General features: G+C 36.4%; 1 long non-coding RNA gene and 1 pseudogene across 12 annotated transcripts; both read left to right on the top strand.

Moving 5' to 3' along the window:
- The first annotated feature begins 14,024 nt into the window (after positions 1-14,024).
- On the top strand, positions 14,025-21,061 carry LOC145126429 (protein FAR1-RELATED SEQUENCE 9-like; annotated as a pseudogene).
- Positions 21,062-23,938: 2,877 nt separating this feature from the next.
- On the top strand, positions 23,939-27,431 carry LOC145125055 (uncharacterized). Of its 12 annotated transcripts, none has more exons than XR_013715779.1 (7): positions 23,939-24,245; positions 24,407-24,642; positions 24,708-25,120; positions 25,220-25,298; positions 25,717-25,833; positions 26,227-26,740; positions 27,057-27,431. It is a non-coding gene; the product is annotated as an uncharacterized LOC145125055 (long non-coding RNA). The 12 variants fall into 12 exon arrangements; XR_013715775.1 differs by having other exon boundaries at positions 23,939-24,642; positions 24,708-24,794; positions 24,954-25,120; XR_013715772.1 differs by having other exon boundaries at positions 23,939-24,642; positions 26,227-26,374; positions 26,517-26,740.
- The last annotated feature ends 44,658 nt before the right edge of the window (positions 27,432-72,089 follow it).

The raw sequence follows: 72,089 nt of genomic DNA, 5'->3' as shown, positions 1-72,089 counted from the left end.
CCTCCTCCTCTCGAACAAGACTTCGAGAATTTCTTTTTCTTGCTGGACCCTGAAGGTCCATCGAACTTCCTCTTTTCACCACCCTCTGATCTCTCCAGACCTTTCTCCCTGATCTGAGTCTCAACATTCTTAGCAGCCCAGATGGCGGCTTTCAATGTGGTTGCTTGCTTAACCATTGGACCATAGTCCGCTGGTAGTCCGAGGGCAAACTTATTGACCTTTGAGAGTTCTGTTGGAACTAGGTATGGGATAAGCTTCATCTTTTCCGTGAAACTAGCAGCGTATTCAGTAACGCTCATTTTTCCCTTCTTCAAATTCTGAAACTCGTTATTGATTTCCATAAGGTCCTGCTCAGAGCAGTATTGCAGTTTCAGTTGTTCCACAAAGTCTTCCCAAGACATCTTGCTCGCTTCTCCCTTAGGCATAGAGTCAGCTAACAGCTTCCACCAACTCAGCATGCCAGATTTCAACAAAGGGATCGCAAGAGCGGTCTTCTGCCTGTTGCTGCATTCGCAACTTTCAAACATTGTCTCCATTTCGGAGATCCAGTCCATAACTTGCACCGACGTCGGGCTTCCGGATAGACACGGTGGCTTAGATGCCATAAAATCCTTGTATTTACATCCTCTTCCATCATTTGCTCCATCATAATTGTTTTTCTATCAATCGGTGGGTTGGCTTGACCAACAGTCCCACTGAAGTTACCTCCTTCCGACGACCCTCCATTCACTTCGGGCTCTTCAACTTGAATTGAAAGTTCCTCACGATTTTGTTGAAGCAGACGTCTAGTTTCTTCCATCTGACGATCCAACATCGTCTGAATCATCAATTGTACACCAGCCATTGTCACCGGCTCAGGTGCAGCAGCTACAACAGGTATTTGCTCGATTACAGGTGGTTGATTCCTGTTTTCGTTCGCGTTTCCAACTCCGCTTCTTGTTCTTGCCATTCTTGATCTATACACCGAATAAGGTGAATTTAGATCTTCAATCACGATAGAAAATCAAATCATCTTTATCACTCCGAAACGTTTACATGCTAGTTCTAATACCGTCGACGCACGCTTAGAATCCTAAACACATAAGGTTTCCAGATCCGGTCGGCAACAGAACATAGATCCGAACAAATAATATCATATATGGCAAACATATAACATTTAGCACGTAAAAGCATTTTAGGCAACTTTCCTAAAATAAACTAGTGCTCGTGTCTTAATTATAACAGACACTCCTCACAATCTTCACTTAGCATTCTAAGTTTAAGTCTAGAAATCCTACAAATTCCTAGTTCGCCTAAACTAATGCTCTGATACCAACTGTGACATCCCCAAAATCACGGCCAGAAAAGACCGATTTCATTTATGCTTTTAAATAAAATCAGAGTAATCCTTTGATTAAAAGAGTTGCGGAATTTGTTCCCAAAACAAAATATGATAAGAATTTATCAAAGCATTTCATTAAGAAATGTATTTTTCATTATATAACAAAACCTCGGGATGTCATGTTCCGATACAGACCAAAAGCATAAACAATACAAAATAGACCTTACAACAATTACATATAACAACAAGTTTGTAATCCAAAAATATCTTGACAATGTCATCCAACTTATGCCCTTGCGCCACTACCTGTAATACAAAGAAACTGAGTGGGTCAGGCTTGGGAGCCTGGTGAGCATATAGGGTTTTCAACCCACAATAAATAATTATATTTAATTTCACCAACCAACACTAACCCGATTACCCATTCCCGTTATCCTCACTTTATGTCCCTAAAACAACAACTATTACAAGGGACCTAATCTAGGATTTTCATTGGGACGAACATTACTGCAAAGGGGCTTCCTTAGCAATAGATGTCCTAAAGGCAACCATGAGGGGGATAGAGTACACCGGTGAACACATCGTTCACAACACCTACATGTTATGAGCCTGCTAGTGTTCCACCGGACTGTCTAGAAAGAGTCCGTGGTCGTCATCCATACTCCGCTAGATGACTAGATCAACAACAACATCGAGGCCTCTCATCATTTTATTTCATCACACACCAACTGTCTACCCATGTTCTACCCAACATATTAGTAGATAAAATATATACATTTATATACAACTTAAAACCTGTACCAAACATCCATTCAACAACTAGTTCAAATAAACAAATAATATATAAACACGTAGCTCGTATTTTATAAAGAATACTTCATATCTATGTGTTAGAAGAAAACGAATATACACTCACTTGATAAGACAATGATCGGATAGCACCTCGTCTCTTAAAATAAACTTTTCCGATAGAACCGGGATGTTTTTCTTGAAAACCGGGTCTCTCGCGGGCAGAGTTTCGGCTCGGAAACTTTACTTTTCGGGATCCTCGGGGCTTCGGGACTTGCTTTGGGTCTCAGGAATAATATCGGGGCTTCGGGGTATTTCTTGCACGCAAAACGAGGAAAATATAGGAGAGAAAGATAAGAAATGAGCAACAAATCCCGGAGACCATGCATTCTATTTATAGGGAGGGCTGACTCCTCGTACGCAGGGCGTACCTGCGAGGAACGCGGGGCGTTCCCTGCTCGTACGCAACGCGTTCAGCATCTTCGGACGTCAGCGCTTACCTCAGCCTCGGACGGTGCACCGGATGGGACTAGTGGGCGAGGTGGACTAATCTAGACCCATCATTTCCGAACGCGGGGCGTTCCCTCGGAACGCATGGCGTTCATTTCGGAACAATTCTCGAGATTCGAGCCCAAAACTTGTAAAATCTGTAACTTTCGCGTACGATCTCCGTTTTCGACGTTCTTTATATCCACGCGTAGGTGAGATCATGCTCTACAACTCTCGTTTAGACTCCATCGGCTAATTTTGACTTTATTTTTTTTATTATATTATTTTTAGTAGGCCGGGACAGGAAAACTTCGTTAGAAATTCATAACTTCTTCATCCGACGTCCGTTTTCGTCTGTCTTTTCACCGTTGGACTACTAACGACGAGATCTTCGATTCTCGTTTAGATTGTTTCGGCCAATTATCACTCGATCTCAATTTCGAGATTTCGGGCTGCATACTGCTAAGTCGAAACTTAGAAAAATCATAACTTCCTCATACGAAGTCAGATTTAGATGTTCTTTTTCTGCACGCTCTCGGTTTAATGTATTCTACAACTTTCGTTTAGATAACTAAGGCTAGATATCGCTCTATCTTAAATTCATATTTTAGGTCCTTCAGCGTCGTGCCGGTTCCGTCGCGAAACCTCGACAGGTCATAACTTCTTCGTTATAACTCGGATTTTGGCATTCTTTATATATTCAGAAACCTCGTCACGACTACTATGCCTTCATGATTAATATCGGGTTTATCTAACATTTCATTTTTACGCTTATTTTTATTCTTAATTCAATTAAGCCACACAATTAAGCATAAAACACATAATACTCAAATAATACCTTCTTATTATTTCAAAATGAGTTACAAAGGTTAACCTAGACTATTACAACAACATTAATGCCTAGCCCAGAAACACGGGCGTTACACCAATAAAGATGAAAACACATTGCAATGAATCATGGTGGCTACCATGATATCTACCCCCAACCAACTCCTTAGAAACCTTTTCGACTCTTCTTGGTCCCTGTACGGATCATATTCTTTCAGTAGTATAGGCACATACTACCTTCCAAACCTATCCATACGTATCCCAAGAATTGTCTCAAAGTTCCTAACTCGTTACACACATCCACTACTAACCGTAGATATTCGTGCTTCCACAAGTACACACTATTGCTCTCTCTATAGACTCTCCCTCTAGGATTTTTCTCACATGTATTCACGCACTAGAACACCTGAACACGTTTCTTAGGTCACTAGGAACTCCACCACTTCTAGGTGTACCAACACACCCATGTGCTTAGAAAATCCACCACAAACTTCCTAGATTCTCACCTTAGTTTTCCTCATACGTAAGTGCCCACACTATCACGTTCTAGCACTCTTCCTAGTTCACTAGGAATTCCTAACCCACCCTGTTATCAGCCGCAGAAGAAACTTATACCAATGTCAATTAACTATCTTATGAAAATAATTACATGCAACAACGATTAAACAATCCCTCAACTGAAATATCCTGCACTATAACGGTTGGACTCAAACAAGAGTTGTGAAATAGGGCCAAATCAAACATTCTAAAACTATTTAATTTTCATGGAATGCAACTTAATGTATTCACTTAATAGTTAACTAACATAAATATAGGTTTCTCATAGCATAAAGCAAGCAAAATTCGAGCAGAAAGCCAACATGAAATAAAGCATCATAAAGATCATGTAATCCTAACACGCAATTCCTGAAGATCCTTAGCCTACACACTATCAGGTATCTCTAACGGTTCACATATCACACACAAAAGGCATCTCTCCTAAGCAGACACTCTAGCATGCAACCCTGACCAGATCCTTTGGCTACTTCTAGCATGAAATTCATATTATAACATCAATATCACATCAAACATGTATGGATATTTTGGGAATCACTTACTCATGCTCCAGCTAACTGTACATATCACATCCTCCTTTTCTCCTTTCTAAATTTATTCTTTCCAAAAGGCTTGTGAAAAATCCTTAGATTCTAAGTTTGAGTTTGGAATCACACGAGTATTCATCCAAATCCCTCAAACCAAGGTTCTGATACCAATTTGTAACGTCCCAAATTCTAGAATATATTTTTCATTTTTGAAATAAAATAAACACCCATTTTTGTAAAGTAACAATTAATTCCAACCAATTGTTCATAAACTGTAATTCAGAATCATAATTATAAGAAAGACAGTGCGGAATCTCGAATCATAAAATCATTGATGTGTGTGTACATTCCCGCTTTCGCAATCGAATAAGTACCTGAAAAAACATTTAATCAACAACTATAAGCATAAAGCATAGCAAGTTCCCCAAAATATCACATACAACATAAATAAACAGTTATGGGTTATCAACAACCTTGGGGACTATCAGCAGTCCCAATGGGCTAACAGCACGCCTTATGGGCTAACAACACACCCTATGGGTTATCAACAACCCTGGGGACCATCAACAGTCCCAATGGGTTAACAACACGCCCTATGGGTTATCAGCAACCCTGTGGACTATCAATAATCCCAGTGGGCTAACAGCATGCTCCGTAATATACATAACAACAATAAGCAATTAAGACCCAGATGGTCAGCATGCACACACTGTGATATATATAATACAATGAGAAGACTCAACTAAACTAACTAGTAGAAGCTTAACAACAAATCTCAACAATCATAACAGCTAACACAAGCTACCCAGCGCCAAAGCAAGACTATATCTTAGCTAAACAGTCAATTCTACAAAGGTTTGACTAAAAGTCAAACTGGTCAAAAAAGTCAATGGTCAAAGTCAACCCTAGTCAACACGCACGTCATGGCCACCCATTAGTCACGTCGTGGCAAGTTCATGACACAACAGTCACAAGAATCTTATACGTCATGATGTTGTGAGCATATTGCCACATCGTGAGAGCTGATCCTGGACAACTTAATGGATTAAGCCCTTAATCCATTAAGCCACACACTCATCTCATCCAGAAGGCTTTGTTACAATCAATGAATCATAAAAATCGCTTCTTTATAGTCAATGCATGTCTTTCCCAAGCTAGGTCATAATTATGGTGGAAATAAGGTCAAAAATCCCATGCATGAGCCAAAAGCCAACCAAATCTCAGATCTGGAACACTAAACCTCAAAGGGACCTCAAAGGATCCATAAAGTTACCAACTTTATGAAATCTATCCACTCAACTTTATGAAATCTACCAACTTTTGGGTTGGGCTGCCTAACGGTCACCTCGTGGCAGTCTCCTTGTCGCCTCATGATGACTCATCACGTCGTGAGGATCTGCTCCTAACCTCGTGGCGACGAGTTTTCACCAAAATCCAGTACAACTTCAAACAGTTATAACTTCTTCGTTTCAACTCTGTTTTCGATGATCTTTATATGCACGAAAAAGTATTGACGAGGCCCACAACTCTATATAATTACTTTTTGCTTAATACATGTCAAACTAAAATCATAATCCATGCAAGAAGTCTGATATGTAACTTTTCTTATTTTACCCTTTTGCTTCGAAACACAATTCTAGGGCTTTAATTACTTAATCCAACATTATCAACATCTGATAGGGTCTAAAATTTATTCCCTTGAAGACCAATACCTTTACTCGATCCATTTATGGCCCGTTATCTCGATAATAGAAACATCCCAAAACTAGGTGTTACAACGGTACCAATTTTCGGGTATAGAACCAAAACTTATAAAAAATCAACCCAATAGCCAATGTTTAGGCTTGTGTAACTCAGTCAACTTTTAGCCAATTAAGGTGGTTACTGTGCCTAAAATATAGAGTAAATTACATGAATGGTCCCTATGGTTTAAGGTAATTTACACGTTTGGTCCCTAACTTATTTTTTGAACTCGAAAGGTCCCTACTGTTTGTTTTTGTTGTACACATGGTCCCTGTCTAACCTAAAAAGACTATTATACCCGTATTAATTATTTTCTTAATTAATTTTATTATTTATGTATTTCTTTTTTAATTTATTATTACAACTTTATGATTTATATATAAAATTACACACTTCCCCTTTATCCCTTCTACTCTTTCACCCATACTACTTTCTTGTCGGAGTAAAATGACACCAAAGTAATATGCCACCGGAGTAAACTACCACCATCTATGTTAATATCTCCTATACCACCAGAGCAAAGAACCACCACATCTTTGACACCGAAAAATAAAAACCACATAGAATCCATTCAAACCAAATATCAAATCTAAAACTAAAACCGAAAATCAAATCCCAAACAAAAATCAAATCTAATAAACCAAAACTAGAATCAATTCATTCAAACTAGACAGTCAATCCAATCAACCCAAAAATCAGACTAGAATAAAAAAAACACACATTTGGTTATTTGTTGAAAAACCCAGACAAAGAAATCTGGATTTGACAGTTTCATCACCGACGCCCGAGTAGTAGAGACAACTTCATTTTCGGTGAATAAAGATGCATAGGTTAGGAAGGTGTAGGAGGTCGATTCTGAAGAGCAAAACCAATATCCATGGTGGGGTTGCAATAGCCTGGTACATAGGTCAAGTCAATGAAGATGCCTTAATCGTCGGTTAGGGTAAAGGCGACGGTGTGTTGTTAGAGAAGGGAGAAGACATAAAGAGATTTGTCGGAGTCACCGACAATCGATGGAGATGACGATGATCTTGGCGAAACAAGAGGATTTCTCAAAGGAAAAAGCCTTAAACACCCATCATCATCATCTTCATATTAAAACCTAAAAACTCAGCTTCATATTGAGCCAATGTATTTGGAGAAAAAAGAGGATTTCTCAAAGGAAAAATCCCAATCTTAACATAAACTTCATTAGTGTTGGAATTCGTCACGAACTTAATGGTCGATGGTGCAGAAAAATTAATGGTGGTGAATTGTGCAGAAATCGCATGGTGGTTGATAAGAGGTGTGGGTCGGCGACGACGACAGTCCGGTTAGAGGGGGCGGTGGCGATCTTGTTACAGAGGGTCAGCGGCAGTCGTCCGGCAAAGAAGGTGGCGGCGGTCGCGCGACAAAGGAGGAGCTGACAATCGACTAGTAAAGTAGGGAGGCGACCTTAGTGTAGTAATTTAGGGTTTAATGTATTAAAGAAGATAGATATATGATATCTGATAGTTTAGGCCAGGTGGTGACGGATGGCGAGCCTTTTTTTCTTTTTTTCTTTTTTTTTAATTAAAAAATGATAAATAAATGAGAGAAAATTAAAAATAAATAAATTAATAAGAGCATAATAGTCTTTTTAGGTTAGACAGAGACCAAACGCGCAATAAAAAGAAACAGTAGAGACATTCCAAGTTAAAAAAATAAGTTAGAAATCAAACGTGCAAATTACTCTAAACCACGGGGACCATTCGTGTAATTTACTCTAAAATACAATAATACAAAGAACTAACTCCTAGAAAAAGAATCACCTTATTTATTTTGAACTCGTATGAAAAACTATGGTTAAAATTGATTAAAAGTCCTACACAACCTAAAATTGACCTAACAACCCTAATAACCCTTGTTTAGGGTTGTGTTAGTCGGTCATTTATTAATCACTTAAACTGGTTCTTGAGCCTAAAATATAGTTAAGACAAAGAACTGAGTGTTAAAAAAAATCAACTCATTCCAACCTTATGTGGAAAAATTATGTGGGTGGGGTAGTGGCCCTACAAACTCCGACTCTAAACCAAAAAAAAAAAAAAATCAAGGACCCAAAACCCAAAAAAAGTTAAATATCTTACATGAATATGAAAAATTGATAATCGAACCAATTTACATATCTGGTTCCTATACGGTTCGGATTTAGTTCAGTTTTACCGTTTATTTTGCTCATCGCTAGTTTAAGGGACAAAGAGAGAAGAAGAGTGTAAGATGATCAGAATGAATGACTTGATTCAGGAAGCAAACACATAAGAAATAGTGGAAATGAAGAGATGATTAGGAGGCGGGAACGACGCAAACACCATTCCGTCTGTGCAGTACCGAAGGAGGGAAGAGCTAATGACGGGAGTTTTTGGAACCATACCGCCCACCCTAAAAATTCTCATTTATCTATAGATTTGGTGGTAGTTATCATTTAAGGTGTAAGGGCAGGACATCCAGAGAATTTTTAACAAGTGTTCGTTGCAAATGAGAAAAATACTAACTTTATAGTATCCAAAATTTGAAATTTTCAGGTTGGATATGACGGTCATTTTGATAACTTTAAAATATATCAACTTAAAAGACTCAATAACGGTATTTTTTTGAATATCCTTTCTAATATTATTATTCTTAACAACCCAGTCAACTAATAATTTTTAATCAATATTTCATGTAACAATCACAAGTGATATAAATTATAATCGTAGAAGAACTTTTTAAATAAGCATCGTAGCCTACACAGGACATTTTTATATATGAGAAAATGTAGCTGTGTGTTTTTGTTGTATACATTTTTCTTTTGTATACATTGTATCTATTTTCTCTTTGCTATGGTCAACCTAGAGTTAGAGGGGGTTAAATAAAATAAATTGTTATTCTATTGCAATTTTTTAATACCTTATTCCTTAATCCAAGGTATTTTTCTTCAACTAATGATTGATGAATTTTAATAGGTTAATGTAATATTTTGAATATCTAATAAAATGATAACTTCACTTGTAAATTAGGGTCGTAATCAGATGTGTAATCAGGTTTTGACCACTTTTTAAGTCCATTAAGTGATGGAGCTATATAGGACAGAGTAACTTTCCAAAAGAAAATTTTTTTAATATAAAAATAAATTATTTGTAATCTATGTTATTTTACTTCTAACTAAAGAGATTATATCATGTTTTTAATGGTTGCTATAGGAGAACTACATACAATATATCTTTTTTAGTTGCTATAACAAATGTAAAGCAATAAGTTGTGGAATAACATAGATGATCAAGTTTTAAATTTTAGTCGCTTTTATTAAGAAGAATGTGTTTCTACAAGCTCTTTATGATATAATTGATCGATTCAAGACATTACGACTAGACGGATTCAATTGTAATTTTTACTTAAATTATATTTTTCTATTTACAATTTTAAATATTAAAAACTTTTTGCGTTTACTATTTTGAATCGTGACAATGTTTTTACCCACGTATTAAATTTTCTAGCCCCGCCAGTGGTCCAGTAGACCATTTGAAAAGTAAAACTATATTGAAGATTCAAAATGTCAATTGAAATTTTCAATATTTATAAGTTAAACGAGTCAAACCTTCTAATCTATTTAATTTAATAAACTAGAAAAGATTCTCCGGTGTTGCCGGGGTCGGAAGGTATTGCTTTGTAAAGTAAAGTAGCATGTTGGTTTTGTAAAGTAAAGTAGCATGTTGGTTGCTTTTTGTCCGTTAATGTGAGGGTAATTTGGTCTTTTCAGGTAGTAGGGACTGAATTTGTCACCATGGGTAAACCATATGGACCATTTATGTAATTTTTGGCGGTGGTGGTGGTGGTGGTGGTGATGGCATATGGTGGGTGGGTTTATGGTATTGGGTGGATATTTTCTAATAAATAAAACATTAATTTAAAACCAAAAAGAGAATGTTAAATCTGGTAAACCACAGGGACCAATCGTGTAATTTTGTCTAACAATAATAATAATAATGATGAGGGACCATTTCTGCCAAAAGACTAAATACTAATAAAATGTAATAAAAGGCGAGGGTTATGAAAAATTTAAACCAAAGTGAAATGGTTGTTTGTGAACAAAAGCATAAAGATGAAGGGTCAATGTTGTAAGTTGGAGGACCAAAATTGACAAAAAATGTGCCACTTTACTGTTAAAACTTTTCATAACTTTAATATATATATAATAATATGTTGAATTGAGAAATAAATATTAAAAATATCAACCCGATTTCAATCTATTTATTGAACATGTTGTGGTGACTTGGGAATTTTCAACCGTTAAACATGTTTTGTCGGATTGAGATTTTCAACTTGATTAGTCAAACAGATTAACCCGAAAATAACCCAACGTAAACCATTGCTATTTGTAAATTACGGCCAAATTACGCAATTAGTATTCAGGTTAAATAGATTAGTTTTGGGTTAAACCAAATAAGATATGGCAGGTTTGACCGTCTGGGTACTAGGTTACAACCCATGGGAACCACGGGTAAAAAAAATAAAATTTTACTATATTTTGTTATAATATCCTGTGTACTACATGGTTCTACAAATTAAAACGAAAATTAAATAAAAAACGAGTTACATAAAAATTTCTAATTTGATATTTTTGAATTCGATCTTATAGTAAATGAGTAAAAACAAAATGAATTCTATCAATGGAAAAGCCTATTTTCCTTCGATAAAACCAACGTTTACTTTCATAAAGATCCTTTGCACCTTTAGTGATTTGTGGTTAGTAACTTCCTTGTTAGGAAAAAGGTATATGAAACAAAAATATAATATTCATTGCATTTAGCCCGATTTTATTAGGATTAGATGCCAGAAATAGCAATGAACTCTCCACATGGAACCAAATTGTAGGTACCACAAAAACTTGAGATCAATGTAAACAAAACAAATGCCAAGTGGAGAAGTTGTTACCTTGATTTCAAAAGGTTTTATTGACAGTTGCTGCCTAATAAACCATCGGCGTCGTCGCTTCGTCCTCCGCCACTGTCGTCGCTTGCCCATCGACGTCGGTTCATTCATCCACCATCGTCACTATTCTTCCCATGAATGATTTGCGATTTTCGATTCTTTTTGTTACTGATTAGCATATGGTTGTTCACCCTGAGTCTCATTCTTGTCCTTTTTCTGCTATACATGAGTACTGAGTAGTATATGTTTTTCTGATGAATTTTAAAACCTAATTCAGTTTTCAGAATCAATTTTATGAATCGTCAATCATGATTTTGATTAATGTCAAACTCTTATGACCGATAATTCCTTTTAATTTTTTTAATCAATGGTGAACAAATCCATGTGCGTGAAACAAATACAAACATGGTGAAACAATTCATTTTAGATGATTGCCCTTTTTTATTAGAAAATTGGGTTTGTCTTTTGACCAAACTGAAGTCTTATGATTAATATTTAATACCCCAATATATTTGCTCCAAAGACTTGCATTATTTATGTAGAGTGGCATCATGTCTATACTACCCATGATGCATGTGATTGATTTAATAAATTGTGATTGATTTTTTAAATTATCTTTAATCAAAACCATTGTAAGCTACTGAGTTTCTGTGTGATTATCTAACAGATGAAATGAATATGTTTGTTTTTGTATTTTTTTTTTATGTTTATGCATGAGAAAAGAAATTGGGCATAAAAATATGTTATTTTAGCCGAAAGTGGTAAAATATAAAGTTTGGTAAAATAAAGGAAACAGTAGAATTAAAACTGTGCAAAAAAAATGTGACATATGGCAAGCTGAAATATATCTATTTAGTGGGAGGGGTAATGTGTAAAGTTTGAACTAATATTAGTTTCCAAAATTTAGGCGACATTACTGCACCGTGACTTTAAATTAAAAGAGGGGCATTTTTGGTATTTCAGTTTGTGTGAAAGGGGGTTGAGAAATTGACACGTAGGACATGAAGGTTTCGTTTATTAGATAGGAAGATATATATATATATATATATATATATATATATATATATATATATATAGAGAGAGAGAGAGAGAGAGTTAGGTTCATATGTGGGTGTGGATGTAGGGACCAATCAAATTTTAAGAAAAAAATAAATTATTAATAAACTAGATTATAACCCGTGGAAACCACGGTCGGTATATTTAAAATTTTTATATAGATAAAAAAATAATAAATGTAAAAAAAACCAAGATATTGTCGATTATAAGTAATTATGAATTGAATATTATGCAAAATAAACATAATAATCTTATTAGGATATGATTTTGTATTTTCAAAATTTGAATTACATTTGATTTGTTACCAAAAAAAAGAAATAATAAAAATCATAGAAAAATGCCACGTGTCAGAGAGAAATTCTAAAAAACTGACACGTGTCATTTTTAGGTTTCATTTATTAGAAGATGTAATGTAGATAACATAAGGGTATAATTGTAATCTTAGTTATAATATATATAGTAAAAACACTAAATCAATTAATATCCCTTAAATTAAGGATATCAGTTTTACCAGAGCCTCATCTCAATTTTAATAAATTTAAGTTTCCCAAATCGTACTCTCTATCCCCAAATTCTTTGAGTTTTGCTTCACTGCCTTCCCTGCGCTCTATCGTCCTCCATCTCGCGCCTTCGACTATTATATAGGAAGCAATTCCTAACATCAAACGCTCACCCATGCCTATCTCCTCCCGCCACCGTCGACCGACGGCCTCCATCACGACACCGATAAACAAATTGACGACCGGTGGACTCCATCCCCCCTCACGAGAAGGAGAGGTAAAAGCAAAAAAAGAATATTCTTGAGGAATTCTGGAAGGTCGGCCCTACATCACTCTTGTCTATTTCCTTTTATTAATTTGAAGATTATAACTTTTTTATTGGTTACTTATGAAATTTTAATTCTTGGGTATTGACAATTGTTTACTGGATCATAACAGAATTGTATTATAATTTAGTGCTTTGGTGTTGGAATTTCCAATGGTGATGGCATATGGTAGTCATGATATAGTTGGCTTGTTCTAGGGTTTATTACCACTTAACTCAGTTCAAAGATTCTACTTTGCTTCATGTTTTTCTTGATTCCACCATCTCGTACAGATCTTATCTGATGCAAGTATGTTATTTTCTTTCCCCTTTTTCTAGTTTAGTTAGTTAAGTTTCATTTGCATATGTGTTCAGTAGATCTATGTAGGTCTATGAGGATTTGTTGTTAGCGATTATTTTGAAGTTATTTCATATAGAAGCACACATAAATAAATTGTACTTGAAAGTTGTCATAAAGATTACATCTTTTGGATTAAAAGCTTTTATTAAGCCATGAAAACACAATACATATCAGTACATATAGCAACAAGAGAAATATAGTACATATCAACAATTGAAAAACAACATTTTACATATAATGTTCCTAGAATAGTACTTTGTAAATAGAGGACCATTATTGTTTTCACTTGTTTTCGTCTTACATGTAGTCTCCTAAATTACTAAAAAACAAAACTCATATAATTTTACATGTGTGTGTAGAATACTCATCAACCCATTCTATTAGAATATTTAACTGAATCGGTTAGAAAAAACATCATTCTGGTATAATGTACAACCATTCATTCTTTTAGAATCTTATAGCAATACAATGTGGTTTGCATTCTATTTTTGAAGACCGGGTTATATTTTGTAAATTTGGTTTTAATTTGTGAATTTCGTTTTAAGGATTGTCATAACGTTTGGGTTGTAATTTGAAATGATGTTGATGTTCTTCATATTCATTTGAAGGTATCATAAAACCAAAAATGATTAAAGAATCCAAGATTGATTCCAGAATACCAAATATTTCGACATTCAAGAAGCCAAGAATGATTCCATACATAGCAATATTTGAATACTCAAGAAGTCAAGAACAAATGCATTTTGCTGCTCTCAATGAACATGATGGATATGAAAAAGAAGATGATGTATTTTGTTAGTTTTATTACCTGCAACTTCATGAAAAATTCAGAGGAAGAAGCCCTATAATTCGATTTTATGGTTGACATTCTCAAAGAACGGTTTTTTGTATCTTATTCTTCAAGAATACAAAATAAAAAATTGTTATTGGGTTTTAGATTTTTCAGTTTTTTGATGTATACTACTTCATAGAATGTAATTATTTAATATGTTATTTTTTTAAGAAATGTTTTTGTGTATTACATTCTGCTAAGAATGGATATTTTATTAAAAAAAAGTTGACTTCATATTTATAAATATATTATGTTAGAATGCACACTATAATTACAAACATATTTTTTCAAAATTCCGAACTAAGAGAAATTATTCTCCAAAAACAAAAATTTTAAATTAAGAAAATCAAGCATCCTTAAAATCTGGAATTTTCCTTCTTTAAATCTTGCTAAATTGACTAAATTACCCTTTCAATGAAATTTGTGTTATTATATGATACATGATATTCCACTATAATAATAGAGACCTTCAAATCATAGTCAATCTTGATTTTCATCCATTGGTTCAGAATTGTCCTTACGACCACACAATAGATACCATCCATATTATAACCTAGCCCTATATATACATACATACATACATACACACACACACACACACACATATATATATATATATACACACACACACTAGATGTGTGCCCGCGCAAAGCGGCGATGATAAATAGTTTTTTGGCGAATAGTTTTTATGGGAAAATAATTATTAGATTTTATTATTAGTTATTATGTAATAAAAAATTACCACTTTTAAATATAATATTTATGTTTATGTTGTATGTTTATACTTTTGATGTAAAATAATTAATATTTGTATTTAGTTTAAGAAATATAAATTAATTTATATATATGAATTTAATATTTTAAAATTTTCATTTTGTTCAAAACTGAATTTCTTATATACTTTCCTTAATTCAAATCTTCAAACTTTTGACAAATATTAATGAATTATTTATGCATAATTGATTTGTACAAGAATCTTTGTAATTTATACATCTTAAAATTCAGGCATGACTAATATGTTTTATTATATAATATAAGATAGTATAAGATATATATATATATATATATATATATATATATATATATATATATATAGAAAAACATCATAAATGGTCCCTGTGGTATCCCAAAATCTGAAGTTTAGTCCTCGTGGTTTAAAAACGTTATAGATGGTCCCTGTGCTTTCAAAACTTTTGACGATTTGTCCTTATTGTTAACTCCGTTAAGTTCTGTCCGTTAACTAAAGGGCATTTTCGTCATTTCACTACCACAGGGACCATTTATGACGATTTCTCTTATTTAAAAAAATGAAATAATATATAATGGTCTCTCTCTTTCTCTCTCTCTCTCTCTCTCTCTCTCTCCCTGGAAGTCTTTCTCCTAACAGCTCATGATTTAAGGATTTTAACGATTGCTTGAAGAAATTTAAATGCCAAATTGATGGCTTAAACAGAAATTTGTGAATCCAAATTGCTGAAATCGATGAGCATAACTAAGAACTATAAGTTACAGCATGGAAAGCTCATTCAGACAAAAGATCAAACACTTGGTGGGCAATAAGTTTAAATTCTGAAATTTTTTCTATTCTTTAGATTGCCAAACCATATTACGATCAAACATGTTTCCCTTTGTTAATTCTAACATTCTACAACCATTTTCGTCACAAAGATGGAATTTTTTTTATCGAATCTGAGTTTTGGGTGCCTCTATTATCTAAAACGGAAAAAAGGATCGCTCGATAGTGTGGGATTACGTCTTTATTCCTCAAAGAGAGTGTGGTGATGGTGATGGAATCTGAGAATCCTTACAGGGGTTTTAAGAAATCGATGAAGGAGATGGTGGAGACTCATAATTTGAAAGATTAGGCTTGTTTGGAAAAGTTGTTGCGATGGCATTTGAGAATGAATGGGAAGAACAATCATCAGTTCATTGTTGGAGCTTTTGTTGATTTGCTAGTTGGAAATTCTTGGAATTTTGTTTCATGTTCTGATCATTCTATTGTTTCTTTCACTTCATCTTCTTCCACATTTTCTTCTCCCATCTCATCTGGGTCTTATGTGACCAGGGTTTATTTTGGATCCAGACGAAGCTGAGTTGTTCTACATGCCATTCTTTTCATCATTGATCTTGGTGGCGAACCCTAATTACGGTGTGACAGAGTTCAGTCAGAGATGTACAATGAAGAGGAGACACAACATAGTTTTATTGAATGGTTTGGACAGATAGTTGTATTGGAAGAGGAATACTGGGTGTGATCATGTATTTATCTATCAGATCCAAATGCATTGTACAAAGTTATTGATCAAAACGGAGAAGAAGGACATCAGATTTAGCTTTGTTCATATAGGTGAGGAAGAAGAAGAAGATGGGGGAATGGGTTTCTTTTTCCCATAAAGAGAGAGAGAGAGAGAGAGAGAGAGAGAGATTGGACCCCTTTGTATATTATTTCATTTTTTATAAAATAAGAGAAATCATCATAAATGGTCCCTGTGGTAGTGAAATGACGAAAATGTCCTTTAGTTAACGGACAGAACTTAACGGAGTTAGCAATAAGGACCAATCGTCAAAAGTTTTGAAAGCACATGGACCATCTATGACGTTTTTAAATCATGGGGACTAAACTTCAGATTTTGGGATACCACAGGGACCATTTATGATGTTTATATATATATATATATATATATATATATATATATATATATATAAGCATAAAGGTCTTAGGAATAATATATTTTCTATTATTCTAAATTTTGCCACAAAAGTTTTAACACTTTGCCACTTTTGGTCTCTCCTCAACTTTTTACCATATTAGTTTGTTGAGTTGACACTTTTCGTCTCACTACTTCCATATTTTCTATTGGTAGGCACAAAAGGTTCAAGAGTTCCCCACTTTTGGTCCCTTGTATTTACCAAATGTGACACTCAAGTTTTTGTGACATTAGTTTGTGGAGTTGCTGCTTTTGGTCCCTCCACCTTCAATATTTTACTATACAGTCTTATTTTTCTCAAATAACAACACATATATTTAATTACTAATGATAGAAATAGATATCAAATAAAGTATTTGTAGCACTATGTAGGAACGTTGCTACTATAGGTAAAAATAAAGCTTTTAAAGTACGATGCCCTAATTGATAAAAAAATTAAAATACGGACACGGGCATAGCCCAAATTTTTTTCACTAGTTAATCTAAATGTATATAAAATATAAATTTTATTATCATAAATATATGATGTTATTCGGATTTTAGGAGGCCCGGATTAAATCCCTCACACCATAATCGAATTTTTGACCCGAATATGAATATGATTTAACATGATAATGAATACTCAAAATTAGAATAGATTAGAGATATGAATTATGTGATCCCTACTCCCTAGTGTTAACTCCAACAGGCCAATTTTGATTAATCTTTTTATACATGTTAATATAAAACGTTTTTGTTTTTAGACTACACTTATCTTATAAGGTCGAAAGACAATCTTGTCCCCGAAGGCAAATTTCTAATGGGAAAACTTATATATATATATATATATATATATATATATATATATATATATATATATATATATATATATATATATATATATATATATATATGGGAAAAATGAATATACCTAACAACCCTATATAAGCTTATATACCTAAACCTTATACTGCGTCGTTTTACCCTGCTATCTAATGAAATCACGTCCAATTGATTTTCTACGAATCTAATTATTCTTAATTTTAATTAAGAAAACAACTTCCAAAATTATTTCACAAATACGTGCTTGTTACCGTCGACTGTTGCTGTTTTCTTAATCGACTAGTTCTATTTTCTTAATCTCTTAAACGATTGTTTGTCGTGATTATTAGCAATCGATTGGCTTCTATTGATCACGAATTTTACTTATCAAGTGATTGGTGTTGCTTGTGCGAAACTGGTAATTACGACATCAAACTTATAAATTCTTTATTTTTATTTTGTTTATCTTGAACGTAATATACCTTATTAGGGTTCAGGTATACATTAATGGTTGTTAATGGAATTCATGTTTGATCTTGTAACCGCTAGTTCCATTAATTTCATGTTTTTTATTTACTTCTCACGGGAGGAAGCATATATTGCAATAATGGCGTTAATCAATTGAGTATTTAATCAACGTGTATGCATTATTTTTACTAATATATTTCGATGGCATCTTATATACATTAATGGTGATAATGGAATTCACGATTCATCATCTTGTAACCATTAATTCCATTAATTTTTTGTTTTTACATGTACTCCTCACGTTAGGAAACATAGATTGCATTAATGATGTTAATCAGTTGATTTTTTAATCAATGCATTAGTTTTACCAATTTAATATATTTCCATTTTGCTCAGGTTAATTAGTCTTTATATATGATTCCTCTGCATATTTAACTTAATTATAGGTCATGATGGTTGAAATTGAAGAAGTTGATCAACCTACAAAAACACATGTTATTGATGATAATGAAGCAAATGGAATGGCGGTTGAAATTGAAGAAGTTGATCAACCTACAAAAACACATGTTATTGATGATAATGAAGCAAATGGAATGGCAGAATGTGATGAAGGTAAAGGTAATGATGAAAGTATAGTGGGAAAGGTTTTCGATACACCTGATGATGCATATACATTTTATAATGATTATGCGTTTTTACATGGATTTGGTATACGTATTGATACCACATTTAAACATAAGACGACAAAGGAGCCTTATCAGAAGATATATGTATGCGATAAAGAAGGTTTTAAACGGTTAAACGACAATGATTCAAGTGGAATCGAGAAAAAGCGTCGTAGAGATGTTAGAACCGGATGTAAAGCCGAACTTCGAATTTCAAAAATGAAGGATGGTAAATGGTTTGTAGACTCGTTTAAAGACACACACAATCATGATTTGAGCATGACACCAACGAAGGTGATGAAACATCGATCTCATGGCAAGTTCCATCGTACAATGGAATGTAAATCTCTTATAGTGCAACTAGGTCAAGCAGGATTGAGACCTTGTCATGTTAAAAAGGCTATTAATGGAATGAAAACCTCAACCGTGGCTGATGTTACTTCAAAGCAGTGTGCTGATGTCTTATCTGAGCAACGAAAACAATACAGAGGAAAGGAGTTCTATGGACTTATAAAACATTTCCAAGATAAAGCCTTATTGGATAATGACCAATACTTTTATGTGGATTTGTGTGATGATGGGTCTCCTAAAAATATATTTTGGGCTGATGGAAGATCAAGAGACGCCTATACTAAATTTAGCGATGTTGTTGTGTTTGATGTCACTTATATGACAAACAAATTCAAGATGCCTTTTGCTCCTTTTGTTGGTGTTAATCATCATGGGTAATCTATACTTTTTGGTGGAGCGTTGCTAGAAAACGAAAAAGAAGAAACTTTTGAATGGTTATTTGAGCATTTCCTCAAGTGTATGTTTGGCAGATATCCGAAGGCAATAATTACTGATCAAGACAAAGCTATGGGTAATGCAATAAAAAACGTGTTTCCAAACACTCGACATCGGTTTTGTGCATGGCATATTAAGAAGCATGAACAAGAACACATTAAACCGTATGTTTCCCGTTATAGTGATTTTAAGGAATCATATACAAAATGGGTAAATAGTGACACCATTGAAGAATTTGAAACCAGGTGGGAAGTTATACGTGATAATCATAAATTGGAAAACAATTGTTGGATAAGTGATATGTATAACCAACGAATACATTGGGCTAAAGCCTTCTTGAAGGATGTTTTCTTGGCTGGTATGACTATAAGTGGACGGAGTGAGAGTATTAATTCATTTTTTGATGGATTTGTTAACTCAAAGACTATGTTGAATGAATTTGTAGTGCAATATGAAAAAGCAGTTGAGTCTCGAAGGGCCACCGAAGAAGATGAAGACTTCAAGACTATGAACTCGAGACCGGTTCTTTCTTCTCTTCATCCAATCGAAGAAAAAGCAGGCGAGTGTTATACTAGAAAGATTTTTGATATGTTCAAGAAAGAATGGACAGAAGCTACTAGCAATTTAACTCACGAGACTATAAGCAAGAGTACTGAAGAAATCAAATATCGAGTGGGGCAACTAAAAATTGATAAAACATATTGGCGTTCTGTGACCTTTCGTTTTTCTAATGAAGTCAATGTCACATGTTCGTGTTCTAAGTATGAGACGGATGGGATTTTATGCAAGCATAGCCTATATGTGATGAAGAAGAGACATGTTGATACACTACCTAGTCGCTATATTTTACATCGGTGGACTCTTAATGCTAGGTATAAGGTGGGTAATGTTAGAATCGGTCTTGAAGAAATGAACAATGGAAATGACGTTAGTGCCTTAACATTATGGTGTGTCCGTTCAAATTTCACGAAACTAATTGAACAAGCAAGAGACTCCCCTTCGGAGATACAAAAAGTCAATAAGATATTGATAAGTCTTTTAGATGATCAAGAAAATCGGAAGAAATCTATTACAATTGAAAATACATCTCAAGTTTCTTGTGCGCGAATTTCACAGGTAGATATGATGCCTCAGTTATCTATCCGGGATCCTCTTGGTCCAACTAACACAAAAGGGCGTCCTAAAACTGCAAGTAGAATAAAGTCTTTTTTAGAAGCGCCAAAAAAACGAACATGCTCTTATTGTCAAGGATTGGGCCATTATGCTACTAGTTGTTCAAAAAGAAAGGTACTTATAATATTACATTAAATTTTTGAAAATTTTACAAGTATTATAAGTATATTAACAATTTATTAATTTTTTCATGTATCAGGCTGACGAATCAGTGCAAGAGAAACATTGATGAGATGCGATGCGTTGTTTCTGTGACAAATGGAAAATATAAATGCTTCATAATATTCTGTTTTGGTTACCTTTTTTTGTTTAGGACCCAAACAATGTTTGATGCTGTTTTGGAATGAAAATTTTGGATGGTTAATGGTCTATCTGTTCATAATCAAAGTAGTATGTTATTTTGTGTTTAAAATGTAAGTAGATAGCTATTATGTGTAAATAATGAAAGTGTGATTCAATTATGTGTTCAAAATGAAAGTAGTAAGTTATTATGGGTTAAAAGCATAAGTAGGATGCTATTATGGGTTAAAAACGTAAGTAGGATGCTATTATTGGTCAAAAACGAAAATAGATTGCTATGATGGGTTAAAAATGAAAATAGATTGCTATGATGGGTTAAAAACAAAAATAGATTGCTATGATGGGTTAAAAACGAAAGTAGATTGCTATTATGGGTTAAAAACGAAAGTAGGATGCTATTATGGGTTAAAAACGAAAGCAGGATGCTATATTGGGTTAAAACGAAAGTAGGATGTTATATTGGGTTAAAAACAAAAATAGGATGCTATTTTGGCTTTTTATGTTAAAAAAATATAAGCAAGTTGTTATTTTTGTCAAAAAATGTAAGTAGGTTGCTATTTTTGGTTAAAATAGTAGGACACTTAAGACTAAAGCTTGAGGGATTTGAACAACAAACCACATCATGTAAACACTAATAATGCAACAAGAAAATTTTCACCATTTCATTGAATATTTGTTACAAAAAGAGTTGTATGCTCTTTATACATGTATGTGCAATATCGATGAACATCATACAACATATTAACTTTTAGACAAGAGGTCATGGGCCCATCTGTTTCTTCTGCACACAGTAAGACCAACATGTATGGGTCTTAATCAATCATCACTCCACTTAATTCTCTATTTTGACCCCAACTAGCATTATATTCTTCATTCTTATTGTTAGGAAGTTGATTGTGGTGTCCTCTTCCGCTACCCACCTGAATGCATGCATGGACAAAAGAGTCATTTCACGTAGAGATTAGGTTAATAAATAATCATACAAAAAAATTTCCTCATAGTATGGACAAAATGCAGTCCCAGTTGTACATTGGTCAGAGGATAAGAAAAAGAAACAAACCAACAAGTAATTGGCAGTTATCAAATGTGAGAGAAGGGAAGCGATGAGCGAGGGTAAACTCTCGCTTCATATACCACTGAATATTATAAGAAATCGATTCATTAAAAAAAAACAAATGATGAGGGAATACTGGCTCATCATTTATTTCATTGATTTTGTTAAGGTTAATTAGTGTTGATATATGATTCCTCTGTTATTTAGTTTAATTATTCAGGGTATGATGGTTGATATTGAAATTATGCTTCTAGAAAAGGTACATGTGTGTTGCGTGCCACCAATTACTAAAAAATCCAGTATTTGGTCGTATGCAGGGTCTGAGGGCCTAAGTTATTGTTCATCCTGTTTATACAACACCACAATCTCACCACCAATTGACACAATTTCAACAGAATTCGCCAATTTCTGGTTAGAACTTAGGTATACAAATCCGAATTGTAAACTCACAATAGGAAATTAAATGTAGATGTAGATGCTAAGTGGTAAGTCAATATCCTTGCCTGTGTAGGGCTGTTGAGCAACCATTGGTCAAAAATAGCTATTAGGCATTCCATCAAACACCTAATAGGAAACCAACTTGAACTGAATAATTCTCATTAACACAATTTAGCCCAACTTTTGACGACCTAAATATGTTAGAAGAATAGCAGAGTACGAGGTGAAATACAGCTTCATGGCAGAAAACAGAAACAAGAATAATGCCAATTTGATAAGGAATTGAACCTCATACAAGTTGATTAAAAAATCAACTGATTAACATCATTAATGCAATCTATGTTTACTAACGTGAGGAGTACATGTAAAAACAAAAAATTAATGGAATTAATGGTTACAAAATGATGAATCGTGAATTCCATTATCACCATTAATGTATATAAGATGCCATCGAAATATATTAGTAAAAATAATGCATACACGTTGATTAAATACTCAATTGATTAACGCCATTATTGCAATATATGCTTCCTCCTGTGAGAAGTAAATAAAAAACATGAAATTAATGGAACTAGTGGTTACAAGATCAAACATGAATTCCATTAACAGCCATTAATGTATACCTGAACCCTAATAAGGTATATTACGTTCAAGATAAACAAAATAAAAATAAAGAATTTATAAGTTTGATGTCGTAATTACCAGTTTCGCACAAGCAACACCAATCACTTGATAAGTAAAATTCGTGATCAATAGAAGCCAATCGATTGCTAATAATCACGACAAACAATCGTTTAAGAGATTAAGAAAATAGAACTAGTCGATTAAGAAAACAACAACAGTCGACGGTAACAAACACGTATTTGTGAAATAATTTTGGAAGTTGTTTTCTTAATTAAAATTAAGAATAATTAGATTCGTAGAAAATCAATTGGACGTGATTTCATTAGATAGCAGGATAAAATGACGCAGTATAAGGTTTAGGTATATAAGCTTATATAGGGTTGTTAGGTATATTCACTTTTCCATATATATATATATATATATATATATATATATATATATATATATATATATATTACTATATTATTAAATATATTACCCATTTCTTGAAAATTAAGAGGTATACCCATTACATCATAACGCAGTATAAGGTTTAGGTATATAAGCTTATATAGGGTTGTTAGGTATATTCACTTTTTCATATATATATATATATATATATATATATATATATATATATATATATATATATATATATTTACTATATTATTAAATATATTACCCACAATCTTATCAAGCTTATCAAGCTTCCATTACATCATTACGCACAATCTTATCAAGCTTCCATTCTAACAGTATACCTCATTGTATCTTTACGCTGTCTTTAGATCTTGAAAACACTAAACCCTAACTTCCTCTAGTCGTCAAAACACACACCTCTTTTGTCCCACTCCTTGTTCTTTCAAGTTTCCGGCAGCCCTCCGGTGCCACCACCCTCCTCACGCTTCCGCTACAACCTGGAATAGGTCACCGACCATTCCTTCCTCCGTTAACCTTCTCTACCTCTGTTTCTCTTCACAAAACTACAACCGCACATGTGTCTTTGCTCAAGAAAAAGGTAACAAATATCCTACTTTTCAAACCCTAATCTAGCCACCGCCATCGCACCATTCATTAGTCACCAACTTCTTCTCTCTCTCAATCTCTCGATCTCTCTTCCTCAATTTCTTTAGTCTAAATCACCATCGCCACCTGACCAATAGAAAATACAATGTACAGATGTTACACTTGTGTCTCTGCTCAAGGAAATGGTAATGAAGATGTAACTTTTGAAGCCCTAATCTAGCCACCTACCATCGCACAAATCATCAGTTGACAGCATATTCTCTCTCTCTCTCTCTCTCTCTCTCTCTCTCTCTCAGACGAATGGACTCCGACGACCACCACTGTCATCTTCTGGTGCTTACATTTATCCCCATTAATGAGAAATGTAAATGAGGCTTAGCGTTCTCCAGGTTAATTATTCTCCTTTCTCTATCTACTCAAATTCGATGTAATTCACATTTCCCATCAATTTTAGGTTCATATTCAATCATATTGGTGGCTTTTTTTCCCACTGCTATATATTTCAAGGATACCAAAGCTTTCAATCCCGATAGGGATTTTGGTAAAATGCTTTCTTCTTTTCAAAATTGGGTTTTAATCAACAAGAATCGATCTAGAACTAAGATAATTGGTGTGCTTGTTTTTATTTAATACGGTTTTTTAGTACCACTTGCTCTAAATTTTTTCCTGTTGTTGTCAATTTTTGTTACTGCCTCCAAAGACAGGTCATTTCCACCAAGGGGAATGGTTTTAGTGCTTATATTTCTTCTTGATGCAGCATGTCCAACAAAACAAAGTGATCAAACAAGTCCTAATGAATGCCTAGCTGAGGCTTTAAGGCCAACTGTTCATTCTTTCTGCAAAGTCTTAACAACTTCAGACATATTGGTAGATTTTCTTATTCTTATGTTCTATAACCTCTAACCCTCTACCCCTTTCATTACTCTCTTTTTCATGCTCCAATTCGCCAAATTCTTATATTTTCAGGACATGACACAAAAAACTCCTACTCAGGGGTTAACAGGAAAAGATCTTCATGGAACTGAGTGGCAATTTAATATACAAGGTTCTTATACTTAACTTTGTTTCTTTATTTTGTTTTCTAATATTCTTTTACTCTTTTGTGAATATCAATACTGATGAATATAAGTTTGTCCAACTGGGTAGACCCTGTTGGATTGGACCTTAGGCATGGGGCAATACCATCTACTGAAACAATTGACAAAGGGACAATAAAAGCAATAACCGATCCCTCCCTCTCCCTTTATCTCCTAGAAAACCAAAAATATCAGCATAAAAAATATTTCATTTGGATTCTGTTTCACTTGCTCAATATGTGTTTATTTGTTTAAAGTCCTCAATTGTCCCAAAGTGAAGCTGTTTAACCTTATTATTTGGGTTCCAATCGAAAATGGAATTTTAGATTTTCTTTAGTTTTAAATTTGTGATTTGCCTTTTAATTTGGTCGTTGTGTCTTTTGGCAGGAGGGCCAATTCAGCAGACAGTAGCCAAACATAAGTATGCATCGAAAAACCCAGTCCTTCCATGATAAGAAGACGTAGTGACCATGTTGTAAAAGGATATTGAAAGCCTGTCTTAAGGTAATATGGTGATGATAGCAACAATTACTTGGTCTTAAAGTAACTCATGAGGTTGTAGGATTCCATTTTCATTTGGATGAGATGATTTTGACTTGCAAATGGACAAAACAATTTATGTTTCTCATCATTAAGCTCTAATGGAAGTGTACATTTAAGTTCTTTTTTTTGTCTTGTGAATTTTAAGGTCTGATGCTTGATGTTGATGTCAAAAAATGTATTATTTTTGGTGTAGCAAGTCAGGTCTGATGCAGTTTTAAAAAATGTTTTAGGGCTAATGTTTTTTTTTTTTTTTTTTTTTTTTTTTTTTTTGTTATTGTTTAATGACTCAGTTGAGGTCTGATGCTGTAGGTCTGATTTTTTTGTTGAAAAATGTCTGATGTGTGAAGCGATTAGTTGCAGAGCCTATGTATGCTTGGGATGGTGAAACACATCACAGTGTTGGAAGAACTATTGAGATAGAAAGTGATGGTCTCCTGATAATTGAAATTCCAAACCATGGCAAGCTGATCCTTTTGACATGGAAAAACTAGAGGACTTTAAGGTAAATCAACAAACACATCTTTCAAAGCTTTTTAAGGGAATTTTATGTTCATTAACAAATATGACTTATGAGCAAATTATCTGATATGGAATGGAAGGTTAGAGATTGGTTGAGAGTTAAGGCTTCTGTGTCCTCAATACAGGTGGGAGGACATAACCAGGAATAATATTAGGTTCATCCACAGTTTAGAGGAAGATGGTGACATGGGAATTGCCTTATGCTTAAGAAGGCTCTAATATTCTAACTTTTTTTTTGAGGATATTTCAGAAACTTATCAGCGATGAGGCTCTTTGGTGGAAATGCAAAAGTAAATTGCTATTTATTGAAGCCGTGAATCTATGAATTTGAGTATAGTAGGATGTTTTGGTAATTATAACATACTACTTTGAATATGTTAATATTAGTATATTCGATTGGTTTAATAATTCCTAAAATACTGAAGTAGGTTGTTATTGTTTAACCCTCAATACATTACTTTTTCTTGCATTTGACCTCATCGGAGAAATGAAAGTATTTTGATTTTATCTTGCACACACAAATCCTATGGTAGCCTTAGGCTATAAAGTAATAGAGTAGAAGCATCTACTAAAATTTACTAAATCATTTATAAAGAATTGGGTACATATGATTTATTAGTTTTTTTAATTTTATTTCATGGATTAATGTTTATTTCTCTTTTTAGGTATGTGTTGATCAGAATGATGTTGATCTTGACACTGAACCATGCTTATTGGTGAAAGATACAAGTTATACACGTTTGAAACATAGTTGGAAGCCTCTCCTAATTGGAGACCATATTTGGACGATTTTTGCTCCTAATGTTGTTTTGTCCCTGATGTTAAAGTTGGTTAATTTCATTCTTCTGTTGCTTTGCCTCACTCAATTGGAGATCATTTGGGACCTTTCTTCCGATGGGGTGGTTGCATGATAAATATATGTCCTTTTAAATGGTGTTGTGTTCCCTGTTCTAGAAAATCATAATTCTTAAATGTTTTTTTTAAATATTTCTGTACTTGGTCAATCCTCTTTCCTGTTAAAAAAAACTTATTTATGGTGAGGTTGTTGCCAATTTGCATAACCCCCACCCCACCCCCCCCCCCCCCCTTCTCTAAAAATTGTTTTATTAATGTTGTTTTGTGTATGTGGTCTTTTTAGTTCCTTATACTATCTTTTATGGTGATATGCTCCGGTTAGCTTTATATACACAAAAAATAACAATAAAAAAGAATTAGAGCGTTATATATTTTGTGGTGATATGCTCCAGTTAGTTATATGGTTTTAGTAGCGGTTGTAAGGATTGCTCATCCTGTTACCACTTCAACCATTTAATTTCACAAAGTGGTGTATAACATTAAAATGAACAAAAGAAAATGGAATTTACATGCATTTTGGTGAGCCGATTCTTCAATCACTAAAATAATTTTTTTTAACCTTTTAACTATTTAGGGTATAAAAGTTTACTTATAAAATAATGGAATAAATCTAAAACATTAATGGCAAAAAAATCGAGTACTTAATGGAATAACCTTAAAATGTCGTTGATTTAATTAAAAGATGATAGAATGTTTTCTAAATATTCATTGCACAATAGAAATAATTGACTCTTGAAACTATTCACTTAAACGAAAATTTTTACCATCTACAACCTGCATGCCGAAAGGAATCTAATTTCTAAAAGGAAACTATTCTCCTAGGCCACTTATATAACAAAGTATTCCTGTCAAAATGAAATAATTCGTCGAAAACAAGATTACTAACCCCCTCCTTCCTCCTTTATTCACACCCGTCGTTTAGCGCGGGTAAACGGCTAGTATATATATATATATATATATATATATATATATATATATATATATATATATATATATATATATATATATATATATATATATATAAAAGACAAAATCACAAAACCGCCTTACTATTCAGATGTATATTTAAGAAATGATCGATCTATTCATATAAAATGTTTAAATTCTTCGTAATAAGAACTTGATAAATAAAAACTTATAAACTTCGGTAGGCGTTGTTATTTCAAATATTGATTTGTAAAAAATATGCTTAAAGAATCTGACACCAAATATTAAAAAGATTTAGAACGAAAATTTAAAAAGGTTGTTTTAGTTTTGATCCAAAAGACCCGAAGTAAAGCATTAGGCCCAAAAACCACATTAGACCCAATCACCCAATAATATGATTAATAATTTTTTTTTATCAAGTTGTGTTATAATTGGTTGTTTTTTTTTTTATTTTTTTTATTTTTGGAGAAAATGAACTTCTATAATATCATCTTGGAAAGTAAGTGGAAAAAAATTGTTTGATAAATATGGTTATTTTTTAATATTATCTAATTTTAACTTGAAAGGGAAAAATATGAAGTCTTGATCTAACTTGGTATGATTAGTGCAAGTTTGAAGTCGAAAGTATTATTGAAACAGCGACTTGTTGAATACTGAGTGAAAGTTAGAGTATGGTGTTGCAAACTGGTGAACTTGTTGGACTAATTGAATGAGTCTAATAATAATAGGGGTTATATTGTAATATTGAGAGTTCAAATTAATGCGAACTTTCATTGTCTTTTTCAACATTGATTAGATCAATTTTGTTAGTAACTCTCTCGCCTTCTTCATCGAGTCTTAAGGTTCTTTAGGGTTAGTTTTTTTTGTAGTTCATTAACATTGATTTTGTGATATATTTCTTGTTTAATTTCTTCTTTAGCGTAGTTATATGAGTGAGAGAGATTGTGTAGTGAGTTTTGATTTGTAAGATTGATGAAAACCAATTGGATCTTAATATCAATAAAAGAGATTGTTGATGTTGGAATTGTGTGAGTTTTTCTACTTGGTATCAGAGCCATGGTTTCATAGCCCTGACTGCTCTTGGATTGTGTATTCTTCATTAGTTGGTTCCTTATCCCAAGAAACTTACTATGTTCATCATTTCAATCAACGACATAGGTTTGAACAGATGTTTGTTTACATTTTCTCATGTTTGAAAACATTTGTTCGACGCTTTTTGGGCTCTAGATCAAGAGTGTTCTTGAGTTTACAAATCATGTCTCATTATTATCTAGCAAATTAAGGTTTCTGGTTCTCATTCATAAAGGGAAGATTTAGTATTTTCTTGTCTCGCCAAAATTACCAAATTGTAGTTTGATTGTTCTTTTTTGTGGTTCTGATTGTTTGATTATATGGGTACATGGTGTTCTTTTGTTATAATCTTGGTGCATAGTTGGTTAATAGTTTGTATTACTTTTGTTTTAAAAATGAGTAATAATCTCTGGAACATGTGTAGTTATGGAACTAATTAGCAATCATCATGAATCCAATTTCGTCTATTCTTTTATTTCTGAGAAATTTGTTGGCAAATTCAATGGATATATATTTGATCTATCAACTAAGAGTAAAACCTTCACCGTTGTTCTAATTGCTCTCTTAGTGCATGTGGGTAATTTAGATTGGGTGTAAGATGGCTTGGTAAATCATTAATATGATATTGGATTGTACATTTATGAATGATGTGGAATCCTAGAAGTAATCGGGACCTATTTCGGTTAACTGTGTGGTAGCCGGCCTTGTGATTTATTCTTTTTAACTCTTACATTTTATATGACCAACAATTGTTTTTAAAAAAGTTTTTAGTTATACTTAAAGTCACTTTATAGTAAAAAATATAGACATTCTAATGTTGAATTAGTTCTTGTTTTATTTATTTTTTTATTTGTTATTTATTTATTTTTTGTTCAGGCAGTCAAGTTTTTTGTCATAAAAACATATAAAACTTGTAATATTTTGTATGCATGATCTGAATTTGAATTGCATAATTGTCACAAATTGATTTGGTTGATCTAATGTCTTTCTTATGTTTCAAATTAATTTGGAATTTCAATGCTTACTTTTGTAAGAATTTTATTTGAAAATAACTACTAAGTTTACATGAAAATATTGTTCAAGCACAATATTGAGGTGGGATAATTAGGTTATGATATATGTTTTATACTTAAACTTTTCAATCTTTGTGCTTGAAAAAATGGTGGTATTATTTATTGTTTTTTAAAGTGAATTGTGAATTGCCTTATTGGTTATAAGATTGTTGTGTGTTGTGCTAATTGAAGCTTAATGTGAACATGTATTAGATTAACTTCTGTTATTTATCTTTTATTAAGTGAAAATTAGTAGTGTGTTGGTATGTTCTCTCATTAACCTTTACTCACCTTGTAAAGAAGAAAAAACAAGAACACAAGACTTGTATTGCATAAACTCATAATTGTATTGAAGAAACTAACTCAAAACTTCAACACTCAATTGTGTGAATACATGAGCCTATCGGTTTTATACTAAACAAAATCATAATTTTATTGAAGAAACTAACTCAAAACTTCAACACTCAATTGTATGAATACATCAGCCTATTGGTTTTATACTAAACAGACTCATTAGTATTAAACTAGGCCTCCTAATAGAAAGACAACTATACTTTACAGACTTTCCTTATTAATCAAGGATCCTATAACAACTTGGACACCACACCAAGTTACTTGGACACAACTCCAATCCATTGAATTATGTACCAGATCATGCCTTCTATCCATTTCTGATCTCAAACAATTCGCAAACAATCACCCCCTGAATTTATGAGTCGAGGGTAATTCTTGCTCTCTAAGTAAAGATCTTATTTCTGCTAACCTTATCCGTGCTAAGGCCTTCGTTATTGGATTTGCTCGTTGCTTGTCTCTGGAAACATGTTTGACTATCACTTGTTCGTTTTCAACACACTCTCGAATAAAATGGAATGGAGTGTGGATGTGTTTGTTTCTTCCATGAAAGACAAAGTTATTTAACAGAGCAATTGTTATTTTATTATTTATATGAATCAACACCTTGTATTTCTTCATTCATGTCAGCTCATCCAATAACTCCCTTAACCAAACTGTATGACACGTAATTGTAATAGTTGCTGTGAACTCAGCTTACTGTATCTTGCTTTTGGGAGCACCAAGTGATAGGTAAGTCACCAAGGTAGAAAACATGTCATGTTGTACTTTTGACATCATCAACATCAACATTATGACTGATATCACTATAACTAAGCAAGCTCAAATCTTTACTTTGTTTGTATATTATCCCAAAGGATGTTGTCTCATGTAAGTAATGAAAATTTTGCTTAATGGTGTGTGCGTCAGATTCTGTTGAACTTTGCATATAATGGCTAACTACTCCAACCGAATATGCTAAATCTGGATGTGTGTGCAAGAGATATCATAACCAGCCCATTAGTTTCCAGTAATGGGTAGCTTCAACTTCAGTTTCATCCTCAGCTTTAGACAGTTTTAGTCCCGGCTCCATAGGACATTGAGTTGAATTACAGTCTTCCATGCATGATTCTTTTAGAATTTTCATGGCATAACTCTCTTGTTTTACCTTTACACAACCATTTTCTTGCAATACTTCAATACCTAAGTAGCAAGTTAGTTCACCAAGGTCTCACACTTCAATCTGTAATGCCATTAATTTCTTGAATTGGTTTATAAATTCTAGACTTGATCCCCTTACAAACAAATCATCTACATAAATCGTAACGATAAAATTTTTTCCATTTGCAACTATTCTATAGACTGCATTTTCTTGCAAGCACCGTGGAAAACCTATATTTTTCAAAGTGTTATTATATTTTAAATTACATGCTCTTGGAGATTGTCGAAGACCATATAATGATTTTACCGACTTATAGACTTTTCTTTCTTCGCCTTGTGTCACAACTAGCATTCTAGCTAGGAAAATTCTGTACTCTTGTAAACATTATCTACTGTAAACTCGTAAACTCTAATTCATGTTGTGCTTGAAATTCAACCCACTTTGATGAAACTTAACTTTTTGGGCCATAATGGGCCTAAAATGGATTGGTTTACCTTAATGGGCCTTGTTGGGCCATAACAAATTCAATAAGCCCTAATGGGCCGTAAAACTCATTCTTTTATGCAATTTGGGCCGTAAACTACCCAATGGGTCCAATGGGCCGAAAAACCATTAATTTGGGCTCCATATTATGGACTCTAGCACAAAAGGCCCAAGCCTTTCCTTCCCTTCTCTCTCTCTCGGCCCAAGTAGAAAACAAAAAAAAGGGAATTAAGGGGATTAAGGAGGGTTAGCCACCTCCTTATTACATGTTGGACTTCCATGCAAGTTCACATGTCTCCATGCAACCATCCTTTCATCTATCTCTCTCTTCTCCCTCTCTTCTCTCCTTGTTTCGGCCGAGAGCACCCAACACCCACACCAAATTCATTTTTCAAACACTCGCTATTCTCTCAAGAACACCTTTCATTCCTCCATCAAAAATTCGAGATCTAGGGCTTTTCAAGGAGGTTCTTCCATAAGAAATCATTATCTTTGGTAAGTCTTTACACATCCAAGCTTCATAACTTCACTCTCTTGTTAGATCATTCCTTTACATAAAGTTTTTGGTGTGTATACTCTTAGAAATCTTCTTGAGTTCGAGATCTACTTAAGGAAGTTGCTAGGACCAAACTCTTCCATTTTCTTTCTTCAAAACCGAAGCAACAAACCTAAGGTGATTTCATACCCCTCTATTTTCGGTTTTCATATGTTTTATGGGGGAGAATGCAAGTAAAATGTGAAGATCTATGTGTATTTGTATGATATGTGTGATTTCTTGTGTTTTTGTGATATATATGTACTAAAAATGAAAGATATTTCGAGATCTATAGTTCAAGAAGGAAAAATATGTGACCTAGTTCATATTTCACTTAACATGTCAAGATAAACTAATATACAAGCTTTAAAATAACACACTACAACATAAAACTCATTATTGGACTATTTTTGTCAAATAAACAAAAGTTTGGGAAAAAGTTGCCATTTACGGTTTTTACAAGGTTCAAAATGCCAAAACAGTTATAATGGAAATTTCTATGAACATTATGTTTTTCAAAGGACTAAAAATGAAATTTGTGGCTTATTGGGCTAAATTTTGGGCTTTTCGGCCCATAGGCCCAAAGTTGCGAAAAATATGGATTTAAGGGGCTGAAATGGTAAATTTCTCAAAACAGTGGGTAGAAAGGTAAATAAATCTATTTCTGGGGTTTAAAATGATCATATTTGTTAAAAAGGATTGAAAATGCAAAGATTTTGGATTTTGGGTAAAAAGTGTAAAAATTGCGAAAAAGGTGGACTAAAATGCAAATATTTTAACTAAAGGGTTGAAACTTTCTAAAATTTACTTCTGGGCTTAAAACATTATTTAAATAGGTGTTTGGGTCAAAGATGTCAAGAAAAATGGTTCAAGGACCTAAAATGTCATTTTTTTTATAAAAAGGGCAAAAATTGCCAACTTTACAAAATAAGGGGGCTGAATAGGTCAAACTAATGTTTTTGGTCAATTATGTTGATAATAATAATAATTGGGTCAAAATATACAAAACTTTATAACTTATGGGTTGTAAATAGAAAAATAACTATTTTATAAATCTATAAATCGTTATAAAACAAATTCGTGATTTATACGACACAATGATTAAACAACTCGTAACATTAATTCTATACAAAACAAGTAAACGTTCAAATGGTTGGGCTTGAGAGATTCTAATCATGCTTAATGGGCCTTCGTGACTCGTTAACATGGCTTTTGGGCCCAACATAAATAATACATGTTATTGGGCCTCCTGTGACCCAATTACATGCTTAAGGGACCCTCAATGGTTTTTAGATGCTATTGAGCCTCAGTGGCCCATTAGCATTACTAGTAAGGTCCAAATAAATCATATGCGAAATGGGCCAACGCGCTTTTCGTATACTCGACAGCCTTAAATAACATACGAAATTAGTAGGGCCTAGTAGTCCTCTTCTCCTCGTCTGTTAGGCTTACCTTCTCTTCAAGTAAAATAAAATTAGATCATTAATCAAGGTTAATCAAATTCATGTGGATTGATTGAGTAATAACGGGTGACACCAATAAGTGTCGGTCGTAGTCTGTAGTTGTAATCAAAGTCTCCTGGAGGGAGAGTGAGAGTTTGTGTATAGATCTATACGGGGGTGAATCCCCCACACCTAAGCTGTTCGCTACAGTTAGACTCGGCCAGTCTAGGGTGACAAAGTCTTAAGATCAAATTTCGGTGTTCATTAGAATACCAAGACAGACGAACTAGTCATTATCATGCATGGTTATAACGACTCACGTAGAAATCCGACATCATTAATCAAGGGAAATCATATTCATTCGATGTAACGATTCAATAAAGCAAAAACAATCATAACTTTTTATCGGAAGACATCGGGTTTTTCGGGGAAACCAATCTTACTCATTTGTACTTTCAAAAACTATAATGCAAGACTTCTCATTTATTCACGCTTTGAAATCATTCACGCATATACTTACAGGATCATCACCACATTTTCAAGAAAAGTTTTAATACAGAAAATATCGGATTTTCTGGGTTTTACAAATGACATAAACTGCTTTACATCAAACACACTTATGAACTCACCAACATTATATATGTTGACCGTTTTCAAAATAACTTGTATTCTCAGGTAATCGTTAGACAAGGAAGCATCCGGTGTGTTGAAAGTTCTTTCGTAATTGCTAATCACCAAACTCTTTATATTTTGGAATTATGTAATGTAAACCTTGTACTTGATGTAAACAATGCCAGTTGTACTATGTAATGGTTGGTGATGCATGTGTTATGTTTCATATATATTCATTGTGATGATATTTCAATTTAAGTCACGCGAGCCCTCGGACGTTTCCGCCGTCTGGTTCGGGGGTGTGACACCTTGCTTCACGAAACATGTTGGTTGGCTAAAGTACACTTCCTCCTTCAATTCACCATACAAGATTTTCGTTTTTACATCCAAGTGATGAATATTCCATCCATTTACGGCTGCAAGAGAAATCAACAGTCTTATTGTCTCGAGATGAGCCACTGGCACAAATACTTCATCAAAATCAATACCTTGCTCTTGTATACAGCCTTTAGCAACTAGACGCGCTTTTTAACTTATAACTGATCCATAAATATTTCTTTTGATTTTGTATAACCATCTTAATCCGATATGTTTGACATCTTTATAAGGGAGGATGAGTTTCCAAGTGTTGTTCTTCTCAATGGAGTCAATTTCGGCCTTTATAGCTTCGAACCAATTCTTGTTCACTTTAGCTTCATTAAAATTCTTTGGTTCCTCGTCGAATGTTAACATTAAATGATCTGGATGTAACTCGTAATCATTCAATCTTCTTGGTAACATAGTGGTTCAAGTTGAGCAACGAAGCGGAATATCACCTTGATCGTCGTTGGGTTCAGATGGGTCGCTGTTATCATGTACTGGATTTTCGCCTTGGATAAATTGGTCCTGAACAGTGGGTTGTTCAGCTTCGGTTATAGCTAGTCTTGGGCCACCAACATTAAATTGGGTTGTTTCGAGTGTTCGAGCGTCACTCCACAAGACCATGAAAGTGTCAGGTCCATTTCCAGCTTGATTTTCAGGTACATTACTGATTGAGGTTAGTGCCCACAGCCATAACAAAGCCCGATAATATTATTAAAAATAACAATGTCCTTTTGGGTTGTACGCAAGAACAAAAAGAAGCAAATCTATAAAGATATTTATTTGAGGGACTTGTTTTGTTAATTAATTAGTAGTTTAATTAATTAATAGTAAATAAATGGTATATGGAATATTCCATAATGATTTGAATACCTTAGATAATTACAATTATATTTTGTGTTTATCTTTAGTGTTTCAAATCACCTCCATATAAATATAGGGCTCTAATTCCAGTTTTGACAAATGAGATTTACACCACTAAGCTACAAAAGTTCAGAATACTCAAACCCAAAATAAATCCCGAATCGTCGTCTTCACGACGTGACCATCTGATTGTCACGTCGTGACTAGGACTGTAAATGAACCGAACGAACACGAACGAGGGCTTGTTCATGTTCGTTCGTTTAAGTTAGTCGAACAAATAAACGAACACGAATGGATAAACGAACGAGTGTTCTTGTTCATGTTCATTCGTTTAATAAATTACATTGTTCATGTTCGTTCGTTTATGTTCGTGAACATGCTAAACGAACATAAACAAACGAAGATAAACAAACCTAATTAAACCTATATGAACAAAAAATAACATATAATATAGTAATGTAATCAAACACAGTTAAGCATATATGAACATAAAAGGAACTTATATAAACGAACTTAAACGAACATAAACGAACGTAAACGAACAACATAAACCAACGTTCACGAACATAATCGAACGAACGAGACCATTGTTCATGTTCGTTTGTTTAACTAAACGAACATGAATTTTTGTTCATGTTCGTTCCTTTATTAAATTAACGAACTTCCCGCCGAACGGTTCACGAACAGTTCGCTAAACGTTCAGTTCGTTTACAGCCCTATTCGTGACTGAAGAACAGAATCAAGTTTTCGATTCTATTTGAGCTCGAAGTTCAAGGATTGCTTGGATCTGGTTCTTGTTTGAGTCTTGGGTGCGATCACAGAAGAGGAACTCTCATTTGGGCTCTCTAGTTCAATCCATTGGCTCGAAAAAAGAAAAAACCAATTAAGAAACCAAAGGTATGTTTTCTTTAGAGTTCTACTAAGTTACATAGACTAGAGAATTTAGATTCTTCAGATTTCGAGTTTAGATCAGAATTGTTAATCGTTTCTGATGCTTTATATTTGATCTAATGAGGCTCAAACTTCATCAATGGTATCAGAGCCTGGTTAACTCAAGTATAGAGCACTTAGACTTTTTCTTTTTTGAGTGTGTTAGGGTTTGTATGTGTAGGGTTTCTGTAACATCCCAATTTTCAAGGCCAAAAATTTCATTATTAATTAAGTAGCTCATAAAATAGTTACCAAAAACATCACCAACGTCGAATCAATTTATAAAACTGTAACAACGTGTCTCAAAACCATATCATCCATAGTAATAAAAATCAGAGTACAATCCCAAGAAATCTCATAGTGCGGAAATCATGCGTGTGTGTGTGTGATGTGCCGCTACCGCGCCGGCTCCTTCCCCTTCGCTGAAGAGGTACCTGAAACCAAAATTGTAAATCGTAAGCGCAAAGCTTAGTGAGTTCCCCCATCATACCACATATCATACAAACATATAACATACATACTGCCAAGCATATCTGGGTGCCCGACCTACCCCTTCGGTCCTCTCGACCGATGATCTTGCCTAGTATATCTGGGTGCTGGCCTACCCCTTCGGTCCTCTCGACCGGTGACCTTGCCTAGCTTATCTAGGTGCTGGCCTACCCCTTCGGTCCTCTCGACTGGTAACTGGGGACTATTTCATCCCTACTACCACCACATAATATCTTATCACCTATATCATAATCTGTCTAGCATAGATGGGTACTAATCTACCCATTCGGTCCTATTGACCGGTAACCGGGGACTACTTCACCCCCTTCTACTATCACTATCACATAACATCATATCATGCTGGCACATAAACGTAACATGTAGCAACAAATCTAGACGAATATCACAAAGACAATCATCTAACATACAACTCCTACTAGTGGGCCGACATTGTGGTCGTAGACCCACTTCTACTGGAAGGTAACTCACCTCGATGTCGTGTTGTGTCGGAATTGTCCTCTGCGTGAAGGTCGGCTCTCCTCGACTCCTCAATCCCTACACGACAACCCTCAAGTCATCAAAAAGAACATACAACCCTAACCAGGGTCAACTCAAGTCCAGTTAAAGTCAATATTGGACAAAGTCAACACTCAGTTAACTTGACTCGCCGAGTTGGTCTACCAACTCGTCGAGTCCATACTTTACTAACCCGATCCAACCCCGACTCTACTTGTCGAGTCTAGCAAGAACTCGACGGTTTCTCCTTCATTCAAACCATCAAGACCATCTTCATCTGACTCGCCGAGTTCATCTTTGAACTCGTCGAGTTCATCTCCCTCATAAGAATGTGTCCAGTCTATGACTTGCCGAGTTGTATGGATTTAAGGGGCTGAAATGGTAAATTTCTCAAAACAGTGGGTAGAAAGGTAAATAAATCTATTTTTGGGGTTTAAAATGATCATATTTGTTAAAAAGGATTGAAAATGCAAAGATTTTGGATTTTGGGTAAAAAGTGTAAAAATTGCGAAAAAGGTGGACTAAAATGCAAATATTTTAACTAAAGGGTTGAAACTTTCTAAAATTTACTTCTGGGCTTAAAACATTATTTAAATAGGTGTTTGGGTCAAAGATGTCAAGAAAAATGGTTCAAGGACCTAAAATGTCATTTTTTTATAAAAAGGGCAAAAATTGCCAACTTTACAAAATAAGGGGGCTGAATAGGTCAAACTAATGTTTTTGGTCAATTATGTTGATAATAATAATAATTGGGTCAAAATATACAAAACTTTATAACTTATGGGTTGTAAATAGAAAAATAACTATTTTATAAATCTATAAATCGTTATAAAACAAATTCGTGATTTATACGACACAATGATTAAACAACTCGTAACATTAATTCTATACAAAACAAGTAAACGTTCAAATGGTTGGGCTTGAGAGATTCTAATCATGCTTAATGGGCCTTCGTGACTCGTTAACATGGCTTTTGGGCCCAACATAAATAATACATGTTATTGGGCCTCCTGTGACCCAATTACATGCTTAAGGGACCCTCAATGGTTTTTAGATGCTATTGAGCCTCAGTGGCCCATTAGCATTACTAGTAAGGTCCAAATAAATCATATGCGAAATGGGCCAACGCGCTTTTCGTATACTCGACAGCCTTAAATAACATACGAAATTAGTAGGGCCTAGTAGTCCTCTTCTCCTCGTCTGTTAGGCTTACCTTCTCTTCAAGTAAAATAAAATTAGATCATTAATCAAGGTTAATCAAATTCATGTGGATTGATTGAGTAATAACGGGTGACACCAATAAGTGTCGGTCGTAGTCTGTAGTTGTAATCAAAGTCTCCTGGAGGGAGAGTGAGAGTTTGTGTATAGATCTATACGGGGGTGACTCCCCCACACCTAAGCTGTTCGCTACAGTTAGACTCGGCCAGTCTAGGGTGACAAAGTCTTAAGATCAAATTTCGGTGTTCATTAGAATACCAAGACAGACGAACTAGTCATTATCATGCATGGTTATAACGACTCACGTAGAAATCCGACATCATTAATCAAGGGAAATCATATTCATTCGATGTAACGATTCAATAAAGCAAAAACAATCATAACTTTTTATCGGAAGACATCGGGTTTTCCGGGGAAACCAATCTTACTCATTTGTACTTTCAAAAACTATAATGCAAGACTTCTCATTTATTCACGCTTTGAAATCATTCACGCATATACTTACAGGATCATCACCACATTTTCAAGAAAAGTTTTAATACAGAAAATATCGGATTTTCTGGGTTTTACAAATGACATAAACTGCTTTACATCAAACACACTTATGAACTCACCAACATTATATATGTTAACCGTTTTCAAAATAACTTGTATTCTCAGGTAATCATTAGACAAGGAAGCATCCGGTGTGTTGAAAGTTCTTTCGTAATTGCTAATCGCCAAACTCTTTATATTTTGGAATTATGTAATGTAAACCTTGTACTTGATGTAAACAATGCCAGTTGTACTATGTAATGGTTGGTGATGAATGTGTTATGTTTCATATATATTCATTGTGATGATATTTGAATTTAAGTCACGCGTTCCCTCGGACGTTTCCGCCGTCTGGTTCGGGGGTGTGACAGGTTGGTATCAGAGTTCTGTTTATAGTGAACTAGCATATCTAACCACACATTGATATGCAACTATAAACCCATAGAGGGACTAAATAACTCTGAACAAAACAAATAAAATATAAACACTCTTATTTGTGCGACTTAGAAAAGTGAACACAATAACAAATCGAATAAAACGATTGGGAGAACCTGACATCCCGGTTAAGTCAGGACTGTTCACAGTTGTATTAGGGATGAATGTAGCCTGATCAACTACATTTCTTCGTAATACAACTATCACATGCCCTGGAACGATCGCGATGGTCAGTAAACCCAGGGACCCTATTGTTAATCAAGAAGAATGCATTAACCCAATTTTATAACAACTAAGAATATTTTAGGATTAATAATAGTTTATTGATATACCCCCCCCCCTTGCAGACAGTATGGTTGGGTTCCATCTCCCTGGAGATTCGTATTTCCCCAATCAGGGAAATAACGGATGGCTGGAAGAGGAACCTGAAGAAGACCCCGAAGAGGAGTCTGAAGAGGAACCTGAAGCAGAAGTCGAGGGCGGACCTGCTGAGCCAGTGGTAGGTTTGGAAGAAGAAGAAGCCGAAGAAGGCCCCGAAGGGGAGCCCGAGGAAGAACCCGGTGATGACGGCGATGGTGATTCGGATGCAGAGTCCGAAGTCATCAACCCACCTTACCCGATTAGGGTGCCCGCTCATCCGATGGGCCCGAATGGCCCCACGCCTCCATGGGGCGGGGATATTTAGAGATGGAGCAGGCAGCAGGGGCAGCGACCCCCATATGGGATGGCCAGGGAATTTTATGATCTGAGAGACGGAGGGCCAGCCGACCGGGCACTCCCTGTCATGGTGAGGCGGTTACGGAACACTGGCGACCTAGCCCAGGACACGGCCGAGCAACTGAATCAGATGTGAGCCGCAGTGGCCAGAGTGGAAGGAGAAACTCAAGAAGTAATCCATAACTTTCATGTACGTCAAGCGATTTGGGAAGATCGACTACGAGCCACAGAACGACAGGTGGCGCGTCTTCAGGGCGCATCCACATCATCAGCCCCACCACCCGACGCATCTCAGAGCACTTCGGACCAGTAGACTTCCCTACTAGTGCTATGTTCTCTATGTTCGCTATATTATGTACTACCGACTCCATGTTTAAGTGATTACACTACTCATAGAGTCGTTATGCTGTCGAACTTTGTACCTCTATGTATGCTCTTTCGAGCAAATTTTCATGTACCAAAGTACGGATATTATTAGTGAAAAATATTATGTGTTTTATGGTGATGTTGTGACCTGCTATGTGTTTTATACTATTATTGTTTGGTGTGAATTTATGGGAACAATTAGATACAAAAATCGATTCACGAAATTCTCAACTTAGAAACAATACATACTCAACATCTTTCTGTTCCGTAACAGCAAGATGCCTCAGAGACCAAACCGCGGAAATAACCAACCACCGACACCACCGGAAGTCAACTCAACCGCATTTCAAGCCGTTGTATCTGCTGCGGTCACAGCAGCCATGGCGCAAATCCACCAGGGGAACAATGGCGGAGGAAACGGGCAGGGAGCTGGAAGTTCAAACAACGGAATAAATCAAGGACCTACCAAAACATGCTCTTACAAAGACTTCACCAACGCCAAGCCACGAACCTTTAATGGAACAGGAGGCGTCATAACCCTAAAGAGGTGGATTGAGAGAATCGAATCCGTCTTTGAAATTTGCGGATGTCCAGATGGTTGCAAGGTCAAGTTCGCAGCATGTACCTTTGTGGATCAAGCTCTTTCATGGTGGAATGGTCACACTGAAGCCATGACCCTTCCAGTGGCAAACGCGATGCCCTGGGAAGAACTGAAGGAAATGATGTTGGCAGAGTACTGCCCTAGAGGCGAGATACAAAAGATGGAACAAGAATTGTGGAACTTGACAGTTCAGAACTCCAACATCGAAGCATACATATCCAGGTTTAGCAAGCTATCCCTTCTGTGTCCGGGTATGATCACCTTAGAAGGGAAAAAGATTGAGAGGTTCATCTGGGGATTGACTGCACCTATCCAAGGGAATGTCATTACGGCAAACCCTGAGACGTTTGATAGCGCCAAAAGATTGGCCAAGAAACTGTATGATCATGGCAACAAGAAGAGTGTTAAGATCGTGGAAGCGGATGTTAAGAAGGAAGAAGAGAATAAGAAAGGAAAGAGTAACAAGAGAAGAGGTAAACAGAACTCAGAATCATCTAAGAAGCAACAGACAGTGACTGTCCATGCAGTAACCCAAGCTACCCCAGCACCACATGCTCCAGCCTCACCCACGCCGAATACTCCGAAGCAGTACACATGGAATCTTCCCAAGTGTAACAAATGTAACTACCATCACCTCGGGGAATGCAGAGAGATGATGTGAACAAGATGCAACCGGAAGGGCCATACAACAAAATATTGTAGGACCCAGTTTCCACAAAATCAGATGCACAACAACAACAACAACAACAATAACAACACCAAGGACGGAGCCAGTTATACCTGTTATGGGTGCGGGAAAACTAGACATTTCAGACGAAATTGTCCCAATGCGAACACCCAGGCGACAGGAGCAGCATGAAGAGTGCTGACTATGGGACAAGGAGAAGCGGTCCAGGATCCTGCTGTCGTCACCGGTACGTTTCTCCTTAACCACTCATATGCATGCATCATGTTTGATACCGGAGCAGAGCGAAGCTTTGTGAGTAACAAATTCAAACACTTGCTAAAACAACAACTCCAAAAGCTTAATGAAACCTTTACGGTGGAAATGGCTAATGGGAAAACAGAATCAGCCGGGGAAATCTATGTAGGATGTACCCTAACTTTAAATTAGAATACCTTTCAAATAAACTTGATGCCTGTAACTATTAGGAGTTTTGATGTGATTATCGGCATGGACTGGTTGAGCCCCCATCATGCTGAAATTTTGTGTCGCGAGAAGGCCGTTCGCCTTCATCTCCCTAATCACGAAACCCTAATTATATACGGAGACAAACCTAGTACGAACCTTCGTCTTCTCTCCTGCATTAAGGCACAAAAGTGTCTACAAAAGAAGGACTTGGCGTTTCTGGCACACATAGTGGATAAGTCCAAGGAAGAGGTCAATATTCGAGACATCCCAGTGGCTTGCAACTTCCCGGACGTCTTTCCCGAAGATCTTCCGGGGATACCCCCAGAAAGACAAGTCGAGTTCCGAATTGACCTGGTACCGCGAGCTACGCCAATGGCCAAATCACCCTATAGGTTGGCTCCTGCGGAGATGCAAGAACCGTCAAGCCAACTCAACGAGCTCTTGAGTAAAGGATTCATCCGACCTAGCTTCTCACCCTGGGGAGCTCCGGTCCTTTTTTTTAAGAAGAAGGACGGATCCTTTAGGATGTGTATCGATTATAGAGAGTTGAATAATCTCACTATCAAGAATCGCTACCCACTTCCACGAATCAACGACCTGTTCGACCAGCTCCAGGGAGCAAATTACTTCTCTAAGATAGATCTACGGTCCGGCTACCACCAACTCAAGGTCCGGGAAGAGGATATTCCCAAAACCGCTTTCCGAACCCGCTATGGACATTATGAATTCGTTGTAATGCCCTTCGGTCTAACGAATGCCCCTGCCGCATTCATGGACCTGATGAATCGAGTCTGCCGACCATTCCTCGACAACTTTGTCATCGTTTTCATCGACGATATTCTAGTCTATTCTCGAAGCGAAGAGGAGCATGGCCGACATCTCCGGCAAATCTTGGAAACCCTACCAACTGAAAAGTTATACGCAAAACTCTCAAAATGCGAGTTTTGGCTCCGTAGCGTAAACTTTTTAGGTCATGTTGTCAGCCAAGAAGGGATACATGTGGACCCTTCTAAGATCAAAGCCATTGAAGGATGGGCAGTCCCAGCGACACCCACAGAAATTCGTCAATTTTTAGGTCTCGCAGGCTATTACAGAAGATTCATTCAGAACTTCTCCAAAACAGCCAAGCCACTTACCATGCTTACACAGAAGGGTGTACCATTTAAATGGACAGAAAAGCAGGAGGTTGCCTTCCGAACTCTGAAGCGAGCTCTCTGTAGTGCACCAGTATTATCACTACCAGAGGGAACAGAGGACTTCGTAGTTTATTGTGATGCTTCGAATCAGGGTTTAGGCTGTGTACTCATCCAGCGTGGTAAGGTGATAGCTTATGCATCCCGAAAACTAAAAACACATGAGGTGAATTATACCACCCATGATATCGAATTGGGAGCTGTGGTCTTCGCCTTGAAAATTTGGAGGCACTACCTTTATGGTACCAAGTGCACCATTTTCACCGACCACAAGAGTCTCCAGCACATTTTAAATCAAAAGGAGTTAAACATGAGGCATCGAAGATGGGTTGAGCTGCTAAACGATTATGAGTGCGAAATCAAGTACCACCCAGGCAAGGCTAATGTGGTAGCTGATGCCTTGAGTCGGAAAGAATACTCCAATCGTCGTGTGAAGACTCTTTCAATAACCATCCAATCCCATCTGTCCTCACAAATCAAAGCAGCCCAATTCGATGCCATAAAGGCAGAAAACAGAACGAGCGAAGCGTTACGTGGAATGGAAAAGAACTTCGAAGTCAAGGAGGATGGAACATATTATTTCATGAACCGAATTTGGGTCCCTAAACTTGGAGGATTCAGAGAAGTAGTCATGAATTAAGCTCATAAGACACGATACTCCATCCATCCAGGGTCAGATAAAATGTACCTGGATGTCAAGCAATGTTATTGGTGGCCTAACATGAAGGCAGAGATTGCCACTTACGATAGCAAATGCCTCACTTGTGCTAAAGTGAAGGTAGAGTATCAAAAGCCCTCGGGACTATTACAACAGCCGGTAATACCCGAGTGGAAATGGGAAAGGATTACTATGGACTTTGTGACCAAATTACCCAAGACAACAGATGGATTGGATACCATATGGGTGATAGTCGACAGGTTGACAAAATCCGCTCATTTCCTGCCAATAAAGGAGACATACAAGATGGAGCGACTAACAAGAATCTACATCAAGGAAATTGTGAGACTCCATGGAGTACCAATATCTATCATCTCAGATCGAGATAGTAGGTTCACTTCACGCTTTTGGCAATCGCTACAGAAGGCTATGGGACACAACTCGACATGAGCACTGCTTACCACCCACAGACGGATGGTCAAAGTGAGTGAACCATTCAAAGGCTTGAGGATATGCTTCGAGCATGTGTGATAGACTTTGGAAGGTCGTGGGATACCCACTTACCTTTAATTGAGATTTCATACAACAACAATTATCACACAAGCATAAAAGTTGCTCCTTTCGAAGCATTATATGGTCGTAAATGTAGATCACTGTTGTGTTGGACAGAGGTAGGCGACACTCAGCTGGCAAGAGGGCAGACACCAAGCAATGCATTAACAGGACCATAAATCATACGCGAAACGACAGAGAAAATAGTTCAAATCAAAGCTCGACTTCAAGCATCACGCGACCGACAGAAGAGCTACGCCGATAAGCGGCGAAAGCCCTTGGAATTTCAAGTCGGGGATCGAGTGTTGTTAAAGGTCTCCCCATGGAAAGGGGTGATCCGTTTTGGGAAACAGGGAAAACTAAACCCACGGTACATTGGACCCTTCGAGATTCTTGCCCGAATCGGTCCGGTGGCTTATAGACTGCAACTACCTGCCGAACTCAGCAGTGTACACCCCGTGTTTCATGTTTCCAATTTGAAGAAGTGCTTATCCGACGAAACTCTCGTCATTCCTCTAGAAGAAATCGAAATCAACGAGAATCTCCTGTTCATCGAGGAACCCGTCGAGATCATGGACAGGGAGGTGAAGCATACTAAGCAAAGTCGCATTCCAATAGTGAAGGTTCGGTGGAACGCAAAGCGTGGACCGGAATTCACTTGGGAACGCGAAGACCAGATGAAGCAAAAGTACCCTCACTTATTCTCGCATTCTCAAATCTAGCTTCAAAAAGAATTTCGGGACGAAATTCCCTCTAACGGGGGGATGATGTCACAACTAGCATTCTAGCTAGGAAAATTTTGTACTCTTGTAAACATTATCTACTGTAAACTCGTAAACTCTAATTCATGTTGTGCTTGAAATTCAACCCACTTTGATGAAACTTAACTTTTTGGGCCATAATGGGCCTAAAATGGATTGGTTTACCTTAATGGGCCTTGTTGGGCCATAACAAATTCAATAAGCCCTAATGGGCCGTAAAACTCATTCTTTTATGCAATTTGGGCCGTAAACTACCCAATGGGTCTAATGGGCCGAAAAACCATTAATTTGGGCTCCATATTATGGACTCTAGCACAAAAGGCCCAAGCCTTTCCTTCCCTTCTCTCTCTCGGCCCAAGTAGAAAACAAAAAAAAAGGGAATTAAGGAGATTAAGGAGGGTTATCCACCTCCTTATTACATGTTGGACTTCCATGCAAGTTCACATGTCTCCATGCAACCATCCTTTCATCTATCTCTCTCTTCTCCCTCTCTTCTCTCCTTGTTTCGGCCGAGAGCACCCAACACCCACACCAAATTCATTTTTCAAACACTCACTATTCTCTCAAGAACACCTTTCATTCCTCCATCAAAAATTCGAGATCTAGGGCTTTTCAAGGAGGTTCTTCCATAAGAAATCATTATCTTTGGTAAGTCTTTACACATCCAAGCTTCATAACTTCACTCTCTTGTTAGATCATTCCTTTACATAAAGTTTTTGGTGTGTATACTCTTAGAAATCTTCTTGAGTTCGAGATCTACTCAAGGAAGTTGCTAGGACCAAACTCTTCCATTTTCTTTCTTCAAAACCGAAGCAACAAACCTAAGGTGATTTCATACCCCTCTATTTTCGGTTTTCATATGTTTTATGGGGGAGAATGCAAGTAAAATGTGAAGATCTATGTGTATTTGTATGATATGTGTGATTTCTTGTGTTTTTGTGATATATATGTACTAAAAATGAAAGATATTTCGAGATCTATAGTTCAAGAAGGAAAAATATGTGACCTAGTTCATATTTTCACTTAACATGTCAAGATAAACTAATATACAAGCTTTAAAATAACACACTACAACATAAAACTCATTATTGGACTATTTTTGTCAAATAAACAAAAGTTTGGGAAAAAGTTGCCATTTACGGTTTTTACAAGGTTCAAAATGCCAAAACAGTTAAAATGGAAATTTCTATGAACATTATGTTTTTCAAAGGACTAAAAATGAAATTTGTGGCTTATTGGGCTAAATTTTGGGCTTTTCGGCCCATAGGCCCAAAAGTCTTAAGTAAAATAAAATTAGATCATTAATCAAGGTTAATCAAATTCATGTGGATTGATTGAGTAATAACGGGTGACACCAATAAGTGTCGGTCGTAGTCTGTAGTTGTAATCAAAGTCTCCTGGAGGGAGAGTGAGAGTTTGTGTATAGATCTATACGGGGGTGAATCCCCCACACCTAAGCTGTTCGCTACAGTTAGACTCGGCCAGTCTAGGGTGACAAAGTCTTAAGATCAAATTTCGGTGTTCATTAGAATACCAAGACAGACGAACTAGTCATTATCATGCATGGTTATAACGACTCACGTAAAAATCCGACATCATTAATCAAGGGAAATCATATTCATTCGATGTAACGATTCAATAAAGCAAAAACAATCATAACTTTTTATCGGAAGACATCGGGTTTTCCGGGGAAACCAATCTTACTCATTTGTACTTTCAAAAACTATAATGCAAGACTTCTCATTTATTCACGCTTTGAAATCATTCACGCATATACTTACAGGATCATCACCACATTTTCAAGAAAAGTTTTAATACAGAAAATATCGGATTTTCTGGGTTTTACAAATGACATAAACTGCTTTACATCAAACACACTTATGAACTCACCAACATTATATATGTTGACCGTTTTCAAAATAACTTGTATTCTCAGGTAATCGTTAGACAAGGAAGCATCCGGTGTGTTGAAAGTTCTTTCGTAATTGCTAATCACCAAACTCTTTATATTTTGGAATTATGTAATGTAAACCTTGTACTTGATGTAAACAATGCCAGTTGTACTATGTAATGGTTGGTGATGCATGTGTTATGTTTCATATATATTCATTGTGATGATATTTCAATTTAAGTCACGCGAGCCCTCGGACGTTTCCGCCGTCTGGTTCGGGGGTGTGACACCTTGCTTCACGAAACATGTTGGTTGGCTAAAGTACACTTCCTCCTTCAATTCACCATACAAGATTTTCGTTTTTACATCCAAGTGATGAATATTCCATCCATTTACGGCTGCAAGAGAAATCAACAGTCTTATTGTCTCGAGATGAGCCACTGGCACAAATACTTCATCAAAATCAATACCTTGCTCTTGTATACAGCCTTTAGCAACTAGACGCACTTTTTAACTTATAACTGATCCATAAATATTTCTTTTGATTTTGTATAACCATCTTAATCCGATATGTTTGACATCTTTATAAGGGAGGATGAGTTTCCAAGTGTTGTTCTTCTCAATGGAGTCAATTTCGGCCTTTATAGCTTCGAACCAATTCTTGTTCACTTTAGCTTCATTAAAATTCTTTGGTTCCTCGTCGAATGTTAACATTAAATGATCTGGATGTAACTCGTAATCATTCAATCTTCTTGGTAACATAGTGGTTCAAGTTGAGCAACGAAGCGGAATATCACCTTGATCGTCGTTGGGTTCAGATGGGTCGCTGTTATCATGTACTGGATTTTCGCCTTGGATAAATTGGTCCTGAACAGTGGGTTGTTCAGCTTCGGTTATAGCTAGTCTTGGGCCACCAACATTAAATTGGGTTGTTTCGAGTGTTCGAGCGTCACTCCACAAGACCATGAAAGTGTCAGGTCCATTTCCAGCTTGATTTTCAGGTACATTACTGATTGAGGTTAGTGCCCACAGCCATAACAAAGCCCGATAATATTATTAAAAATAACAATGTCCTTTTGGGTTGTACGCAAGAACAAAAAGAAGCAAATCTATAAAGATATTTATTTGAGGGACTTGTTTTGTTAATTAATTAGTAGTTTAATTAATTAATAGTAAATAAATGGTATATGGAATATTCCATAATGATTTGAATACCTTAGATAATTACAATTATATTTTGTGTTTATCTTTAGTGTTTCAAATCACCTCCATATAAATATAGGGCTCTAATTCCAGTTTTGACAAATGAGATTTACACCACTAAGCTACAAAAGTTCAGAATACTCAAACCCAAAATAAATCCCGAATCGTCGTCTTCACGACGTGACCATCTGATTGTCACGTCGTGACTAGGACTGTAAATGAACCGAACGAACACGAACGAGGGCTTGTTCATGTTCGTTCGTTTAAGTTAGTCGAACAAATAAACGAACATGAATGGATAAACGAACGAGTGTTCTTGTTCATGTTCATTCGTTTAATAAATTACATTGTTCATGTTCGTTCGTTTATGTTCGTGAACATGCTAAACGAACATAAACAAACGAAGATAAACAAACCTAATTAAACCTATATGAACAAAAAATAACATATAATATAGTAATGTAATCAAACACAGTTAAGCATATATGAACATAAAAGGAACTTATATAAACGAACTTAAACGAACATAAACGAACGTAAACGAACAACATAAACCAACGTTCACGAACATAATCGAACGAACGAGACCATTGTTCATGTTCGTTTGTTTAACTAAACGAACATGAATTTTTGTTCATGTTCGTTCCTTTATTAAATTAACGAACTTCCCGCCGAACGGTTCACGAACAGTTCGCTAAACGTTCAGTTCGTTTACAGCCCTATTCGTGACTGAAGAACAGAATCAAGTTTTCGATTCTATTTGAGCTCGAAGTTCAAGGATTGCTTGGATCTGGTTCTTGTTTGAGTCTTGGGTGCGATCACAGAAGAGGAACTCTCATTTGGGCTCTCTAGTTCAATCCATTGGCTCGAAAAAAGAAAAAACCAATTAAGAAACCAAAGGTATGTTTTCTTTAGAGTTCTACTAAGTTACATAGACTAGAGAATTTAGATTCTTCAGATTTCGAGTTTAGATCAGAATTGTTAATCGTTTCTGATGCTTTATATTTGATCTAATGAGGCTCAAACTTCATCAATGGTATCAGAGCCTGGTTAACTCAAGTATAGAGCACTTAGACTTTTTCTTTTTTGAGTGTGTTAGGGTTTGTATGTGTAGGGTTTCTGTAACATCCCAATTTTCAAGGCCAAAAATTTCATTATTAATTAAGTAGCTCATAAAATAGTTACCAAAAACATCACCAACGTCGAATCAATTTATAAAACTGTAACAACGTGTCTCAAAACCATATCATCCATAGTAATAAAAATCAGAGTACAATCCCAAGAAATCTCATAGTGCGGAAATCATGCGTGTGTGTGTGTGTGATGTGCCGCTACCGCGCCGGCTCCTTCCCCTTCGCTGAAGAGGTACCTGAAACCAAAACTGTAAATCGTAAGCGCAAAGCTTAGTGAGTTCCCCCATCATACCACATACCATACAAACACATAACATACCTACTGCCAAGCATATCTGGGTGCCCGACCTACCCCTTCGGTCCTCTCGACCGATGATCTTGCCTAGTATATCTGGGTGCTGGCCTACCCCTTCGGTCCTCTCGACCGGTGACCTTGCCTAGCTTATCTAGGTGCTGGCCTACCCCTTCGGTCCTCTCGACTGGTAACTGGGGACTATTTCATCCCTACTACCACCACATAATATCTTATCACCTATATCATAATCTGTCTAGCATAGATGGGTACTAATCTACCCATTCGGTCCTATTGACCGGTAACCGGGGACTACTTCACCCCCTTCTACTACCATTATCACATAACATCATATCATGATGGCACATAAACGTAACATGTAGCAACAAATCTAGATGAATATCACAAAGACAATCATCTAACATACAACTCCTACTAGTGGGCCGACATTGTGGTCGTAGACCTACTTCTACTGGAAGGTAACTCACCTCGATGTCGTGTTGTGTCGGAATTGTCCTCTGCGTGAAGGTCGGCTCTCCTCGACTCCTCAATCCCTACACGACAACCCTCAAGTCATCAAAAAGAACATACAACCCTAACCAGGGTCAACTCAAGTCCAGTTAAAGTCAATATTGGACAAAGTCAACACTCAGTTAACTTGACTCGCCGAGTTGGTCTACCAACTCGTCGAGTCCATACTTTACTAACCCGATCCAACCCCGACTCTACTCGTCGAGTCTAGCAAGAACTCGACGGGTTCTCCTTCATTCAAACCATCGAGACCATCTTCATCTGACTCGCCGAGTTCATCCTTGAACTCGTCGAGTTCATCTCCCTCATAAGAATGTGTCCAGTCTATGACTCGCCGAGTTGTATGAACAACTCGTCGAGTCCATCTTCAAAGATTGGGAGATTGCCTTGGACTCGCCGAGTCTGTTCATCCACTCGTCGAGTCCCATGATTCCCAGGTCCCTTTTTGTGACTAAACATCTACGGGACTTTTTCTTCCTAACAACTGTTCCATCCGCAGAAAGGATTTGGTGGTCATTACACCGCGGCTCGCCGAGTCCCAAGAGCGACTCGTCGAACCCATCCATGACCATAACTATACAGTCGATTTAAATGGGTCTTAACTCATCAAAACCATAGATCTGGTCCCCTAATGTCCATTTTACACGTAAAGTTTCCAACTTGGTGCACATGCAAGGGGTCTTTGGCCCAAAAGGCCATAAAAGGTGTTCTACAAAATGCATGGGGCTCTCATGGCCTTAAAGTTGGCACCTTTATGCCATGAGACCCCTCCAATGACTCAGATCTGAAGTCAAGATTCCATGTACACCTCACAAATCCGAAAATGGCTTGGAAAGCCCTAAAGGTACCCAAAGTCCAAGCTTCTAAAGATGAAAAAAAACATGGAAGACCAAAACAGGGGCATTTTACCTTGATTGAGCTGGATATGGTCCAAAACCTCTGGATCTCCAAGCCTCAATTCGAACTCTTAAGCTTCTTTCTTCTTCTCAAGCTTCACCAACCACCAAATGCACCAAAATGGCCTTAGAACATACAAAAACGGCTAGGGTTTCGATATACAGCTCTCTGGGAGTGATAGGGACGATGGAGGCTAAGATAAAGTGTTTAAATAGGGTGCAAACCCTAAATATTAGGGTTTTGTCCAGACAACTCCTACTCGTCGAGCCGGTCTTCCGACTCGTCGAGTAGGTCACTTAAACCCCCGTTTCCAACAGTCGAGTCTACTCGACGAGTTGGGCCTCCAACTCGCCGAGTCCCAGAGTAAATTGTAACATTTTCATGGAATTAAATACGTACTAAGAATCGGGTGCTATAGTTTCTGTTTTAAATTGTTTAAATGTCGAGAAATTTGCCTCGATTGAAACTGAATTTGGTATTGTATTAAAACTCGACGTTTTAGTCGTTCTGCCTCTTCACAACGACGTGGCTGGTCCTCCACCATGTCGTGGTATCTACCCGAATCGTGACTGACTTCTTCGTCACGGCATGATCATCTCATGTTCACGTCGTGGCCTGCAGCCAAGAACCTAAATAATAATTTATTTAAATTGTTTATTTTCTGGGTGTCATGACGTGGCAGCTCTTTCCTCACGTCGCGCAACCTTAAGTTCCAGATTTCTCTAAATTCGTTTTTATTTTCAGGTTGCTCAAATTTTCAATTTTAATCACATACAAACTAGCGCTTACACTAAAAGATAAAGTTGCATTTGATTTAAACTGTAAGATTAATTAAAAGACAAAACATTAGAACCTTATAATTTAACTGTTGACTTCGTGTCAAATGAATTAAAAAGACACATAAACCTTAGTTGTGCTATATATATATATATATATATTGTAAAATAGTATTTATATGTATGACACTAAAATAAACATTGCGTTTCATCCTAATGTGCATTGTTAGTCTTACCATGAATAGGCTCGTCTACTTTATTGCTATGAGGGAGGTTAAAATCGAAGCCTGTTTCATCCTAATGTGCATTGTTTGGGGTCGTTTCAACAATTCAGACGTTAAACTCGAAGCACACACATAAGCTTGGGGTGTGCCTTGGAGAATCTCATTGGTGGTTCTAATTCCGTTTCCACAATCCGTCCCGGTTATATTAAATTGTGTCATGTGTTTGATTTAGTGTTTTGATCAATAAGTAAAACTTATTTCGACATCTGGACCAACCCCTATGTATAATTCATTATTTGTATTTTAATTCATAACATTTTAATGAAATATAGATAATCTAAATGTTACCAATGTTTAGATTTTTAACTATGGTTCCATGGTTATATTTCATAGATATCTTAATATAAATTCAATAATTACTAGTGACATGAGCATTTGGAGGATTCTCATAGGGCATTTGGGTTCATTTTGAGCACTTAAAACTGAATGGAACACTTAGAGGTCAATGGAGCATGTGAAAAAGGAATGGATCATCTAGGAAGGGAATGATTCATATTACAAAGAAACAGATCATGTGACAAAGGAAACGAATCATGTGAAAAAGGAACGAATCATCTTAAAGAGTTTATGGAGCATATAGGAAAATAATGGAGCATCTTAGAGCATGGATGCCCCACCCATGATGAAGATGCACACTTTAGGTGCTGATAGGCCACTTAGAATGTTGGATGTACCATTTGGGAAAAGGATGTGCCACTTTTCATTCAAGATGTGCCATCTAGAAAGAGGACGTGCCGTTGTGATGGAGGATGTGCCATCTTGAAGGAGGAAGTGTCATCTTGAAGGAGGATGTGTCATATTGAAGGTTGGTGTGCCATCCTATGTTTGAGAACTCATAATAAAGAATACTTTCCTCTTTCCCGTGGACGTAGCTGTTGGGTTATGTGTCTAAGCCCATAACTATAATTGGTGTGTACATGACCCGATACATCATGGTCCATTTGGGTTGTAACGCTCTGGAACAATTTAATAGGGTGAATATTTGAGAAAGAGGTTAATGTGCTTTATTAATATATTATAAGTATAATATATTAATAAGAGAAATCATATTAATTAATTAGTATTAATCAAGAATTAATTTGGTATTAATTTAGTGATCAAAAGAGACTAATTAAATTAACGGGGACTGATTATGTAAATCAGTGATATATATTGTTTGGGCTATTGATCCAGGATGGGCTAAGTTTATATAAGTATCCATAAGAGTTAGCCCATATGAGATATATATCATAACCCAAGTGTATGGATTAGGGTTTACCCATGACTCTTGGAACCCTACAATATATATATATATATATATATATATATATATATATATATATATATATATATATATAGTTACCCCTTATCCAAAATCGTGAGCCCTAAGAGTTCTAGGAAGAGATAAATCGATTTTGGAGTGTCTAAACCTCTCTCTCAAAGTACTCCTTTGTTCATGGTGTTTGTGAACCATTTGAGGCATCACACTTGAGGTGCTAAGCTCTTGAAAGGCCAAAACTACAAGCTACAATAAAGAGGTATTATTCTAATTTGATTTTATGATTAATGTACCAAAATTGTATGCTAGTTGTAGGCTTCATGCTTTGGAAATTTTATTGCATGTATAATTAGAGAAAACATAGATTCAAAGCATTTAGGGTTGCATGTGGACCATAGGAGTGTTATAGTGCTTAAAACCCAACAGTAGCTCACCTTGACCGAACCACGTAAATATTGTGTCTTTGTGTGATTTTGGTTTCGTGTGTTATCCTCATTACTTGATAACAAGGGTCATCAGATCTTGGAAAGTGGCATCAGATTTGTTCTGATTTTTGACAAGTTTCGTTTGGTTTCCCTAACAAGTGGTATTAGAGATGTGGTTGGTGTTTTGTTTATTGAAGATGGCATCTCACAAATTTAATTTGGAGAATTTCAATGGTTCAAATGATTTCACTTTGTGGAAGGTGAAGATGAAAGCTCTTCTATTTAAAAAAGGATGTGCAACGGCACTAGAAAGAGAAGCGAAATTGCCAAAGAACAAGACGGCTGAAAGGAAGTCAGATATTCTGGCAAGAGCGAATAACACAATTCTATTGAGTTTATCAGATGAAGTACTGAGAGAGGTCATGGATCAAACGAGTGCATTTGGGCTTTGGGAGAAATTATGTATCAAGTACCAGAACAACTCGTTAATGAACAGGCTCTACCAAAACATATTATAGATGCTTGCTTCAAAACGTTTGGTTGTGGCTCTGCCACCGCATCTTCTTCTGTTGATTATCTTTCTTTTCCAAAACCCTAGCCATGTTTATTAATAATATGATTTCTATGTCGATTCTTGATGCTATAACAAGCCCTAAGATTATATTGTTTTGATGTTCACAATATTAGAATTCATACCTTGATTTAGAATACCCGTTTTAGTCAAATATGGAAATGGCTTTCTAGAATATGGGAGAAGTCATGTATGAAGTATGATCAATTTGGCTGAATTCGCGCAATCCCTCAGCAATCGGATGCGATGAACTCAAGGATGCCTCTCGTAATCTTGGATGCGATGAACTCGCGCAATTCGTCATCAATCGGCTCGGAACTTGTACCCGAACCAGACCCAAATCCTGAGCCTCCTGCTCCATGACGTGTTACCACCATTCTGAAACAAACCATATAATTGTCAGGATTATACATAATCATTGAAGGATCTCACACTCTGCCACTCCTGGTTCCCCGCAGCTCTCCAAGAGTTGAGTACGGATCCTCTGCTTTCAGTAGTACGGGCTCATACTACCTCCCACATCTATCCATACTTTCCCCTTGGTTTGCATTGGGTCACCAAAGTCGATCCCTATCCACACATACAACTCACAATCAGATCACTCATGTTACTAATCTCATCCTAGGATTACCCTAGGGTAATCTCCGACCCACTCTCTGCCATCAGCTGCGTAAGATGCCCCTGCTACCTCTCGTTAACTAGCTCGCGAATACGATTACATATTACTGAGACCATATAATTCTTCGAATGAGAGGTCTCTCCCTACAACGGTTTGTCACACCCCAAAACCGGAATGGCGGAAACGTTATGGGGCGGAGGACGTCATGTGTAGTATCACAACAATTGTATCATAGCAATCATAGCAAACACAACCAAACATTGAATACATATATGAAAAAGGTTTACATTGACTTAATACATAGTTTTGTTTATATCAAAAGTAAAATAGAAAGACGTGACTCTAACACTCCGGCTTCTCCAAACTCCTGGAAGTACCTGTCTACTAATTCCTTGAGAATACAAGCAGTTTTGAAAGAGTATCAGCATAAAGCTGGTGAGTTCATAAGCATTTAGTTTTGGAGAAAAATGTTCTTTGCTTCTTTTGAAAAGTGTTCCTCAAGAAAATCCCATATTTTCTTATGAAAAGCATAGTTGAGACCCATTCCTTCCATGACTTCCCGATTCATACTAGATACGTACAATCCCAGGAGTCATGGAATGAACATGAATATCCGTTAGTGATTAATAAACCATCAGTTTATAAAATACCGTGTTATCCTGGGAAAATCCTATATTTTCCCTAAAAGTAGGTTGTTGGTTATCCGTTCTAAACTGAAGAGTTCGAGTATCCACCGTACATATATCGTTAAAGCATAATTTATTTTGGAAACCCTGATTACTATCGGTATATATATGAAAGCAGTTTTATTACTTAAAATAAAACCAATGAAGAATGAGATCCTGTAAACAAAGATTAGTTTATACTTATTGGTGAGTCGTATAACCATACTTGATATGACCTAGAGACCTTTTCAACGTTCTTCAGGCGTTAGTTAATGACATTTGTCACCCCAGGCATGACTGCCTAACTGTAGCTAGCAGTTCAGGTGTGGGATTGTTAGTCCCGAATAGATCTATTCATAAATCTCACGCTCTCCCTCCAGGAGACTCTGGTTATACTAAGATAGGATTTAGCCCTGTGCACCTAAGGGTACAGTTTCGAAGTAGAGCCTCACAATTCTGTATAATCTAGTTTACATGTTAAAAACAGCATAAAGTAATAATTATCCTTAAATAACTATATATTATACCCCTGAGAAAATATATACCATAAACTAAATATACCATAATTTACATATATTCACTCATGCATGAAATCTGAATTGGTATTAGCAGTATATCCAGGAAAAACGCTTTTTGTTATTAACATGAACCCTTATAAAATAATATCTTCCTTATTTATGATTCATAAGTTCATTTCCTTAGTTTTGAAAGCAGCTTTTGCAAGTTGGTTTCTTAACCCATTTGGTAAAACTGATTTCCATATTCGAAGTATATTTAAAATATATTTATCTTAGACAAAATAATATATTTTGAGCACAAGATTGCTTGTGCTTTTGCTTGTATTCCCCCCCCCCCCCTAAAAACATGAAAAACTCGGAAAAGCGTAGGGGTATGAACTCACCTCGAGTGGATGGTTTGAATGAAAGGTCGGTATGAGATGTTGAGTATCTAATGAAACCTCAAACACAACTAGATCCTATTCAACATGTAATAACACATATAGGAGTCAAATGAAGGTATTTCACTACTAGATATGATACGAAACCACTCTAGGGACTTGGAACCACTTGCACTAAGTGTTGGAACCTTATGGTATGGAGTGAGGGGGTGTATGGCCACCTTATAGGTGTGTGCGGCCATGGGTGTGCGGCCCATGAGGTGTGCGGTCGTACACTCATGATGCAAGGTGTCTTTGAGGTGTTTTCAAGGTTCATACTTGCATCCATGAAGTGTTCTAGGTCCATGCTTAGTTGTAGTGCAAGTTTGAGGTCAATAAGGGTCATGGAAGTAGTGTGTGTGCGGCCGTACATAGGGGCGTGCGGCCGTACACCCTTCATTTTTATGCCCAAAAGGTCGACTTTAAGATGCAATAAGGCTAGGGTCATGTCCAACTTGAAGATGGGGGTCAAACTCTCACTTTGGAGGGTCTTTTAGGAGTGTGCGACCATCTTATGGGGGTGTGCGGCCGCACTCTCTTCTAAACATGACGAATATTGTAGTCTCAAGGCTTAGATAGAGTGGTCTTTCAAGGATATCGAGTTAGAGGATGAATTACTCACGTTCTTGAAGCTTTGGAGGGTTCACAGTTGAAGAACTTGAGAGAGAAGAAGTAGTGTGCAGCCAAGGAGTGAAAGGAATGAAAGGAAAGGGGTCCACCCTTTATATAGGGGTGGGTGTGTGGCCATGAGGGGTGTGTACGGACGTACACCCATGTGTGCGGCCGCACACTCCTCCAAAAGGGGTGTATGGCCTGATTTTGTCACTATACGACTTGCTGACTCATTCCTAATCTCGACCTTGGTTGTACTCAAACTTAGAACGCTTAAATGAACCCTTAAACAGTGCTAGAAGTTAACAGAAACGAGTTTAACATTGATTAAATTGACTAGATGTACAAGGTAGATGTTTTGGGTTGTCACACGGTTGGACTCAAACAAGAGTTGCGCAATAGGGCTAAACCTAACCTTCGGAAATTATTTAGTCCTCGCAATATGTAACTTAGTGTATTCGGTTACTAGTTAGTTAGAGATAACTAGAACTCTTAATAGCACAAAGCAAGCAGCATTCGAGCATTGAGTAACCAAAACCAAGCATATCCTAATCAGGCCATTGTATCACTGACTAATCAGTACTAGCATGCAGTTCAAGAGACATATACGGCAGGCATACAAGGCATCCTTCATTCCTTCCTAGATCCTTAGCCCTAATCTAGCATGCAATTCTAATACACATACAATAGACATACAAGGCATCCTTCCTAGATCCTTAACCCTAATCTAGCATGCAATTCTCATAATCATAACATATATCATAAGGAAGATGTATGGTATCTTGGGGAAAACTTACTTGAGCTCGGCCGATTGCACGTATCACACTCCTTGTTCTTTATCTAAAACCCTTATTTTAAATTTTAGAAAAATTATTTTTCTTGTAAAAATCTCTCAAAACCTCGATTTGAGTCCGTACACCCCGAAAGATGTGTCTGAATCCCTCAAACCAAGGCTCTTATTGTTGGAAATAGTGTCTAAGTCCATAACTATATTTGGTATGTACTTGACCCGACCCGGCATGGTCCATTTGGGTTGCACTTCACCCGAACAATTTACGGATAATCTTTTGAGAATAGTATAAGTTATGATTTATTAATATATTATAAGTTCTAATATATTAATATAAAATCATATTATTTAATTAGTGTTGATCTATAATTAATTTAGAATTAATTTAGAGATCAAAAGTATGACTAATTAAATATGGGCTCTAGTATTTATATAGTGTGGGCTAATGCTTATTTGGAATGGGCTAGGCTTGCATGGAAAGTCCATGGATACTCCACGGAGCTTTAACCCATGGATCTCATGGAAATGAAAAGACATGGGTATTGGGGTTTACATGGATGTAACCCTAATCCACCACACTATATAAAGGAGACTTTGGTTCTTGAAATTGCACTAGTTGATGTGTGTAAACTAAGAGGGCCGATTTCAAGAAGTTTGTGACTATTCTCTCAAGTTTCCAAGTTTCTGGTGATTTGTGACTTCCATTTGAGGCATCCACATTATTGGTGCTAGGCTCTCAAACTCCAAGCAATCAACTACTACTACAAGGTAAGTAATTCTACTAGTTTTATTTGATTCAAGTACCCCATGCCATGCTAGTTAGGATAAGAACCTTGGAAAAATAATTATTTGCATGTATCTTAGTCAAACATAGATCCAAGGTTTCTAGGGTTGCATGTACACCATAGGAGTGTTAGAATGCTGAAAACCCATCAGTGGTATCAGAGCCGGGTTTGTTTATTTGATACTTGATGCAAAAAAAAAAAACTCGAAAATCGAAGTTTTGTTCAAAAGCTCGTATCAAAATTTCAAGTTTTGTATATGTACTTACGATTCTTGAAATTTTTGATATGAACATTCATAAACATATGAGTTTAGAAGATCATAGAAATTATGTGCTAATAATTGATTAGATTAATTCTTGATCTTTATGTGTTTTAATGGAGTCCATAACTAGTTCTTAAGTTATGGATAACCAAAAGTCACATTTATAAATAACCATTAAAAGAACACATAGGTTACAAAAAATGAAGAGTCTTCATTTTTAATAACCATTAACTCATAACTTATGAGAAATGAAAAGTTTTGAAAGTTTACAAAACTTGCCCTCAAGTTTTGGAACATGTAAAGTCATATTAAAAACTGTAGTTCCAACCCCTAGAATTTTAAAAGTTAAAATTCAACCCTTATACTTTATAATATTATAAGTTTAATAATATTTATATATGTATAAGATCAAGTCGTCTTACCGCTAGTACGCCTCATTCACGAAGCCGGTCTATAAGGGGGGTATAAGGTTGTTGCCTATAAAATGGCAACTTAATGGGTGTCCACTCTCACCCACCGCTTCCTTGATCGGTGGAGGGTCGTTAGCCGAACGGGTAGGACAAGGACTTATAAATTCTCATTAAAAGTATAATGATAATACTAAAGTAACTAAACTTTATTGAATTCCCAATCTTAGTTATTTTAGGAAAATGTGAATAAGGTGCTAATCCATGAAATTACACTTTACACTTTGTTTAAATCGTTAGTGGAGCGTGTGTGGTTAACCGGCACACTAACTTGAACTTAACAAGGTAGGTAAAGGGTGACTTAATGTTTATCATAGTATCGATGGAGCGTGTGTGGTTAACCGGCACATCGATTGAGGGGTAATACATTAAGGGTACCAAGTAATTTGCATGGTTACTTCACACCTTGTTTTGTGATCCTCGGCATCCCAGTCACAAAACTTGAAGGGCACACTCAAGATTGAAACATGCCATTGAAGAAAGTTCAATGAATCTCAAAGAATCTAGGAGTTTCTAAACCAATTAAAACCTAATTAAATATTTCGTTTTTCATGGTGGAAATTGGTGAATCGTCATTCACCTACCTTCAAATATCTTATAGCTTAGATTACGGCATCCCTATTCTAAGTTATAAAATATTGTGTTGGGTCCTAGCCTTAATATTACATTTGGGTGTTTTGTTAAGGACTATCTCTATATATAATCTAATCTATTCCCTCTTCTTTTCAGATGTCTTCCAATAACAATGCTTCTGGCTCAAACCCTACTAGCTCCTTCTCTCTCATGAATCTTTGTGGGAGAGTCATCTTTGATGGGTCCAACTTTACAGATTGGATCAGAAACATCAGGATGGTCACTCGGTATGAGAACAAAGAATATGTTCTAGACAAGGAGCTGAAGGTACCCGAGCCAACTGCTACTCCTGAAGAGCTTGCTGAATATGAGGTACATGAAAGAGATGCTACAAAAGTGGCATGCATCATGATGGACACCATGACAGCCGAGCTCCAAAAGTCCTATGAGGACTATTATCCTTTTGAGATGCACCAGGACTTGATGGACCGCTACCATCAAAGTGCTCGTCAAGAGCGATATGAAATAATCTCCTCCATGATAACAACCCGAATGAAGGATGGTGAACCCATCACGGGCCACATGCAGAAAATGCAAAGGTATGTGGACCGTTTACTGAAGCTGAATGTGAACTTCCCTGAGGAGTTAGCAATAGACATCATTTTGCACTCCTTGCCATCGTGTTATGATCAATTCCGCATGACATATCACATGAACAAGGAAGAAGTCACCCTCAGTAAACTTCAAGGACTCTTGAAGACCACCGAAAGTGGTCTAAAGGGTAAGTCGGTTGTTACTACTCCTACTCCTACTCCAACTGCGGCCAATGTCTTGGCAATCGGGCATGGCAAAGGGAAGAAGAGAAAGAACCCTTCTAAGGGTACCAAGGGTAAGACCCTTGAAGGCTCCTCTTCAAGCAAAACCAAGAAAGGTTTTGTCACTCCTTCTGCTAACCCTAATGAGGCTGAATGCTTCTATTGCCATGAAAAGTCGCACTGGAAGCGAAACTGCCCAAAGTACCAGCAAGATTTGAAGGATGGGAAAGTAAAACCCAACCATGCAGGTATATACACTATATTGTCTAGTAACTCACCTCATTCTAAGTCTTGGGTCCTTGATATAGGTTGTGGTATTCACATATGTTGTGATTTGCAGGGACTAAAAAGAAGTGAGAATGTGGAGTAGGGAAAGATAAACTTGATCATGGGAAACAGGAAAGCTTCACCTGTCACCAAGATAGGAGTTTATTCCTTAGTGCTAAATAGTGGGTTTACATTAGATTTGAATAAATGTTATTATTCGCCAGAAATGGCAAGAAATGTTATTTCCTTTCATGCATTGTATAAACAAGGTTTTACCTTTTATTTTGATAATAATAATGGTAGTATTGATGCTTTCTTTAATAATGTTCTTTATTTTAAAGCATTACCTTGTGATGGCGTGTATGAAACTGTATCTGTTGTAGATAATCTAGGAAATAATGTATTGTGTATTAACTCTTCCACTAGCTTAGATAAAGCATCCTTATGGCATTGTCGTCTTGGACATGTAAGCAAGAAACGCATAGGCCAACTCCAAAAGGATGGAGTCTTGGAGTCATTTGACCAAAAGTCAGATGATAGTTGTGAATCTTGTTTGCTTGGTAAAATGACAAAGTCACCTTTTACTGGCACTTGTGCTAGGGGTGAAGGTTTGTTGGACCTCATACACACGGATGTGTGTGAACCCTTTAGAACCGCCACAAGAGATGCTAATCGGTTCTATGTGACTTTTACTGATGATTTTAGTAGATATGGATATGTCTACCTAATCAAGCATAATTCAGAAACCTTTGAGAAATTCAAAGAGTTTAAGCAAGAAGTGGAGAATCAGTTGGACAGGAACATTAAGATGCTTCGATCCGATCGTGGTGGTGAGTATCTTAGTACTGAGTTCCTTGACTATCTTAAGGAATGTGGGATTGTCTCACAATTGACACCTCCTAGGACATCACAGTTGAATGGTGTAGCTGAGAGGCGCAATCGGACCTTGTTGGACATGGTTTGTTCCATGATGAGTCGAGCTTCGCTACCAATCTCATTTTGGGGGTATGCCTTAGAGACTGCCGCCCATATCCTTAATCTAGTCCCTACAAAGAAGGTTGCCAAAACACCTCACGAGGTGTGGACTGGAAAAGTTCCCAATCTAGACCACATCAAGATTTGGGGTTGCGAGGCTTTCGTGAGACGCGAGACTCATGATAAGCTCGAACCCCGAAGCGAAAGGTGTATTTTCATCGGCTACCCACATAAATCCTTTGGTTACATCTTCTACAGACCCAGTGATAATGTGGTCTTTGTAGCAAGAAGAGGATTCTTTTGAGAGAGAGAATTCATGAGCCAAGGAGACAGTGGGAGGCAAATTGACCTTGAGGAAATTCAAGAGTCAAGTGGTGAAGGAACCTCAAACCCTAGCCCTCAACCTGAGGAGGAAACTCCTGTTGAGCCGACTGAAGAATCTATACCTCTGAGGCGTTCCACCAGAGTTAGGAATGCACCTGAGCATTATTATGGTTTTCATATTACTGCAGAAGGTGAGACACTTATCAGTGATAACACACTGGTAAATCTGGATGAGCCTAACAGCTACACGGAAGCCATGGTAGTCCCTGAGGCTGCTAAATGGAAAGAGGCTATGGATAGCGAGATACAGTCCGTGTATGACAATCAAGTTTGGAACTTGGTTGACAATGTACCTGATCGTAAGATAGTTGGGTGCAAATGGATCTTCAAGAAGAAGACCGACATGGATAGTAATGTACACACTTATAAGGCACGACTGGTTGCAAAGGGTTATTCTCAAACTCCGGGAGTTGATTATGATGAGACCTTTTCACCAGTGGCCAAGATTAAGTCTATTAGGGTTCTGTTAGCCATTGCTGCATTTCATGATTATGAAATATGGCAAATGGATGTCAAAACCGCTTTCCTTAATGGAAAGTTGGCTGAAGATGTTTACATGGTTCAGCCAGAGGGTTTTGTCAGTACAGAGTACCCCAGTAGAGTGTGTAAGCTCGAGAAATCCATTTATGGATTAAAACAGGCACCTCGCAGATGGAATCTTTGCTTTGATGAGAAAGTCAAAGAATTTGGCTTTTCAAGGAGTGAAGATGAATCTTGTGTCTATATCAAGGCTAGTGGGAGTATAGTCAGCTTTTTGGTACTGTATGTGGATGACATACTACTCATAGGAAATGACATCCCAACCCTGCAGGAAGTAAAGTCCTGGCTTGGGAAGTGTTTCGCTATGAAGGACCTTGGAGACTAATTGGACTTAGTCAAAGCACCTATGTGGACAAAGTGTTGAAAAGGTTCAACATGCATAACTCCAAGAAAGGAGAGTTACCCATCCAGAGTAACGCCAGATTGAGTAAGACACAAAGCCCTAGTACTGAGGCCGAGATAGCAGAAATGAGTCGAATACCTTATGCTTCAGCTGTAGGATCGATCATATATGCTATGACGTGTACTCGACCTGATGTAGCCTTTGCTTTGAGCATGGTTAGCAGGTATCAGGGGAACCCTGGCAAGGCACACTGGACTACGGTAAAGAATATCCTCAAGTACCTACGGAGGACTAAGGACTGGGTCCTTACCCTCGGTGGCAGTGAGGACTTGAGAGTTGTAGGGTATAGTGATGCTAGCTTTCAGACTGACAGGGATAATTTCCGCTCTCAGTCGGGCTGGGTCTTTACTCTAAACGGAGGGGCAATTACTTGGAAAATTTCCAAGCAGGAGACAGTGGCTGATTCCACTTGTGAATCAGAGTATATAGCAGCAAGCGAGGCAGCAAAGGAGGCTATATGGCTAAAGAACTTCATCGGAGACCTTGGAGTTGTACCGGCTATAAAGGAGCCAATGGAGATTTTCTGTGACAGCAATAGTGCGGTTGCCTTAGCCAAGGAACCAAGAGATCATGGGAGATCCATACACATTGACAGAAAATATCACTTCATCAGACATCGAATAGAAGAAGGAATCCTCGTGGCAAAGAGGGTATCATCGGATGAGAACCCAGCAGATCCCCTCACGAAGGGACTGACTCGGGCTAAGCATCTCCAGCATGCTCGGAGCATAGGGCTGAAGGATGATATTAGTTTTAGTAGTTAGATAATCTTGAAATTTGTAAAATGTAATTGACATTTGATGATAAATAAAAGCTGTTATTTATGAGTAAATTGTTGCCATCTCTTGTCAATCGTTTACTATTATTTCTTTTTGCATGTTTTGACTTCCAGAATAATTATGTTATGGTTTATATCATATTATTCAAACTCTCCACAGTCGGTCATATGTTGGAAGTAGATATGAATCAAGACTGTCATGGGTTGGCTTGTAGAGGTCTAAGATGTTAGACAAAGCGGGGCTACAGCACTCATGAGTGCTCATAAGTTCTGAGTATTGGATTCAACCCACGCTCACTTGTATCACTTCATGGAATTTATCTCGAGTGATCGTGAGACGGTAATATCATATAAGTCTTCAAACCTAGAGATATGATTTGTTGCCTATGAGTTAGTTATGCATTGATTGCACGAAAACGCATTGGTAACTCGATGTTATAAATCGTGCCTTTGTGTGTAGTTCAACAAGTAGTAGAGCAAACATATGAGTCGAAGTTTATCTGTTCCTTCTAGGATTAGAAGCGATATCTGGGCCCCTCGATGATTTTGTTTTGACCTATGTACCGGGCCCGGTCAGAACTAAATTGATGTGTTCAGTTAAGTTCTATGTCAAACAAATCAGAAATCGGGAAACAAATGCTGGACAATAAGCAAGACCATGTTCCATGTATTTGTCCGGCTGATATCTAGAACAGAGGATTATATGATCACTTATCTAAAATGGCGCTTCATAGTTCAACAAAGTTTTAAGAGCTACGATTGCTGATCGGTTCCTGAAGTCATACTTGCAACTATAGTTATTAGACTTATCCAAGTAGGAGACTGTTGGAGATAGTGTCTAAGTCCATAACTATATTTGGTATGTACTTGACCCGACCCGGCATGGTCCATTTGGGTTGCACTTCACCCGAACAATTTACGGATAATCTTTTGAGAATAGTATAAGTTATGATTTATTAATATATTATAAGTTCTAATATATTAATATAAAATCATATTATTTAATTAGTGTTGATCTATAATTAATTTAGAATTAATTTAGAGATCAAAAGTATGACTAATTAAATATGGGCTCTAGTATTTATATAGTGTGGGCTAATGCTTATTTGGAATGGGCTAGGCTTGCATGGAAAGTCCATGGATACTCCACGGAGCTTTAACCCATGGATCTCATGGAAATGAAAAGACATGGGTATTAGGGTTTACATGGATGTAACCCTAATCCACCACACTATATAAAGGAGGCTTTGATTCTTGAAATTGCACTAGTTGATGTGTGTAAACTAAGAGGGCCGATTTCAAGAAGTTTGTGACTATTCTCTCAAGTTTCCAAGTTTCTGGTGATTTGTGACTTCCATTTGAGGCATCCACATTATTGGTGCTAGGCTCTCAAACTCCAAGCAATCAACTACTACTACAAGGTAAGTAATTCTACTAGTTTTATTTGATTCAAGTACCCCATGTCATGCTAGTTAGGATAAGAACCTTAGAAAAATAATTATTTGCATGTATCTTAGTCAAACATAGATCCAAGGTTTCTAGGGTTGCATGTACACCATAGGAGTGTTAGAATGCTGAAAACCCATCACTTATACCAACTTGTAACACCCTTAAAAATACAACCAAAAATTTTCATTTTTAAGTTGATCAATCATAAAATAAACCATATTGTTTTTCCCAAAACCATGTAAACATAAAATAGTCTAGTTGTTCAATCCAAAAATACATATAAAATCATCATCAAAGTCATAATCCCAAAATCACTAATGCGGAAAAATCATGATGTGATGTGATGCGATCAAGCCGACCCTTTCCCCTTCGAGCTGGAAGTACCTGAAACCAAAACTGAAAACCGTAAGCACGAAGCTAAGTGATTTCCCCCCACCATACCACATACAAATCATAAACATATTGTCAGGCATATCTGGGTGCCCGACCTACCCTTCTGAGCATACATGGGTGCTCAACCTACCCATGTCAGACATAACGGGGTGTCCGACCTACCCCTGTCAGGCATACCTGGGTGCCCGCCCTACCAGTCGGTTTTTATTCCAACCGATTACGGGGTCTATTTCACCCCATACCACTACCATATAAATCATGTATATCACACATAAGCATCAAACAGTACATACCACCTTAATAATTATCACAAAGACAATTACTAAGTCATATCAATACTAGTGGGTCGACATTGGTGCCTTCGAACCACAGTTTCTACGAAGGGAGACTCACCTGACTGTGTATGCCGGAATCATACTCCTCGGCTGGCTCGTAACTGCTCTCCCTAAAGCATAATAAATTCCCTAGTCAGTCATTGGGTCCAAATAGAACTCCATTTGTTAGAGTCGAAGTGTTGTAATTAGTCGAAGTTTGTTTTAGTTTATTCGAACATTTTTGTAATCTATTTTACTAGGGCATTATATTCGAAACTTAACGCTTAGTCCTTAGTATATTTTTTGTACGCTTTCCTCTCCTATAAATAGGAGTGCTTACTAGGGTCATAGTAAGGAAGTCTTTTACAGAATTACATCTTGTACTCTGTAAAACTTGAAAGCGTAATAGAGCTGAAACAATATCATATTTACATCCTGTGTCTAAATCTCACATCATTACTTGAATTCATACTCTGATTAATTCATCACTCGATTCATTGTTTCTTCAATTGGTATCAAAGCAGGAATCATATCTTTGATCTGATTTTCATCTTTTCAAAAGTTTTTAAATCAACTTTTTGGTTTAAGAAATTCCGCACTTTTTGAAAGTGAAAAATTCATTGGATCTAAGTCTGTGATTCGATTCTGCACTTGAATCATTGAAACGAGTGTTCTGCTAGTGATTCTGATTTGAATCATATAGTTTGTTGTCAAATTCTCAAAGTTTCTTAAAAAAATCTCAAGGAATTATTTCGTACATCAATGGCGTCTTTCATTCTTAATTCCATGACTTCATTTTCTCATCTTCTAGGATCATCCACCAAAATTCCTATGCTAATTCCTGAGTATTACGATCAATGGGCTGATCGTATGCAGGATTATCTCAATGGATTGGATGAAGAACTGTGGAATTGCATTTCTGGCAATCTCAATCCACCAATGAATGTTCAACCAATTGGATCATCTTCTGGAAGTTCCGAAGTTGAGAAAAAGTCTGATCGTCTGAAAAAGCTAGAGAAGAGATGCGTGAGAGAACTAAGAGGTGCTTTGCCTCCAGTTGTTTACAACTTTGTGAGGAGTTGTACAACTGCAAAGGAGATATGGAACAATCTCAAGGAGAAATTTCAGGGAAGTGAGAAGACAAAAGTTAACTCTGTGAAGCAATGCTTAGTGGAACTGAAGGACTTCAGACAGAAAGATGGTGAAACGATTGAAGTTTACTATGATCGTCTTATGAATTAATCTATCGATGCAATCGATATGGTATCACCAGATCAGCCATGGAGTTCAATTTAATATTTGTTATGGGTCTTCGTAAGGAGTGACGTAGTGTGAGCATGATGGTTAAGAATCAACAGAGCTTTGATACGTCAACTTTGAATGACTTGTACAATCAGCTGAAGTCTCATGAAAGCGAAGTGAATGAAATTGCTGAAGAATCGAAGGCAAGTTTGGGAGGTCCACTAGCTTTGGTTTCGAAGATCTTTGAAAGGGAAGCTGAGAAAGATGTTTCGGATGAAGATGAAGGGTTCATCATGAACTCAGATGATGAGGCAATTGCTTTCTATTCAAACAATCGTGTGAAAAAGTTCTTCAAAAAGCCTTTTAATCCGAAGACAAAATCATCTGAGACAAAAGGGAATTTTGTGAGTAAAAGTGCTGGGGATGAGAAGAAAAAGGAAGAGAAGAAAGATACGAAGTTTGTTGAGGGTAAAACAGAGAAGAAGTTAAAGGGAAATGCTGGGATTGATTGTCATTATTGCAACGGAGCTAATCATTTAGCTAATGATTGCATGCTGAGGAAGAAAGATGAGAAAAAGAATAAGACAAAGGATGAAGCGTATTATGTGGAAAAGTTGGAGGAGGTGCGTGCGAAGGCAAAGAATCTTTCGTTAGTTGCTCGTGGTGCACAAGAAGAAGATGGAACTTATCAAATTTGGTCATCTGGATTAGATGATGAGGAAATGCGAAATCCAACCCACGGAGCAATGTATGCAAAGATGGAAGAAGATTCAGATGAGGAGGAATACGAAATTCATGGGAGATGCTTCGTATCAAAAGCTGCTGACTAATCTCGGATGACCACGAAGGTACGTAATATTCTTGAATCTTTTAATATTCCAATACATGCTTATAATTCTGAATTAGTATCTTTCGATGAAACTGTTACTTATTTTGATTCGATTGTGGTATCTGCTAGCAATGAGGCTAAGAAACTGTCTATGCAGTTGCTAGAGACACAGAAGAAACTAGATTCGAAAATTACTAAGATAGATTGTTTGGAACTTCAAATAACCAATATCATGATAGATAGGGATAATTTGTCTAATGAAACGAAACTGTTGTTAGCCCAGAGGAATATTTACTGTAATTCGTCTAAAAGATTGTATGGGAAATTAACTGAACTTCATCATTCATGCGAAATCAGTAAAGAACAACATAGAAAATTACTGCCATTTTTAGCTTATGAAAGAGCTACGGTAGACAACATTTCGTATGACTGTGAAAAAGAAATAGCTGATTTCAACGAATGATAAATATAGATATGGAATAGTTAAAGTTGATGAATGTCTTGATGCGAATGAATTAGTTGATATTGTGAATGATACTTTGACTAAATCTGAACAAATTCAAATTTTGAAAAAGACTGAGAATTCAACGTCTGATTCTCAATCTAATTTTGCTGATATTGAAGATAATTCTGATAATATTAGTGAAATTAGTGAGCTTGAAGATGTTGATTGTTCTCAGTTGTCTGTTGTTAATATTGCTTCAACATCTAAAGAGAAAGAAAAAGTTAAGGATTTGATGGTTGAAAATGAAACTGATATACCTTCAACTTCGAAAGTTTGTGAAATGAACTTCGTGGATCTCAAAGACAGCCAAACTGACGATAGTAATGATGAAGATGAAGAGAAAATTTCGAAAGAAAAGGAATCTTCAAAGGAAGAAGAAATTCCTCGAATAATTGTTGATCAAGTGTATGGTGATACAAAAAAGTTCGAAAAAGTAATGAATGAAAAAGGTGAACATTATCTTGAAATGAATAGAGTCGTTTATCCAAATTTCAAATGCACAGATGATGTCATTTTCCCAAATCAAGTTTTCGTCACAACTGGAAATGTTGAGAAAATCAAACCAGAATTAAAGAAGTTGGTTGAGGAGGATAATTCAAAAACAACTGAAGAAGGTTTTTTCGCAAATCAAAGCATAGTTGAAAACAACTTAACAAAGAATTCGTATGTATTTCAACGTCAAAAACCACAAAGACAATGGGTTGAAAAATCAAAAATTGAAAAAGAGAATTCAAAACCTGTTGAAAAAGAAAATGAAAAAGTTGTTAAACTAAATTCTAAGGAATTTAAAGATCAAACTGACAATTTTTCGAAGGAAAACAACATTTCGAAAAGACAAGCAAGAAAGAAAATATTTTGGCAAAATGTTGAGTCTCAAAAGATGTCTGAATCACAATCAAACAAAAATGTTTTCAAAGCTAAAAATTCCTATTTTTCAATGAAAACTCAACATTCATCTCAATCAAATCATACAAAGTCTGAAGTGAATAAGCAACCAAAGTTTTCGAAAGTTTCTGAAACTAACAAATCAAGAGCATTTTCAAATAAACCTAATCCAAATCAAACATTTGTTCAACGGAAGTTCAAAGGAAAGTTGTATCAGTCGAATACATATTCAAAGGAACAAATTCATGAAGCATATGAAAAATATGTGAATACTTCTTCGAACGGAAGTTCATCTTCTAAGGATTCGAACATCTCAGTCAAAGCTTGGAAACCAGTATCAAAGGCAAAGAATGTTCATTCTCAAACTCAGAATTCGAAGGGTAGTATCAGTGCACATTCGAAACCATCAAACACTTATGTTTCGGTTCCTTTAGATGATGAAGTAAACTTAATTGATAGTATCAAAACCAAAGTTTGTGAATGGGTTAAAAGTTCTTCATTACATTCGAAATTAAAATCTCATTTCCAAGGACCCAAAAAGCCTTGGGTACCTAAATTTTTCCACTGATTGCAGGTACTGAGTGACGAGCAATATGATAATAAGTGGTATATTGATAGTGGTTGCTCTCGTCACATGACTGGGAAGAAGGAGAATTTACGAGATTTTCGAAGTCTCAAAAATGCTGGAGTAGTAAAATTTGGGAACAATCAAAAATGTCAAGTCAAAGGATATGGGAAGATCACAAATGGACAATTCACAGTGAATCGTGTTGCATATGTTGAAGGTCTTCAACATAACTTGATAAGTGTTTCTCAACTTGTTGTGGGCACTGGCAATCAAGTTCTTTTTAACGAAGAAGGAAGTATTATTTCGAATGTCAACACAAACGAAGTATTACTGAAATCCAAAAGGAAAGGTGACATGTTCACTCTGGACATCAATCCTATTGTAGGCAAACCTGCTGTATGCCTTCTTTCGAAAGCCACATCTGATCTAAGCTGGTTATGGCATCGAAGACTTTCACATCTCAACTTTCGAAACATTAATAAACTTGTGGTACAAGATCTGGTAAGAGGTTTACCTGTACTTAAATTTGACAATGATTCGTTATGTGCAGCTTGTGAAGTTGGCAAGCAACATAAACAAGGACAT

The sequence above is a fragment of the Lactuca virosa genome, chromosome 7, assembly GCF_052849685.1.
Source record: "Lactuca virosa cultivar CGN04683 chromosome 7, Lactuca_virosa_CGN04683_v6, whole genome shotgun sequence".
Lineage (NCBI taxonomy): Eukaryota > Viridiplantae > Streptophyta > Magnoliopsida > Asterales > Asteraceae > Lactuca > Lactuca virosa.
This window is presented reverse-complemented; position numbering and strand designations above follow the sequence as displayed.